This window comes from Passer montanus, unplaced genomic scaffold (assembly GCF_014805655.1).
Source record: "Passer montanus isolate IOZ18808 unplaced genomic scaffold, ASM1480565v1 scaffold93, whole genome shotgun sequence".
NCBI lineage: Eukaryota > Metazoa > Chordata > Aves > Passeriformes > Passeridae > Passer > Passer montanus.
In genome coordinates, this window is record NW_024374701.1 from 1,739,152 (window position 1) to 1,805,203 (window position 66,052).

The following is a 66,052-nucleotide window of genomic DNA, read 5'->3' on the forward strand; positions in this document are numbered from 1 at the left end:
TTTCACTCCATGCTGGTCTCTCCCAGCTCAACAACACCCTTGGCCAAGTTAACCTTTGGAAAGGTTCTTTTATTGATCCACTCTTCCACAGACATTTACATTTCTTGGAGGGAGGGAGAGGCAGGGAAGAAAATTAAATTACTTTGCTCAGTGATCTTAATTATCTGAAATAATTATCTTCAGTCAATTCTCAAAAAAGAACTCTGGAGAACAGTGTATTTTAGTCTGGAGAGAGCAAAAGGAGCTGAGTCCAAAGGAACACATTTTGTAACTTATTTAGAAATACTCAATTAACCATCTGAGTGAGGAATCCAATCAGAGCTCCCCCATTACACTTAATTATTAAAAGCCATTTGTGGGGAGGCACAAAAGGAGGGGTCTAAGGCAGCTCCCCGTGCCTCAAAGGGTAATTTGAGCAAAGAGCTGAGGGAATCCTGTGCAGGGACTGCACACAGGGGTGACGTGCCTGTTTTGGGGCTGTGTGAGGCATTTCCAAACTTCTGTGGGATTGATGGAGGGGTCAGGCTGAGGCATTCCTGCAGGGGCCCTCCTGTGGAATGAAATTAATGGCCCTGACCAGGTCGGGGTGGGAGGGCAAACACCCCAAGCTGGGATGTTCCCAGCCCAGGAGCTCCTGTCCTGAACTCCCTGCTGCAGAGTTCAGCCCACCTTGCAGCCCCCGAGGTGGCATGGGCTTAGGGTGGTGTTTGAGGGTTCAATCAAAGCAAACAAATCGCTAAAAATAAATCGGTGTCCCATCTGTTGCCAGGCAGGGAATTCAGCCCCAGCAGTCGGGGAGGGGGATGAAAGGCTGCAATAAACACCTTGAAATGGATATCTGAGACGTTCTGTGGCCTTGGGAAAACGGTCTGGTTTTCTCTTCCTTCTCTTTGAATTGGTTTTTCCTGGGGGGAAGAGCGAGGGTGGGCTTGTGCAGCACGAGCAGAGGAGCACACAAACACCGAGATGTTCATGTCCCAGTGAACTCGTGCTGGTTTACAGCTTTCATGGGCAGGAGGTGCTGAGGGGGCTGCGGGTGAGCACGGAGCCAGCCCAGGCCCTGCGGGGTCCCCAGGGAACCCTCCCTTGTCCCCCCACTGCAAAAGCTGTCCTGTGGCCAGTCCTCTGCTCAGGAGGGAACATTGTGCAGCCACAAGGCGTCAAGGGAATGGCTCTGGAAGTTCAGAATTCCGTGGCTCCTGCTGCCTTCTTTGCCTGTAGAAGTTGAAGTATTGACTTCTCCCCAAGAGCACGGGGCCCTGGGCAGGGCAGGCACCTCCCTGGGGGCTTCTGGAGGAGGCTGAGGTTCCATTCCCACTGTGCTCCTGACCCAACTGAAGCTTCCAGGGAATCCCAAAGGCTGGGGACGGTGCTGGGAGCTGCCCTTGGTGCAGTCAGAGCAGCCCAGAGGGAAGGACACGAACCAGAGCCCAGCACAGCCCCACACCAGCGAGGGTGGGCACCCCTGGGTGCTCCTCCCAGCAGACGAGCAGGGGATGAAGATGAGGAGGGGATGAAGGCCCCAGGGCAGCAGAGCCTGCAGCAGCCTGGGCTCCCTGAGCCTCCCCAGATGCACTGAAGGAAGTTTTGCTCTTCAGGGATGCATAATTAACCCCTTGAGCAAACATCCATTCAGACCTGCACAATTAGCACTGGATTTTTCAAAAGGGTAATGAAAGGCCCTTTTAGGTTCCTAATTGGCTTCCTCTTAGTCAGCTCTGGGTATGAACTGGCAGCACAGGAAGGGCTCTGTGTGGGCTGGGAATGTGAGGCTGGAATTCCACACAGGGTGGCCAAGGGTGCCCAATCAAACCTCTGCTTGTGGGGGCTCTCAGAGCTCAGGTTGGAGAAATGCAGCCCCAAAGCCCCAAAACCCCAAAACCCCAAAGCCCCAAGGCCCCAAAGCCCAAGGCCTGGCTGCTGGGGTCAGTTTGGGGATGGTGGTTTGGGTGTCCCAGAAAAGCAGGTTTGTATGGAAATGATGGAGACGCAAGAGATGGATGGAATTGTTTGGGGACAGATAATGAAGCCGTGCAGTAAATGAACAGGGTAATTAACAGTAGTGTTAATCAGCAGCTAAGGACATGATTCTTTGCCATTTTTAAATGAGTGGTTACCATGCAGTCACCGGGACCAGAATTCCCAGGTTAAGGAGAACGTGCAAAACCTGAGACTGAGTTCCTTGGGTAACTCATTCACCAATTTACCCACGGAAGTTTAAAAATAAAGCCTGGAGAAAAGAGCAGCTCCTTCCAAAGGAGGCAAGGTGGACTCAGAGTTTCCAGCCCCTCCCCAGCTCTGGATGAAGGAGCCTCCCTGCCTTACAGAACCCAGTTTAGGGCACCAGAGAAAAGCGAACAATGCTCCCAGGAACGCGTTCTTGAAATGTGCTTTATTTCGAGGAGCTCTGCCGCAGTACCTCCCCCTGGGCAGCCGCTCAGAGCCCCGACGGCAGCACTGGGGTGGTCACAGCTTTCCTTTCTCCAGGGCTCTCCCTGCCGGGTTCTGGCGCTGCCGGGGCTCATCGCCTGTGCTGCAGTGCTCTCTGCTGGCTCCAGCCCGGGATGCTCCCGGGGCTGTCCCACCTGGCCTCAGTCACACAACGCTTTGGGTTGGGAAAAACCTTCAGGAGCATCGAGCCCAGCGTCCCCCAGCCCTGCCACAGGGACCCGTGTCCCCAGGGGCCACCCGGGCAGCCCGGGTGAGGCACAGCCAGGGCTGAGAGGAGCTGAGCCGGGCTCCAGGACAGCCCAGGGATGCCAGCCCTGGCCCCGTGTCTGCCTGCTGAGTGTGTGTGTGCATTCGGGGTGTCCTGGCTCAAAACCCTCCCCGTGACCCCCGGGCACACAGCTCCTGCCCAAAGGGCCCTGTTCCCCTCTCACTGAGGGTCTGGGGGGAAGGGATATTAAAGAACATCCATTTCCACCTTCCCCTGTGCCAGGTGCTCCCAGCCCTGCCCAGCCTGGCCTGGGCACTGCCAGGGATGCAGGGGCAGCCCCAGCTGCTCTGGGCACCTGTGCCAGAGCTGCCCACCCTCTCAGGGAGGGATTCACTCCCAGCATCCACTCCAAATCTTCCCTCTTCCAGTTTAAAACCGCTCCTCCTTGTCCTCTCAGCAGCTGCCTCTGTAAAATCCCCTCTCCATCTTTTCCATGCTGCTCAGGAGATATCTTTATTTTCCTCCCAGGCGTGTTCCAGGTGCTTCTGCCCAGGGATGGGCACAGCAGCCCCTTCCCCCCGTGCAGAGGGGCTGTGCTGAGCATTTGCTGTTTCCCTGGCACCCCCTCAGTCTGATTCACAGCACAGCCAGCAGTGCAGCTTTCCCTGCTGATCTGGGTAACAGCAGCTATTTTAGCTCCAGCTCAGCACGGGTCCCTGCGCTGCTGCTGGCCCAGATTTCCACCAGGAAGGTCAGAGCCCCCATCTCCACCGGCTCCTGCCCGGCTGAGCCCTCGGGAGCTGTTCCCCTCGCTCCAGGTTGGTGCTGTTTGTCTCTGGCTGCTTCTGAAGGCTGAGCTCTGAGCTCTGGGGTGTGGGAGCGCTGCAGATGAGGAGCTCTGCTCCCTTTCCTTGTTCCTGGGAATGTTTCTTCCTCAGGGCCCTGTGGGGCTGTGGGTTCGTGCCCGGTGGGGTCTGCAGGGGCCAGGCAGGGCTGGGCTGGCACAGCCACCTCCCCCAAACAGCTCTGGGGTTGGCACGGCCGAGTTTCTCTTTGTGCTCCTCACCTCGCCTCGAGCTGCTCCAAACCACCCCGGGATGGCTGGGAACCCCCTAATAAACACACCAAAAACCCCTCAAAAAACCCCTAATAAACACCCCTAAAACCCCAATAAATCCCACAAAACCATCCCTAATAAACACTCCCAAAAAACCCAAATAACCCCCTCAAAAAACCCCTAATAAACACCCCCAAAAAACCCTAATAAACACCCCAAAAAAACCCCGAATAAACCCCTCTAATAAACCCCCCAAACTCCCCTAATAAACCTCCCAATAAGCCAAATAAATGCCCCTAATAAACCCCAATAACCTCCCCTAATTTACCCCTCTAATAAATCTAATAAACCCCCCTAATAAACCCCAATAACCTCCCCTAATAAATCTAATAAACCCCCCTAATAAATCCCAATAATCTCCCCTAATCTACCCCTCTGGAAACCCAATAAACCCAATAAACCCCCCAAAAGCCTCCCACCCCACTGTGGCTCTGGTGTCGCCCCAGCAGCACCTGTGGACTCCTCGCTCCACAGGTGAGGCCTTACAAGGCTTTCAAGGGAAAATCCGTGCAAATTCCACCCAAACCCTGCACTAAAGGAATCCAGAGGCACTTCCAGGAATCCTGCCCGAAATCCCAGAGATGGAGCCCGACCAGCAAAGACAGGAGCAACACCCAAGAGCCTTCGCCTTGGAACCAAGCTCCTGAGGGAAAATACCCTGAGAAAAAGAAGGTGGTGTTCAGGTATTGCCTCAGAGCTGATTTATTCCTGACATAAAACTAAACCCCACAATGATGTGGACTTTTCCCATGCGTTATTCTAGATGGCAGTGTAAATCAACTGAGAATGCAGTCAGTAAAGTTGTTATTGCCAGCTCTAAAAATCCCACACCGTAGAAAAGATTCAAAGAATTATTCATATTTCCTCTCTTCCTGTGTGAAGGCACTCACAGGGAGGGTTTGAAAGTCAAAACAGAGCCATTGTGGGGGGTACAACAGTCCCAAATTCAGCCATGGGGGCCAACCTCTGCCCAGTGATTGCTCTCCAGGTTTGTGGCACTCAGAGACAGTGAGGAGCATCCTCTGCTGGGACAGCCTGTCCCTCCCAGGGCAGTGCCCCAGAGATGCCAGCTCTGCCAGCCCATGCCAAGGCCGTGGGGCGGTGTCCAAGCCCTGAGGAGCTGTTGGGATGGGGAGGGAGGCTCGGTGTGCACGGCTGCTGCACGCCCAGCTCCAGCCCTCAGCCCGCTGCCGCCGGGGCTCCCAGCCCTGCTGCATCGTCCCCGTGCCCCTGGTGACTCCCTGGTTACCAGCTGGGCTCCATCTCCTCCTCCTCCTCCTCCTCCTCCTCCTCCCGAGCTCTAATCCCCGCAGACTCGGCGCCGAGCGCGAGCAGCCAACAGGAGTTGCTTTGTCTGTGCTGACTTGGGTAAGCAAAATTTTCTTTCCTTGCGAGCCATTTGCTGTTCCTGCTCTTGCAGCGAGGCAGGTGGGAGCCCTGCTCACCTGCTTGGCTTTAAATGGGTTTGATCTCGTGGCAGGGAAACACCAGAGGACTTCTCCTCCGTGGTATCCCCCAGCACTCGTGTTGCATTCCGCGGTTTCATGGAAAGCTGTCTCTGACATTTTCCATCCAAAGTGCTGTGGGGAGTCTGGGCTATTTACAATGAAAATGGAGATTTTGCAAGTGTCCCCCAAGCTGCCTTGGAACGGATGGCGTGGTGGGGGGATACAGGAGCTTTGGTGTGGGTTTGTTTTTAATGGCGAGCTCGTGGCTTCAATTTCTTGGTCTTTTGTCCCCGAACACGGAGGCTGCCCTGGCACTTCATTCATTCATTCACCCATTCATTCATTCACATGCAGATTTGCTTGCTTTGCTGTATTTTTTTTTTTTAATCAAAGCCCTTTGAATTTTTATCCCCCTTTTTTCCTATAAACTTCTAATTGCAAAGGCAAAGCCCTGCAAGCTGCATGTCTGCTCCCCCTGCACATGGAAGTTTGTCACGAGACCATTAATCATGACTTACAATCGTTCTGCTAATGCAGAGCATCCATTCAGAACCAGGGGCTGGCTGCAGAAGGATTCCTTGCTGTGGGATGTGGAAGCAGAGCAGATTTCCTCGGCAAAGATTTAAGCAAGGTCATAATAACAAGCCTTGCACCCTGAGCAGCGCCGTGCAGGATCAGCCAGGGCAGAGCTCGGCTGGCTCAGGCTGCAGGAGAGCCCAGAGGTCAGACACTGCTACCACACTTGTTTATTATCTCCTGTCCAGGACAGAAACTCAGGTGAAGCCCTGCGTGTGGCTGTGCTTGTTAGGATGGGGCAGCTCCACAGATCAGAGCTGTGCCATGCACTTCACTCCCAGCTCCACAGGGTCTCACCTGCATTACTTAATGAGCTTTTCACTCCCAGCTCCACAGGGTCTCACCTGCATTACTTAATGAGCTTTTCAGTCTCATTATGCAACCCTGGCACACAGGTGTGCTGGCACTGCCCGGAGGTGAACGGGCACAAGGGCACCACAGCCCCTCGCTGGGATCAGGGGTTAAAATCCTGTGAATTGTTTAAATAGTTATTGAAAATAATGTGAATTGCAGGTGCCCATGGGTGCCCTCCGTGTGCATGCCAGGCTGGGGTCAGGGTGGAGCTGACAGGGGAGGAGGGCACGGCAGGGGTGGGAGTGCAGGTGGGCACAGAGCAGGGCAGGAAATCCCAGCACGAGGGGTTTGCCCAGCCTCTGCCATGGTCCCACTGCTGGAGGAGGTTTCTCCAGCTGAGGGAGTCCATCCATGAACCCAGGGCTGGCACTGGGAAGGACACAGGGTGCCCAGAGCAGCCAGGGCTGCCCCTGGATCCCTGGCAGTGCCCAAGGCCAGGCTGGAGCACCTGGGACAGTGGGAGGGGTCCCTGCCCATGGCTGGGGTGGCACTGGAGGGGCTTTGAGGTCCCTTCAACCCAAACCAGTCTGGGCTTTGGGGATTCTTGCACAGAACAAATAACAAAAGACAAACAACAGCTACATCAAGCATTGCACTGTGAGCAGCTGCGAGTGCAACAGGTGATTCAGGCAGAGAGACACCAAGGGGAGCCCCCAGAGACTCAGGGGACCCCCATTCTCCCCACCCCACAGCTGCTGGGCTGGGGGGCTGTGTGCTGCACCCACCCCTGGGCAAAGCCTTCCCCTGGCACCCAAAGAGGGAAATCCAGGGGAAGGATGTGGTCCAGCAGGAGCACAGGGGGAATGTCCATCACCTGAGCACTGCTGGGATCACAGGGTGGTTTGGGGACCTCAAAGATCATCCCCTTCCCCCCTGCCATGGGCAGCTTCCCACCTCAGGAGCTCAGACATTCCATCTTTGCTCCAGAACAGCTCCATCTACTCCCCCTCCTCCGGAGAGGCAGGAATGGCTCGTGCTGATGGCACAGGGAAACTGAGGAAGCAGGAAAGCAGCCCCAGGGGCAGGGAGTGGGGGCTGCTCCTCAGCCTGCCCCAGCAGCACTGCCACACACCAGGGGACAGCAGGAGCAGCTCTGAGAGGAGCACATGGTCCACAGAGAGTGAGGAAAACTCCCTTTAGAACGGGGAACTTGTTGAATTCACAAGGAATTAAACATCAAAACACTCCGGGGATGGAGCTGAAATGAGCCAGGCTTGGGCAAATGAACCCCCGGGCTTGGAGGGGACAAATTCTCAGCAGTGAGTGTCCCTCCCCCCTGTCCCCCAGTGCTGGGCAGCCACCTCTGCCCGGGCAGGAGGCTCTCTCTGTTCCCTCTGTCCCACGAGCTGCTCCTGCTGCAGCACAGGAGCCCAAAATGCCACCTGTCCCCAGGGCCAGGCTGACCTACTTGGGGCTTTTATTCTCTTTTCCCACCTCGTGTCCTCTGGTTGGCAGCAGCCAGGGACAGGAATGGAGAGTTCCTCTCAGTTTTCCCTGTCACTCAGCACCACCCTGCCAGGTCTGGTATTTATTTAAAGTGGCTAAAACTCACCTGCCATCACCAGCTGAACTTCTCTGCCAACAAATTCTTTTTCTGTGCTATTCCAGATCTGTAGATTTGGGTTTTCTTTGCAGATGACTGCAAAGAAAACATTATTTAGGAACTTAAAATAAGTGGCAGAAAGTTTTCTACTGATTGATCAGCATTTTTGTGAAGGACTTTTGACCTTCCCTGGTTTCAAACAGCAAGATAAGGCTGGGCTCTAGAAGGAGCTGCATTTCTGTGAGTTCCACAGGCATCAGAACCAAGAGGTAAATAAAGGTCAAGTTCGTGAGTTTGGTGATTTTACGGATTGAAGGCTTCAACTGTTTACAACTGAGTCAATTTTGGTTTCAATAATGTTAAATTAACCTTTAAAAATTGTGTCAAGGAGCTGAAAACCCTGCAAACGTGCTAATTAAGGAGATAAAGTAGGTTCAGGAGGAATCCAATATCTAAGCAGTCTCTCATGAAAAAAGACCTTTCAGCTTTTTCTCTGCTTTCATACTTCTGCCTTTTCCAAAGGGATAAAAAACATCCAGGAGAGCTTTTGCTTTGTCTTCTGAAGGCTCAGCTGTGCCCCACAGCCCTTGCTCCCCTCCTGCCCTGGCAGGGGATGCTCCCCACTCCAGGGATGTCCCTGCTGCCCAGGGTCACTTTTATATCTGTTTGTCCCTTGTCTCAGGTTCCTGTCTCAGGTTCCAGTGTCACTCCCATCCCCAGACCCGATCTCATGACGAGTTCTGAGGGGTTTGGGGAGCATTTCACAGCCCCCAGGCCTTGGGCAGCTGTGGCTCCAGCTGTGAGCGGGGAGTCCTGGGCTGCCTGCGAGCACAGGCAGTGACAGTGATGGTGACAGTGACACAATGACAGTGACACAGAGCTGTGGCTCCAGCTGTGAGCAGCGAGTCCTGGGCTGCCTGCGAGCACAGACAGTGACAGTGATGGTGACAGTGACAGTGACAGTGACACAGTGACAGTGACAATGACCTCTCCTCCTCCTCCTCCTGGCAGCGTTCCTGAGTGACAGTGATGGTGACAGTGACCTCTCCTCCTCCTCCTCCTCCTGGCAGCGTTCCTGCTTCCACTCTGGAGGAGATGGGGCGCAAGGAGGAGGACGGCAGCGGCTCCTGGAAGAAGCAGACCAGCAACATCCGCAAAACCTTCATCTTCATGGAGGCCCTGGGCTCGTGAGTACCAGCGCTGGCCTGGGGAGGAGCAATGTCCCAATGTCCCCAGCCCCTCCTGGCCCTGGCCAATGTCCTGGGGATCTCCTGGACCTGCCCAATGTCCCCAAGCCCTCCTAGCCCTGGCCAATATCCCCAGACCTTCCTGGCCCTGGTCAGTGTCCCTGACCCGCTGCTCTGGGACAGGTCAGGAGCAGCTGTGGGGTGCCCAGGGGCAGGTGAGGGGTGTCTGGAGCAGGTGAGGGGTGCCCAGGACACTGCTGCTCCCACTCCTGGCTCTCCCTTCCCAAACAGCACCAGCCCCCCAGCCAGCCCCAGGTGCCCCCTGCCCTCCCTGCAGCCCCTCTGACCCCCAGGCAGCCTCTCTGGCAGGGGAGGGTTTGGGGTTTTTGCCCCACTCCTGCTGCTGCAAGGTCAGGGGCTGGCGCAGCACAGAATGACAATAACAAGTTGTATATTTAGCTCAGGAACCCTGACTCAGTCGGGGAATGAAACAAAAACAAGGATGTTGGAGTTGTACAATCCTTCCCTGTGCGTTAACAGCTTCATTTGCCTATTCATGGGGATGAGACAACAAAACATTTCCAAGGTTGTGGGGGAGGAATTGAATTACCTCCACCAGCAAGTTCTGTCATGGACAAATTTTCTGTGACTTCTGAGCCCACAAGAAAGCTCCCAAAGAAGCAGCTTCTCCAAATTCTGTGCCTTGTCAGCCTCAGAGATTAATTGAATTATCCAGCAGCTTTCACTAAAGGAACGAGGTTAAAAGAAGCTTTGTTCTCTCCTAGCCCACTTGTTGATTCATCATTTTTAATAAGGGGCATAATTATTATAAACTGTTTGGGACAGAGATGTAGAACAGATGCCCCAGCAGCTGATTTGTAGGTTGTTCATTTCCTACTATTGCTTTAATAAGAAAATTTAGCATTAGAAATTGGGATTTTTCCCACATGCGTCGCTTCAGCTCTCTGAAGAATTGAAATGAAGATCTGGGACTTAAAACCACCTCCAAGTTGTTATCACTTTCCCCCAGGCTCCTCAGCACTGCCCTTCCTTGCCCTGCCCTCAGCTCCCTGCAGGGCTTTGCAGACTCACAGCAAGCCCCATTTAACGCCCCCAATTAAGGAGCTGCATCATTAAGGTTTGATGAGGATTAGTGAGGACTGGCCTGGCCCAGGGTCACTGTCACTGCCCCAGCCTCGTGCTCAGCTCCCGGGACAAAGCTGTAACAGGATTGGGGCTTTAGGGAGGTTATAAATACCTGCTGCTGCTGCTGGGGGTGAGCAGACACTCAGTGTGACACTCAGTGTGACACTCACTGTGACACTCAGTGTGACACTCAGTGTGACACTCACTGTCACTTTGTCCCCGAGGGGACACAGGGCCACAGCCTCTGCAGGCAGGAGAACAAGCACAGGCTGAATTTAAAGATTAACTGGGGTTCTGTTGCTCGTTTGCATTTTGGATTTGCAGAATGCTGGGTGACACAACCCAAAGTGCAGCTCCCTCCTGGACTGTGCAGAATGAACATTTTCTCCACAGAGAAATTGTGGGTTTTATTCACATTGCATAACCTTGCCTCGAACACCCTGACTTTGGGGCTGCTCCAGTACGGTTCCAGCTTTAGAATCAGCACCCACATGAAGTTCCCACCACACAGTTTTCCGTGCTGTCTCCCCTCCCTGCCTGCCCCTCCCGTTCCCAGAGGCAGCAGCCCCTGAAATGCAGCTTCTCCCCCTCTCTGCAGAGGTGCCTTCTCTGAAGTTTTCCTGGTGAAGCAGAAAAGCACTGGCAAGCTCTTTGCTCTGAAATGCATCAAGAAGTCTCCTCTCAACAGGGACAGCAGCCTGGAGAATGAAATAGCAGTGCTGAAAAAGTGAGTGTGAGAGTGCAAGGAGCATTCCTGATGTGCTGGGGACTTCAAACAAAGGGTCTGGCCCCCACTGATGGTGCCTGGTGCTCCAAAAGGATCAGTGATCCTCGGCCATGCAGGGGGAGGGACAGCAGCCCCAGAACCCCCAGTGAACTCTCCCTGGTGATTAAAGCAAGGTGTCTGCTGGGTTTCCCCCCCTTTGTCCTTGCCAGGATTTGTTTCTGACCCACATTTCCCTTTGCAGAATAAAGCACGAAAACATCGTGACTTTGGAAGATATTTATGAGAGCACAACCCACTTCTACCTGGTCATGCAGCTGTGAGTGCCAGCAGAGCCATTCCTTTGGGGCCAGGGCAGGAGCAGGGGCACGTGAGGGATGTCAGCACCGACCTGGGCACTCCTTGTGGCCCCTTGGCCCATCCCCGTTTAACAGCAACCCTCTGAACCACGATTTGGATCTATTTATGCAAATTAATTCCTCACAGTTGAGCAGGGCAGAGAGAGAAGTATTTCTAATTAAAGCTGTGCCACGCAGGGTTTCTAGAAATGGAATGGGCACCGTGTCAGCAGCAGGGAACAGCTCTGAGCACCCGGCTGCTGCTGCTTGACTGAAGGTTTAGTAAAGAACAAAAGCCTCCAGCCACTTGTGTGGGTCCCTGCAGCCCAGCCCTAGCAGGGCTTGCCTCACAAGCTCACCCAAAGTGCCCAGCTTTGGCAGCAATCCCCACTGGCAGCCTGGCATTGCACCCAGGAGCATCCATCACCCTCCAAAAACTGCTGAGAAAGGAGCAGCAGCTCAGCTGAGCTAACACAGAAGCTTTGTCCACGTTTATCCCAGCGCTCTTCTCTCCCCAGGGTGTCTGGGGGAGAGCTGTTTGACAGGATCCTGGAGCGGGGTGTGTACACGGAGAAGGACGCCAGCCTGGTGATCCACCAGGTGCTGACAGCCGTCAAATACCTGCACGAGAACGGCATCGTGCACCGGGACCTGAAGGTGAGCCCTGCCGTGCCCCTCACCTGCTCTGCCCACCTCTCTCCCCCTGCTCCCCTTCGCCATGAACTCACCGTGAATTCAACAGGAACTCACCATAAATTCACTGTGAATTCACTGTGAACTCACCATAAACTCACCGTGAACTCACCATGAACTCAACATGAATTCACCTTGAATTCACCATGAACTCACCGTGAATTCACTGTGAACTCACCATGAACTCACCGTGAATTCACCATGAACTCACCATGAATTCACCACGAACTCACCATAAATTCACTGTGAATTCACCATAAATTCACCATGAATTCACCATGAACTCACCATGCCCACAGCCTGAGAACCTGCTGTACCTCACCCCCGAGGAGAACTCCAAAATCATGATCACGGATTTCGGCCTGTCGAAAATGGAGCAGAACGGGATCATGTCCACGGCCTGTGGGACTCCAGGATATGTGGGTGAGCCGGGGTGGGAGTGGGCTTGTGCTGGTGGATTTCCTGCAGAAAGGGTTGTGCACAGGATGTGCCTGGAAGAGAGAAGGAAATACAGCAATATGTTGGTAACATCATGGGACTCACAGATGCACTGCACAGACCCTATAAATGAGTGTAGGGACTGAAAAATATCAATGTTTTAAAAATAAAAAAAAAAGGGTCATTTAAAGGGCAATATGTTTATTGAAAAAATTATAAAAATTATTTTGATGCAATGAGATTTTGTTTAATTCCCACCAGACTGTGCTGGCTGGATGCAGCTCTGTGGTTAAACCTCAGCACACAGACAGAGATTGTCTGTGGTTCTTTCTGTATAACGGCATAAAAAAGATCCAAAACCACAGCCCAATTCAGCTGGGCAATGGGGCTGTTCCTGGCTCAAACTGCTGCTTCCCCCAGTGCTGGATAATTCACTGTTGCTCAGAGCTGCCCTTTGGTTTGCTGTCCTGCAGCCCCCGAAGTGCTGGCCCAGAAGCCCTACAGCAAAGCCGTGGACTGCTGGTCCATCGGGGTCATCACCTACATCCTGTGAGTACCGGCAGGCAGCAGCATCCCGCTCCTCTCCCGAGTGCCCCGGGCTCTGCCCAAACACAGGAATTAAAGGGATGTGGGGAATCGAGCACAGGAGAGGAGATGAGAGGAATCCCATGTGCTCTGTCTCTGCCTCAGCCTGTGCTTTGTTTTTCTCCAGTTCCCTACAAATACCCTTCCATCTTCCCAGGGACTTTTTGTTTCGTTTCCTCCCACACTTCTCAGCTCGGTACCAGCTGTGGCTTTGTCCTCTCGCTGCTGCAGTGGAGTTTTTAACTCTTTTGTGCAGCTTTGCTGATCCCCTGAGCAGAGAGGGACAGCGGAGGGGGCAGAGCAGCTCCTTGTCACCGCGGCCACTCCTGGCTCGCGTGGCTGCGGAGGAGCCTGTGCCACTCTGTGTGGCACTGAAGGGCCCCTGTCCCTGCTCTGTTCCAGGCTCTGTGGGTACCCTCCTTTCTATGAGGAAACCGAATCCAAACTCTTTGAGAAGATTAAGGAAGGCTACTTCGAGTTCGAGTCTCCGTTTTGGGACGACATCTCCGAGTCAGGTAATGAAGAGATGGCACTGGGTCAGCTTTGAGGCTCCTTCTGACCCAAACCCTTCTGTGGTTCTGTAAGAAGGGAAACTCTGCAGTTTTTCCCCATTTTTTTCCTCTGTCCCATCAGCCACCACTTCGCCAGCCCAAGCTGCTTGTGGAGCTCACTGCAGGCAGCATCCTCACGGCTTATTTCAACATCAATCTTTTATACAAACAAACAAACCTAGCAGGGGGTGAGCTGGGGTTTAATAACAAGCATCACAATCCTTCCTGCAAGAAAAACAAAGGGGAAAAAAACCAGGGAGAGATGTAAGAGCTCTTCAGGGCAACTTCTAAATCTGCTCACAGTTTTCACTTCATGGTTTCTAGAGTTATTTTTTAGGTGAATAATTCAACTCCAGCTCACATAATTTAAGAGTGAAGTTTGGTACATGCAGAGTTGATATTTTTTCATCTGGAGCCTGTAACTTTAAGAATCTTCCTTTACTGGAGCAATCACAGAATGATTAAGGTTGGAAAAGAGCTCCAAGATCAAGTCCAGCCTTTGACTGAATCCCACCAAGCCACGTCACCAAGTGCCATCTCTCATTTTTTGAGCACTTCCAGGGACGGTGACTCCACCACCCTGGCCAGCCCCTTCCAATGTCTGACCACTCTTTGAGTGAAGGACTTCTTCCCAAAATCCAGCCTGAACCTCCCCTGGTGCAGGGACTCAAACCCCTTCTTGGGGCTGACCTCTGTGCTGTTCACCCAGCAGCATTCCCCATGTTAGGATCACCTCTGGAAGAAGGAGACAATGACCCCTGTCTGCTTTTCCCCCTTTCCCAAACAGCCAAGGACTTCATCCGGCATCTCCTGGAGAAGAACCCGAGCGCGAGGTTCACCTGCGAGGAGGCCCTGCGGCACCCCTGGTGAGGCTCGCGCTGCCCCGGGCTCCTGCAGCCCCGGTGGCGCTCTGTGCGCTCGCTGTGCTCCGTGGGAGGGGGAGCAGGAGTGTCCCCCACGCCGTCATTAACGTCATTAACATCATCTACATCATTAACGTCACCGCCGCCCCCGCGCTCCGGGCTGGCTCCTTCTTGTGAGCAAAGAAAGCAAACCATGAATAATTAAAGATGCAATTTGTGCATATTTGCCTCCACAAACAGAGGCAGAGGAGAAATCCCACCCTGAGCTTTCCCAGGCTTTGAAGTGTGTGTTTGTGTTACATTTTGTTGCTGTTTTTCCTTTGGGTTTAATTATTGCTGATTGAACGTACAAAGCAGCTCAGTGCTTCCAGAATGTGGAATGCCTTACAAATGCCATCTGCCTACCAGCCCATTTCCTTCTCTTCCATCTGCAGGATTAATGGAAATACAGCCCTTCACCGTGACATCTACCCATCTGTCAGTGCTCAGATCCAGAAAAACTTTGCGAAGAGCAAATGGAGGGTAAGTGGCTGCTGCCGGGAGCCCACAGCCATTCCACCAACAAACACCAGTTGCTGTCAGCCAGCACCGAGCAGGGTGGGTGAGCAGCCAGAACTGGGATCCTCCAGAGCTGCAACTGCCTGCAGTCGATGCTTACAGGCTGTCTGCAGCAATGTTCCCAAAGTGAGATTCACCACAATCAGGGAGCTGCAGGGCTCTCCCAGCAGAGCAGAGAGCAGGGGATCATTCCCAGCTGTTCCTTGGGAAAAGCTTTTCCTTCCTTTTCCTTCCCTGCTTTCCTTGGCTGGAAGCAGCTGTGAGCTCCAAACATCAGCAGCTTGTACCCGAAGGAAAAGATGTTTATGGCAGGAATGTGCCCATCCCAAACAGCCAGTGCTGACAGCACTGGTGCCACCTGGGGCAGGGGGGGACAGCGTGTCCTGCCATCACCAGCTGCTCACTGGGGCTTTTGTCTCCCTCCCCAGCAAGCCTTCAACGCCGCGGCCGTCGTGCACCACATGAAGAAGCTGCACATGAGCGGCCACGGGGCAGCTGAGGGCTCTGTCCCTGCCACAGAGACCTCAGAGCCCCCCAGGCCCAGCAGCCCCGCTGGGACCCCCCCGCCAGCAGTGCCAAGCCATGACAAGGACACAGCTCAGGGCCCCTCTCAGGGGCACCCAAACCCCCCCAGACCCCCTCAGCCCCAGCAGGACACCGAGATGGGGGAGGAAAAGCTGCCAAGCCCCCTGGAAGAGGGACCCCTGCCCGGGGACAGCAGCCTGGCCCTGCCGGACACCCCCAGCCCCCCAGAGGAGGGACCCCTGCCCGGGGACAGCAGCCTGGCCCTGCCGGACACCCCCAGCCCCCCGGGCAGGAGCTCCTGTGGCTGCAGCCCCTCCTGCGTGGGCCATGAGAAGATGAAGGCGTCCTCCTGCTCCGAGACAGTGCTGCTCAAAAAGTCTTCAAAATCCCAGTAGGTATCCAGGTCCTTCCCGTTAAATTCCAGGAAATGGAAAGGGAACAGGAGCCGTGGCCAGGTGGAGGGAGGAGGGGAGGGATGAGCCGGCTTTGTTGGGCTGGAAGCTGTGCCCAGCCCGGGCTCTGCTGGGTGTCCCAGGTGAGCAGGGTGCCCAGGCTGGGTGGCACAGCTCCCATGAACTGGAGCTCACTGGTTTTCCTCAAGAGTTACCAGTGGCTCGAGCTGCTGGTGCTGAGAGAGCAGACCCTGCCCTGGCTGCAGGGACTGCACCCAGCCCTGCTCTGACAGCTGGTGTTCTGTACGCTGACACCACAATTCCCCTACAGAATGATCCTAAATAATTGCAATTTCTCTTCTTTCTGCTCCCTTTCACCTGTTCCCAACCAGTCATTTCAAGTCAGAGGTTCTTGTTCCAATGAAAACCAGTAAACACTCGTCTCACTGTGGCACTGGGCAAACTGGAGTTTGTTTGGTCATGTGATGGAGGCAGCCACATGGTCAGAGGTGAGTGCCCTCCAGTCCAATCTTCAGCTGCTCTTAATTAATCCAATTAGGGCAGGCAAAAGGGAAAGGCACAAATAGCACAGTGTCTGTATATGAAATAAACAAACCCAGGCTTTTTGCGAGAGAAAAAGCTTTTCACCAGCAGCTCTGGAGCCATGAGAGCTCTCAGCTTCCACCAGGGCCAGGCCCCTGACTCAGAACACAACTTTTACATCGCAGCGAGGTTGCCCAGGGTGAGAGAGGGAGCCAAGCTTGGGTTTGTCATACCAAACTCTACACTGATTTCCAGCTATTCATGGGAAAACAGCGAGCAAACCTTCCCTCAGCTGGGATTAGGCTGTTCAGCCGTGCCTCAGCTGTGGCCATGAGCACAGGGCTGACAAGGGCTGCAGCTCCAGGGCCCAGCACAGGCAGCTCCTCTCTTTGCCAGGTTTGGCCCAGGCAGGCTCGAATGTCTTTGTGAGCAGAGCCCAGAGATGCTCGTTTTGTAAAGCACAGTAAAATGATGCAGCTGGATCCTGTCTGGCCACAGCTTGGCTCAGTGCTGTCATCACTTGTGTGCGAGCATGAGAAGCTTTGCTGTCAGATGCTGCTCTGAGGAATGTCCCAAAGCTGTGTCCTGCTGGCACAGCTCTCCTCAAAAGCCACATCAAGCGAGCTCCCTGCTCTCATGCCCTGTGCCAGTCTCTGCTGATGGGGTTGTTTGATCAGGACTGCGGGGCACAGCGGATTAACAGCAGAGACCAATGGAGGCAGAGCCACTGCAGAGTCCAGAGAGGCCACTCCAGCAATCAGTGCTGTGGCAGCCCTTTGTCAGAGCCACAGAGGGACCCCAGCTCTCAGCCCTTTGTCAGAGCCACAGAGGGACCCCAGCTCTCAGCCCTTTGTCAGAGCCACAGAGGGACCCCAGCTGTCCCTGCCTGCTGGGGCTCATTAGCAGCACGGTCTGCAGGGAGCAGGGCAGGGGAGCACAGCCCAGTCTCACCTGGGATTCTCTCTCTTGCAGAACCAGAAGGGCTCTTTTACTCTTTTCTGCACTTCAGAGCCAGACTCGAGCAGAAGGGAGGCTCTGCCCTGCCAGCAGCTCTGCAGAGCAGTGACCAGCGGGGCCCAGGGGCACAGCAGTGCCAGGATCCATCCCTGCAGTCGGCTCGGGGTGCTTCTGGATGGTTCCAGCTGGGAGGAGGCGAGGGAAGGTCTGAGGCTCCTGCTCCCACACCCAGTGTACATTCCCATAGGGCATCCTCAGTGCTGCGAGCTTCTGTTTCCTGCTCCCTGCTCAGGTGTCACTGCACAAACACCCTGAACAGCACCAACCCCACAAACCAAAGCCATGCAGAGCTTTCCCCCCGTGGCAGCTCCCTTGTTTTTACAGCCCTCTCCTCGGGCTTGGTTAGTGCAGGCTTTGGCACGCTGGAGTTCAGCTGCCCAGCCCTCAGTGCAGCAGGAGAGAGAGAACCTGCTAGAAACCTCCCTGTGTGTGACAACACCACAGCAAGGTCTGAGCTCCCCTTCCAAGGCTGTAATTGCACAATGAACACTTGCTTAATAAAGCTGAGATTTGTTTTGTACAGGGCCTCTTGGTTATTCATCGAAATCTGACATGGAAATGGTCTGTTAAGTCTCTCCTAAAGCTTTCCCTGTGCATCCCAGACCTGCTCCCACTGGTGTTTTTCTGGCAAAATGTTCTGTGGAAAATAAGCAGATTGTGGCAGGAAATCAAACAAGACATCTGACTTCACCTTTGACTATGAGCCTGTGTTTCTCTAATTTGCATAAATATAGGTATGTTGTACAGAGGGAGATAAAATTCTCCATTTCTCTGATCTGCTTATTTGAAGGAAGGTCTCAGAGGGAAGTACTGAAGCCATGGCATGTTTGAAGAATTAACTGCAGCACAGATAAAAAGCTTTAGAAGACCCCACAGGAGGGCTTTAATTTGAACAGTGAAATTCAGCTTAAAGAGCTTGAATTGGCTAAAAGAAGAAAAAAGTAATTTCCCGGTTTATAAAGCCCTCTGGAAATAACAACCTGGGGATGTGTTTATTTGCCAGGGATGTCTCTCCCCCTTTTTCCTCCAACCACTGGGCAGCTTTGGCCAGTCCAACCCCCTCCATGGGGCTGCTCCTGCGGTTCAGTGCAGCTATTTTCCAGAGGTATGGAAAATTAACTTGCTAAAAATAGGGATACTGGGCACAGGAGAGCTCCAGCTGGGAAGTGGGATGAATGCAGCAGTGGGTGTGTGCAGGGGAGGCAGCAGTGCCCGGGGCTGCTCAGGAGCAGCTCTCGTAGTAGGCGACTTTCCTCTTGATGTTGTCCCGGATCTTTCCCACCTTCTCCTCCAGCCCCGACAGCTGTGACATCCTGGACACCAGAGCCTTGTTGCCTTCCTGAATTTCCGACTCTAGAGCTGAGGAGAGAGGGCAGGGAAGGGGAGGGTTACATGGTGGGGTTGGGCTGAGCCTCCACCTCACTCCTGCACAGCTCTGACAGGGCAAGAAAACCAACACCCTGCACTCCCTCTGCTCCCCACCCTCTGAACAACCCCCAAACACCACTCCCGTGAGCTCTGAATGCCAAAAAATGGAAATGAGTGTGTGGAGGAAAACAGGAGCACAGTGGCACTGCAGGCAGGGCTTCCCTTCATGGTGGCACATTTGAAAACTCTCAATTTCCTGCCACAGCACCACCAGCTCCAGCCCAGACCCCACCCTCTCACTGCCCAAAGTGCAGCCCAAGCTCTTCCCCAGGGCACGATGACACTGAGAGGTTGTGAGAGCCTTACTTTCCATCCTGAGCATGATGCCCACGGTCTCCTGGAAGAGCGCCTGTGCCTCCTGGCTGATGCTCTGCACCCTCCTGCCCTGCTCGCCCAGGGCCGGGCCCTGCCCCACCCTGCTCTGCAGCTCCGAGTACAGCTCCTTCACCTGGGCGAGAGCCTGGGGAAAGGCAAGAAAACTCTGCAGCTAACACCCAGCAGAGGGGCGTTTCCAGTGCTGGATGCTGTTTGGGTATTAAATGGATACTGCACCAGAGCTTTGGTACCAAATGTGTGCCGGCTTGTGGTGCAGCCACAGACCGACAGACAGCTCCACGAGCTGCCCTGCCTCAGGCAGGACAGACAGAAATGAGCTCCCAGCAAAGGGCCTTAGGGTTGGGAATGGCTCTGGAGAGGTTCAGCAGTGGGAGGATGCTGTGGTGTGACAGCTCAGCAGCCATGACTGCACAGGAAGGTGTCCTGGCCTTGCCCAGGGCACAGCGGGGCCCTGCTGTGCTGGCAGCGGGCACACCCTGAGCTGGTACCTGCTGGGCAGTGCTGTGATCTGGTACCTGCTGGTACCTGCTGGGCCCTGCTGTGAGCTGCTGTGAGCTGGTACCTGTTGGGCATTGCTATGAGCTGGTACCTGCTGGGCATTGCTGTGAGCTGGGTCCTTTTGGGCCCTGCTGTGAGCCAGTACCTGCTGGGCCCTGCTGTGATCTGGGACGTGCTGGGCCCTGCTGTGGTCTGGTACCTGCTGGGCCCCGCTGGCCTGCTGTGCCGCTGTCCCCGCCGTGTCCCGCGTGTCCCCGGCCCGCAGGCGGTTCTGCTCTGTGCTGTGCTGCAGCTGCGAGAGCCGCCCGGCCAGCCCGGCCAGCCCGGCCCCCATGGCCACCAGGTTCTTCTCAGCTGGCCCGAGGACAGCCTCGATCTGCGGGCAGAAGAGCCCCATCAGGAGGGGAGTCACATCCACAGCCCTCCCAGTGCCAGCTGAAGGAGCGGGGACAGGCACTCGGGGTCGTTTCTGACGGGTGTCCCTCACCTCGTCCACGCGCTCCTGGATGAAGCGCAGCGAGGAGCCCGAGCCCCTGAGGGCCCCCTGGGCCTCCAGCAGCACCGTGTTGGCTCGCTGCAGGCTCCCCAGCACCTCCTCCACGCTGCCCTCCACGGCGTTTGCCCGGTTCCTGGGGAAAGGTGGGAAGCAGCCAGGGACGAGTGTGATGAGGGCAAAGACTGGGTGTCGAGGTCACAGAGGTAAAATCAGGGAGCTTGGGAAGTAGGAGAGGATTGCTGCTGGGAAGGTCGGGATGTCCCACCCCCAAAACCCACACATCTGGACTCCAGCAGGTTTCCTTGTGAGAGGAACATCAGTTCTGCTTCACAGCCTCAAGCAGAGGAGACAACTAAGAAGGGGGGATAAACACCTTCCTTCAAACTAGTCAGAAACGTTAATTTTATGGGGCATGACAAGGTGTCAAAGGGAAAGCAGCTCCAATGAACAGTTTTCTGCTCACAGTGGGACTGCTCGGGCCGGGTGACAGAGCCCTGGAGAAAGCCAGGCTCCCCTGTCTCATCACTTCCAGCAGGTTAAGCAGGTGTCAGACACTGCCAAGGAGTTTACAGTTTTATCCTGCTGACCTTCTCGCTGGGGTATTGCTGCAAGTCAACTTGTGACAAAGCAGATGCTCCAAATTGGCAAGGACACCCTGTAATTACTTTTTAAGGGGCTGTGGAATAATCGTCCCAACTTTCACCCAGAAAACAAATAGCCCATTAACTGTCCCCATGCTCTCTTGTGCAATTAGGATGTAGGTCACCAATATCAGCTAATACCAGGGCAACGCAGTCATCTCCCAGCACAGGCACTCAAGATAAGAGAAAAGCCTCCTCTGCTTTCCATAAAGCCCTTCTTGTCCTGAAATCTATAACAGGATCTATTCTGGGGAGATTTATTCGCACTGGGGCCCCTGGGAGGTGTCTGGAGATTGCACACTCATTCTTTTAGGCACTGGATGGACACAGAAGATCCCGGCCTAAAACTTCAGATTGTGCAAGTCAGGACAGCTCGGGCAGAGCAAGATTTGAGCCCAGCTGAAAAGCACCAGTTCCAGCCCAGCCGAGGGACCTTCAGCTGGCGATGGCCTTGAACCCCCACCCACCTGGCCTGCTCTGCCTCCTGCTGCAGCCTCTTGGCCCTGGCGACGTCCTCGGCCGTCTGGGCAAGGATGTCCTCGGGGCACTGCAGCTCCGTCGCCAGCTTTTGGATCTCGGTCATTCTCCTCCGGACTGCAGCAGCGTCCGTGGGGAGCCGCAGGGAGAGAACTGACTCACTGATCTCCTGGATGGAGGCAGGATCCGTGTCCTTGTCTGCAGAGGCAGCAGACAGACGGCGTCAGGGAAGGTGGGAGTGCAAACGCAAGGGAGGAGGAGGGCAGCCACCCATGCACGTCTCACACACATCTCCTCATCCCAGACAGCTGCCAGGATCCCTTCTGAAATCATCTCCTTGAATTCCACGCACTGCTCATTCACACCAGCAAAACCCTCAGGAAACAGCTGAAATGATACCTTGAATTTGGCAATGCTAACACCATGGCTGAGCCCAGAGCAGTCAGGCAGCCCTCACTCAGCAGATGAGGGTGTGTTTCAAGACAAGCCTTTTTTCATTTCACAAATAAAAATAAATCAGAAGCAGGCAGAGCCCAAGGGACATTAGCCCTGTGATTAGCTCAGAAATATCTTCACTCATCATTAACACCAGGCAGCACCAAATGACCTGATTTTCTTATTCAGCTAATGCTCAGGAGGCTCATTATGTTATTACAATCTGTCCGTGAACAATAAGTCATCCCATCAGCTTGTAGGACAACAAGGAATCCTCATCTGATTAACAGCCTGCTCCAGAGAAGGGTCATCTGTCTGTCTGTCTGCATCAGTGAGCGTGGCCAGAAAACCTCTGTGCTTCAGGTCACTGCTGGCTGCAAACCCCCATCCCTGGAGCGCCCAGGGACCACCCGGACGTGGCACTCCCTGCTCCGGGCTGGGGATGGGGCGCAGCCTTGGAGGCCTGTTCCAAGCCCAGTGATGCCTGCGCACTGCACGGAGCAGCTGTGCCATGCAGGAGGCAGGCTGCAGCCCTGCCCAGCCCTGCCCTGGCCTGGTACCTGCCAGGAAGGCGCGCAGGCGCTGCAGGAGCTGCCGCGCGCGCCGCACGTCGCCCTGGAGCTGCGTCCTGCTCTGGCCCAGCTGCTCCGCCAGCCGCCGCATGCTGCTCTGGATCCGGCTCGCCGACAGCTCCGTCGTCTCAATCTGCACACAGAAATCACCTGCTGGGGCTCTGCTCCCTCCAGAGCCGTGATATTTTATGAAAAATCCTTTACCAGGGTTTTTCCCTCCTGAGGAGCTGAGGAGCCTCAGGAAAGAAATGCAAACAACAACTGTGTGCTGCTGTGAATGCAACAGGTGAAGCGGGGATTGGGGCAGGTTGTTGTTTCTAATTAATGGCCAATCACAGATGCAGCTTCATCGGACTCTGAGACTCTCAAAGATTTTGTTGGGCATTATATTCTTTTTCTTTCAAGCCTTCTGATCAATCTTTTCTATCTATTCTTTTAGTACAGATTTAATGTAGTATTTTAATATAATATATATCATAATATAATAAACCAGCCTTCTGAAAACATGGAGCCAAGCCTCGTGTCTCCACACATGGGGTGTTCACAACAGCCCTGCCTCAGCTCTGGCCTGGGCCAGGCACGATGCTATTCCCTGTTCTCACTGTGCCAGAGCTTCAAAGGGCTGTAGATGTCAAAGACTGAGGGTTGGGTCTGCAAAGCAAGCTCTCAAAGAGAGGCAGCACCATTCAGCTTTTAAAAACACCTTTGAAATGCATTTTGAATCACTTTGAAACCTCACTTTCTCTTTGCAAGGCACAGAAAGGAGCTGCAAGAGCCCTAACCCTAAATGAACTCTCTCCAGTTGCATCGAATGCATCAAACCTGCAGAATCCGAGAGTTTTCCATTTTCCCAGCCCTTCTGCCACACTGATCCCAACCCAGGAGGGGAGAGGCTTCCTTGTGCTGTGTCCAGTGCCTTCAGCTGAGGAGGCAGGACCCATCCACAGCAGGGAGCTCCCACTCCAAAATCCCTGGATTTCTGAAGCTGCCCAAGGGGTTGAGCCTCAAGCAGAGTTTGAGGTGGGTATTCCTCACTCTCTGCCGTGGCAAGCAGAGGTCTGAGCAGGGGTGGGCAGTGCCCACACTCACCAGCTGTGCCGTGTCCCTCAGCCGGGCGCTCAGGCTGCTGAACTCCTTGGCCGCTCGCCCGGCCGCGGCCAGGGCCCCGCTGGCCAGCGGGAAGAGGCCGTGGCAGGGCCGGCCAGCCCCACAGGCAGAGCTGTTGTCCCTCGGGCACAGCAGCCCCTGGCAGCGGGCAGGGGTGCACGGCTCCACTCGGGCCCCTCCGCACACCTGGGCAGGGAGAGGAGAGCTGGGGTTGGGCAGCGCCCGGCTGGACACACCTCGGTGCCCGCAGGGAGGCAAACACAGCCCCGCAGGGATGGCACACCCTGCCAAGGCAGCTGGGACCTGCTGTGCCCATGCTGCAGGAGCTGTGTGGGCACAGGAGGGAGCCCAGTGGGCTGGCACTGACACAGGAGGCACAGCCCAAACCACTGGAGATGTGCCAGTCAGAGGAGGGCAGGCAGAGCTGGATGCCCCCACCGATCAGCATGGCATCACCAGCCCGAGCTGCAGCAGAAACAAAGCAGGAGCCAGGCCCAGTGGCTCACGGTGAGTAACAGCACATCTGCGTGGAGCAAACCTCTGCAGAGCCACCCCTGTGCCCCGTTGGCTCTGGGGGAGAGCTGCACGAGCAGCCCCGGGAGCAGCAGCAGCTCTAACGCTGGCACCTGGCAGAGCTGCCCCCGGGCTCACAGCGCAGCAGTGCCCAGCCTGGCCAGGCTGGTGGCTCAGAACGTGCCGGTGCCCCCGGCAGCAGAGAGGGGAGGCTGGTGGTCTCCACAGCAACCGACACCGAAATGGGTCTCCATGGCAATAACAAAGCAGGGAAGGAGAAATAAGAGAAAGCTCATCCAGAAATTAAGGGGGTCTTGGAGACACAAGAAGTGACAGGAGAGAGTCCCTGGAGGGAAGGGGACAGGCTGGGAGGGGGTGGAGGTCAGTGCCTTGGGGTCTGTGACCCCGGGCAGGGGGTGCTCAGCCAGCTCTGCAGCCGAGTCTGTGTGGCCAGGCTCTGTCCTGCCGTGCCTGAGGAGAGGTGCAGGGCTGCAGGATGGGACCCCTGAGCTCTGCAGGGTGGGACCCCTGAGCTCTGCAGGGCCCCCTGAAGAACCAGACACGCCCTGTGGGCAAGTCAAAAACCCGCTTTGCATCTTCACCTGGTTGATGACAGGGGCGAGGTCGGGGGCCGAGGCCAGCTCGCCCTTCAGGGCCAGCAGCTTGGCTGTGTCCCCCGCCAGGGTCCCCTGCAGCCCCTGGGCGCTGCGCCGGCTCTCCCTGGCCTGGGCCAGCAGCCCCGGGGCTCCCGCGGCCAGGCTGCTGGCCCTGCCCGAGCTGCGGTAGGCAGACTGGATGGTCTGGAAGGCTCCTGCGGGAATCAAGGCGATAAAAGGCACAAATGAGTCAGAAATGCAGCACAGCCCCTCGGGGAGGCACTGCCTCTGCCCTGCGCTGGATTCCCGCACAGGGGAGGGGGCAGGATTAGCACCAAGGCATCACCAAAAACTCCTCTTAGCTCCAAACACCTTTCAGCCATTCCCTCAGGGGTCTCCTGAAGGACTGAGCTCAGGGCTGGAGTCTAAACTGAACTCAGGGCTGAAACTCAACTGAGGCCAGCCAAGGCACACTCGCTGATCCTGGCCTTTGGCAGGGCAGGGCAGATTTCACAGCCTCTTCCCAGCTCCCGAGCAGCCCCATCGCTCCCCCCCAGCACAGGCTGGAAGGAGGGTGGCCAGGACAAGGAGCTCTGAGCAGACAGAGAGGTGCAGAGAGAACTGTCCTGGTGCCACTGGGCTGTGTGCTGTGGCAGGGAGGGGACAGCAGCGAGGCACTGGGAGAGAAGGAGCTGGGGCAGGACTCATGGCAGCAAGCACCAGCATCGTCACAGGGCTTAATTAACTCTTCTCCTCCCCATGCCTGACAGTGCCCTGGCTCTCTTCCCCTCCCTCCATCCCTCCCATCTGTGCTCAGCCCTTCTCTGCTGCCTCGTGGATTCAGTGGCACTCTCCCAGCAGGGCTGTCCCCTTCCCACCCCTCCCTGGCAGCAGAGATTTTCCTGGTGCAGAACGGGAACGCAGAATGAGCTGCCAGCCCCAAAACACCAGAGCAATCCCCAGCAGCGTGAAGGCCCCGGTCATGGCCAGGCTGCGTGGGAAGCACCCTCACTGAGAGGAGATGTGTTTGCTGCTCTGAGGCTGCCAGCAGGTCAAAATCCCCTTCTCACCCACCAGGCAGCATAAAACCCCAGGCAGCCACGCTGAGGTAAATTAATGACTGCAAATTAAGAGATGTCGCAGCTGCAGAGCTGTACCTGACAGGTCCGTGCTGCGGCTGCTTTCAAACTGGGTCTTCTTGCTCTGGTACTGGGAGCTGGTGACAAACAAGCTGCTGTTGAGGGCTTCCAGCTCCCTCGACAGAGAGGCAGTGTCAGCCAGGAAATGAAGGTCGGGATTTATGCCTCGGAGCTGCTCCCTGGCAGAGAACAAGAACAAAATGGGAATTAGAGAGCAGGGCTGAGAGGGCCACCTGTGCTGGGGCACTGCCAGCACCTGGCCAAGGGGCACTTGTGAGCCCAGAGACAGCTGAGCACACACCAGGGGCTCGCAGGTTGCAGAGAGGAGCTCCACAGCAGGGTTGTCCCCACACAGGGACCAGGAATGCTGGATGTGCCCTGGGAGTGCCACCACTCAGCCCTGAGTGCCACCACTCAGCCCTGAGTGCCACCACGCAGCCCTGAGAGTGCCACCATGCAGCCCTGAGAGTGCCACCACACAGCCCTGAGAGTGCCACCACTCAGCCCTGAGTGCCACCATGCAGCCCTGAGAGTGCCACCACACAGCCCTGAGTGCCACCACGCAGCCCTGAGTGCCACCATCCAGCCCTGAGTGCCACCATGCAGCCCTGAGAGTGCCACCACACAGCCCTGACTGCCACCACGCAGGCTGCCCATGCTCCTCCTGCCTTGGGGACATTGTGCATGGGACAGGCACGTGTGGAAGCGGGACGGGCACACCTGGAAGCGGGACGGGCACACCTGGAAGAGCTGCTCTGCTGCTGCCCTGCTCCCCTCATGAGCAGAGCCAGGCACGGCAGGGACAGAAGCAAAGCAGAACCCACACAAGCAGCTCACAGAGACACCCCCGCAGCTCCCCGTGCACCAGGGCTGTGCCCCACGGGCAGCACCCATCCCTCACCTGATGGCAGCGAGCGCGCTGCCCGCCTGGGCCAGGCCCTGCTGGGTGCCAGCGGGGTGGCCGAGGATGCCCAGCGCCTGCTGCAGGTTGCCCCGTGCCCGCGAGAGCCGGGGGTCGAGCTGGGAGCCCCCGGTGCCCGCGGGCAGCCGCGCTGTGGCGTTGGCCAGGCCGGCCTGGCGCCGGCGCAGGGCCTGGATGTCCCCGTCGTAGGCGTGGAAGCAGGGGTGGCACGGCTGGCAGCCGGGCTGCGAGGCGCAGTGGCCGCGCTGGCAGCGCTCGCAGCGCGGCCCGGCGGCCCCGGCGCGGCACAGGCAGCGGCCCGTGGCCTGCTCACAGCCCGCCTCCTCCGTGCCCTGGAAGTCGCAGTCACACTCTGGGACAGGCAGACAGAGAGAGAAGGTGCTGGTGAATAACTTTATATCTGTATACAATCAGCCCCTTAATTAGGGTTAATGAGCCCCAGCCCAAGCTGACATCCCTCCCATGGGACAAAGGTGGCACAGCAGAGGATGGGAAGAGCCCCCCGGAGCTGGCACAGCCCTGACCCTACAGGGGGGCCCAGGACTCGCTGGGAGGGCACGGGTGGGTAAATCTGTGATCTCAGCGGGCAGCGAGCCAAAGCAGTACCTGTGCACCCTCCCTGTGCGTCCCTGTAGTGCCGGGGTGGGCACTGCTGCTGCCCCGCGGCCGAGCACGTCTGTCCTGTGAAGCCATCCCTGCACGGGCACTGTCCTGTGAACTGAGAGGGCAGCACGTCAGCGACGCCTGGCACAGCTCTCCCCCAGCTGCTCATGACCACCAAAACCACCCATGGATCTTTTCCTCCTGTCAGTCTGTGCCCAGGCCGTGCCCGAGGTGCCCGTGCCAGGCTGCAGCTCAGACACAGGATGCAAAGAGGCTCCAAACAGCCCCAGCACCACCAGGAGGGTGCTCAGCCTTGTTTCAAAAACAAAGCAACTGCCCACGAGCAGCTGCTTTGCCATCTCAGGTCTCCTCCCCACGCTGAGCTCATTTGGAGCCTATCTTAGGCTCTTAGAATTTGTCATGGTTTGGGGTTTTTTGCATTTAACTTTAATTTTCCCAGTTGCCTCTTAAGCCTGAAGTGGCACACATGCTTTTCATTGACAAATGAGCATAATTAACTTCCCTCGCCTGGATGAAGATGTCTTATTAGGACTTCCTTGATAAATATCAGGCTTGTTAAAGCGACTTAATCTTGCCTCAATAATTACCACTTTCTTTCATTTCCCCGAATAGTCTGTCGTGGTGTTTTCTAAGAATTAGGAGGAGGAAAATATGAGTGGGATGCGCTGGGGAACACACAGGACTTTTTGTGAAGGCTCCTATGGATGGGACGGGACAAAGGAGCCACCCAGCAGGTGGGTTTGGTGCTCTGACAGCTCCCCAGAGAGGGGACACAGAGCCATGGCAGTGACACCCTGGTCCCTGCAGCTCAACCCCTGAGAGCCCCTCCCAGAGGACTGGGAAGGAAAGAACAGAGCAAGCACAGGGGAAAGGAAAAGGAGAGGAAAGGAGGGAAGAGGAGAGGAGGGGAAAGGAAAGGAAAGGAAAGGAAAGGAAAGGAAAGGAAAGGAAAGGAAAGGAAAGGAAAGGAAAGGAAAGGAAAGGAAAGGAAAGGAAAGGAAAGGAAAGGAAAGGAAAGGAGCCCCTGAGGCTCCAGCAGGCCGGGGGTACCTGGTTGCACTGGGGGCTGCGGGAGCCGCGGGGGTGGCAGGCACAGGGCTGGCAGCCCTGCCCGCTGCCCAGGCCCCAGTGCCCGGCCGCGCACTGCCCGCAGTCGCTGCCCACCACGTTGGGCAGGCAGAAGCAGCTCCCGGTGTCGCCGTCACAGGGTGCTGTGTCCTGGCGTGTCCCCAGGGCATTGCAGGTGCACCCTGCAACAGGGAGGGGTGTGAGGAGCCCGCAGCCACCCAAGGGGGGGTTCTCCTCCCTCCGTCCCCACCCTAACTCAGGAGATCTGCACCCAGCTCTGGCAGCATCCTCCAAACGCTGCAGCCTGAGAGGACTCAGCATCCCCAGCCCGGGGGACACAGCAGTGCCCCCACCCACCCTCCTCTGCATGGCATCACCCCTGAGCCCTGGGGGCACAGCTGCACCCCCCAAACCCCACCTGCCCTCTGCTTCTTGCTAAACTTACACCTGAAACCGCCCCCAGACTGAGCAGGGAGCTTTTATAAACCTTTACAAAACAGGGCCCTGGCTTGAAAACCCCAAACCACAGCTGGGCAGGACACAGCTCCTGTTTGGAGGGGGCACCCCGGGGCAGGGGGTGTCCCAGGGGTACTCACTGCGGCACCCAGCGGGGCTGGCACCGGCCAGCTGGGCAAAGCCCGGCTTGCAGAGGTGGCAGCGGTCGCCCTGCACGTTGTCCTTGCAGACACAGCGCCCCGTGCCCGGGTCACAGACAGAGCCGGGCACCGTGCCATCCGGGTCACACTCACAGGCTGCAAAGGGGCAGGAAAGGTCCCAGCTGAGGGGGCAGGCCCTGGGGGAGGGTCTGGGGGGCTCTGGGGGGGCACTCACGCAGACAGGCCTCGGGGTGGCTCAGCTGGCGCCGCGGGCTGCGGAAGTAGCCGCTTTTGCAGCGCTCGCAGTTGTTGCCCTCGGTGTTGTGCTGGCAGCTGTCACACACCCCCCCGCTGGCCCCGCCGCTGGCCTGGTACAGCGCGGGGTCAAAGTGGCACGAGGACGAGTGACCGTTGCAGTCGCATCCTAAAAAATCCCAGCACACGGCTCCGTTGGAGCCGGCACCGCGCAAACCCCGCGGGCGGCAGCAGCGGTGGCACTAGAGGGTGCCCAAGGCTCCCGTGTGGCACGGTGACACCCGTGGCAGGGATTTGGGGCGGGGGGAGCTCTGGCCGTACGCTGGCACGCATGGGGGTCGCTGTCCTCGGCGGGCGCCCAGGGCCGGGCGTTGAACAGGGCAGCGCAGCGCTCGCAGTGCGGCCCGGCCGTGTTGTGCTGGCACACGCAGTGCCCAGGGACCTGCTGCACAGACAACGTGTCACCCTCCCTGCGGCAGCGGCTCAGCACGGAGCCTCACCCGTTCACGGCCACCAAAGGGCCTCCCCCAGCCCGTGTCCGGTCACTGTGGCTAAGATGCCCCAAGGAGCACCCCGGGCAGGCAGTGGAGCCACCCCAGCGGTGCCCAGGCCCATGGCAGAGACATCCCAGCAGTGCCCAGGCCCCTGGCAGCCCCTGGCAGAGCCATCCCCACGGTGCCCAGGCCCATGGCAGAGCCATCCCCACGGTTCCCAGGCCCATGGCAGAGCCATCCCCGCGGTGCCCAGGCTCCTGGCAGAGCCATCCAGCGGTGCCCATGCCCCTGGCAGCCCGAGCTCACCGTGCTGTGCTGGTCCCCCTCAGGGCCGCAGCGCTCGGCGTGGCCGTGGCAGAAGCAGCTCCCCAGCACCTGCAGCTCCGTCACGGCGTAGAAGGTGCTGGGCGAGTGGTAGCCCTGGCGTGGGATGTGGGGCAGCTCCGTGAAGTTGATGCGCAGGTTGGTGAAGGGTGCCAGCCCTGCTGGGGACAGGGGACGGGTGGCAGGGGCGGCAGGTGCCCACAGAAGCTCCTTGCAATGGGTGGGGAGGGCTTGGAGCACGGGGAGGAGGAGGTGGCACAGAGAGCAGCAGGTGAGACCAAATGCTGCTCTGTGACACCCAGAGGTGCAGCTCAGGCTCCCCCCGGGGTTACCCCAGCTCAGCACCTCCCTCACGGCAGGAGAAGCACGAGGAGCCTCATTCCCCTCTCCCTGCTCGGCTCTGGAGCAGACCCATCACTTACGCTCAATGGCCTGGCTGTAAGAGGAGCTGATTGTAGACCCCAGGTCTTGGACACTGAATTTCACCTTAGAGGGAAAGAAAACAGGTTAAAAATCAGGGAACTCGAGCTGCCCTCTGCTCCTGCTCTGGGCACTGTGTGCTGGACTTGCCTCTGCACGTCACTAAACACAGGGACAGCCTTCAGAGCTGCAGAGGACACAGCGCCCGCCTGTCACAGAGCAGCAGAGGTGTGCCTGCAGAGCAGGAATCTTCCCAGGGGCTGCCCTCAGCTCTGCTGGGTGCCACGGGCTCCACCCCTCACCAGGTGTGCCAGGCTTCCTGCATCCATCCCTCACCAGGTGTGCCAGGCTCCCATTTCCCATCCCTCACCAGGTGTGCCAGGCTGTCATCCCTCTCCAGGTGTGCCAGGCTTCCTGCATCCATCCCTCACCAGGTGTGCCAGGCTCCCATCCCCTATCCCTCACCAGGTGTGCCAGGCTTCCATTCCCCATCCCTCACCAGGTGTGCCAGGCTCCCATTCCCCACCCCTCTCCAGGTGTGCCAGCCTCCCAGGCCACCCCGTGTTCCCACCCACCACAATGTGTGTCCCTGCCACAAACCCCCGGTACCCACCGTGCCCCCATGCAGGGGGTGCCCCCGCAGCTCCTGGCACCGGGGGTCCTGCCAGCCCTCGGGGGGGCCGCGGGGCACGCGGGGGAAGGCGGTGGCGCAGTCGGAGGCCAGGTACTGCAGCACCTGCCACGTCCTGCCGGCGTCCAGCGAGCGCTCGATCAGCATGGCTGCGGGCGGCGACTGCGGGCAGGGACAGGCACCGGGGCTGGCACCGGGCTGGCACCACGGGGTGGCAGCTGCCGAGCCAGCAGCTGCCCCAGACACCCACCCTGAAGTGCAGCACGATGCTGTCCAGCTGGAACATCTGCTCCAGGTCCAGCTGCAGGGACACGCGCTCCACACCTGCGGGCACAGAGGGCACGGTCACGGGGACACTCTGGGGACAGTGACAGCCATTTCCTCCTGTCCTCCCAGCCAGGAGCTCAGCAGCGTTCCCTGCTCCCTGGGGCGGGTTGTGGGCAGCAGCTGGTGGCTCTCACCGTTCTGGGACTGCCACCAGCGCGCGCGGCCGGCCGAGGACAGCACGTTCTCCACGCGGTGCCCGCTGTGGCTGTGCGGCAGCCTCGAGTCACACCTGCAGCACTTCATGCTCCACTGCAAGGAAAGGACAGCGGGAGTGACCACCCCTGCAGCCCCTGGAAAGGCCTCGGGGTGAGGAGAAGGGCAGGGTGGGTTCACTGAGGCCATTTAGAGAGAGCTGAAGGACCACGATCAGCGAGTCTGACAGCACACAGGCCTCAAGAGCTCCCCTCCACACCTTGTTGAAAGCCACAGCTTTCAAGGTTTTATGGACTAAGAACTGTATTGAAAGCCACAGCCCAAGGTTTTATGGACTAAAAACTAAACCCCAAACGCTTTTGACTAACACAGATTTTTGGCGAGCCATCAAAATTGCGGTTTTTTTAAGCAACCCCCCTGGTTTCCACAGCACCAAGGCTGGATAGAAAGCCCTTTGCAGCCTTCCAGGACTGGTTTGCCCTTTCCACAGAGCCCAGGGGCTGTCTGGTGAACAGAAGGGCCTTTCTCTCCTATCCCAGGGCCCGGCGATGCTCAGCCCCCAGGGCTCTCCCCGGGGAGCCAAGCAGAGCTCGCGGTGGGTGAGAAGCCAGGGGGTGGGAAGTCGAGTGGCTCAAAGTTCAGCCCTCCACTTGAGCAAGTAACCCAAGGAGTAAACAGAGATTCAGCACGGGGAACGCGGGGACTGCGGAAAATCATCCCCCGGGAGCAAACAAATACCCAGATTGTCACTAAGCAGGCAACGCTCCTGCAGCCACCAGCTGCCACCACCACGGGGTCCTGCACCAGCTCAGGAACGGGCAGAGAGCCCCAGGACAGAGATTGAGCAAGAGCCAGGAGCGGGGAGGGGATGGACAGCAGCCAAGGCTCGGGGGGACAGCAGGATGGGCCAGGACCACCAGGAAAGTGGGATGGAGACAGCCAGGGGAGACCAAGGTGGGCAGGGCAGGGCCGGGGGTGGGGAATCAGGAGATGGGGAATTAATTAGGAGATGGGGAATCAGGAGATGGGGAATGAATCAGGAGGTGGGGAATGAATCAGGAGATGGGGAATGAATCAGGAGACGGGGAATTAGATGGTGCCAGAGCCCACAGCAGCATCCCAGGGGACACAGGGAGACCCCAGCTGAAGCACTTGGAGTTGGGCCAGGGACTGCAGAGACCACTGGGAGGGGGAAAATGCTGCCCAGACCATGAAATGAAGGGTCCAGCACCTCCAGCCTGGAGGAAAATGGGTTATCCAGAGAAACTGAGGCTGGCCCAGCCCTGGCAGTGCCCAAGGCCAACATGGATGGGGCTTGGAGCAGCCTGGGGCAGTGGAAGGTGTCCCATGACAGGGCACTGGAGCTGCATCATCTCCTCCAGCCCAAAAAACCCTCTGGGAGCCTGAGGTGTCAGTGGCCTGAGCAGCAGAGCAGCCTCCCAAATGGAGCAGTGGGACACGTCTGTCACACTGCCACCTCCCAGGGGGACACGTCTGTCACACTGCCACCTCCCAGGGGGATCAGGGAGGATGGAGCAGAGCGTGCCAGAGATGGCAGGGGCCAGCCCTGATAGCTCAGAAATGTCAGCCTGGCTGCAGAGGGGGGCTGGGGCTGGCAGGGGTACAGCTGGCACGGGGAAGGCAATGAGATACCCTCTGCAAGGCTGGCAGGGGCTGCAGTGGCTTTAGGTGACTCCAGGGCATGCAGGGACCCCAGGGGGGAAGCAGCTTTCAGGGCCACAGCAGGGTGACAAGTGACAAGTGACAAGCAGCACTGCACAGGCACCCCTGTGCTAAAACCTTCCACGGGATGCTTAAAACAGGGGAGCCAAATCCAACCCAAACCCTACAGGGCCCCTCGTGGGGCTGGGGAGGGACAGGGCTGGGAAGGGACAGGCAGCAGGGTGGCAGCCACTGGGCCACAGTGACACCACAGTTAATGGTTTCCCCTTTAAAAGTTAATTTGTGGTTTCCAAAAGTGAATCTGTGGTTTCGTTCCTCACACAGCCCAGAGCTGAGGCTGCTCTGTCCAGGCTGGAACCTTCCCCAGCTGGGCACACTGAGATCCTCACTTGTAACCCATCTGTTTCCACATTTTCCACAATCTTTATGTTCTGTGTCTATAAATACCCCAGCACAGGAGCTGGCAAACTGCAGTATTTATAACAATATCACAAAGTAAGCAAACACAGCACTGAAAATCTATAATCATGCCATTTCCCTGGCTCTGCCAGTGAGAATCACAAATAATTTAATCAGGATTAGACAGAACTCATTTCAGATAATGGCCACGAGCAGCAAATTGTCAGGGAGCTGCAGGAATTATCCACAGAAATAATCTAGTGAACAATTGCCAGCGGTGATTAAACTTCCCACCAGTCCTGACTGTGCTTAGCAAAGGAGAAAGGAAGGTTTTCTGCGAGGGGAAAGGTTAATCTCGGCTAAATTATTCATTAGGAGTGACTGGTGCATACTTGTGAGACCATTCACACAGGCAGGGGCAGCCCCCAGCAGCCCCACTCCAGCCTGGTGCTAAATCAAAATGAAGCTTCAGGGCTGTGAGACAAACCCTTCCCAGGCAGCCCAGGGCTCTGCTGGCGGCAAAAATCTCCTTTTTTTTTTTTTCTCTTCAGTTTTTTAATCAAGACTAAAATTAACACTGGAAACCAAATCCATTCCACATCCTGGGAGTGAGTTGTGAAACCCCTGCGTTGCACAACAGCAGGGTTTGCTCTTACAGCTGTGACTATGTGTCTCAAAGTTCCTTGGGACAGAGGCAATTACCGAAAATGACAGCCCGGAGCGAGGAGAGCTCCACCAGCACGTACCTCTCCCAGCTCTTTGCCTTTTCTTTTCCTGACCAGGCTCAGAGGAGCCCTGGGAGCTGGCCAGGAGCACCCAGGGCTGCAGCTCTACGTGCCCCATGCCAGGGAAGCTCTGGGTCTGCTCTGGGGCTCCATAATTCACATTTTGGGTGAACAGGAGCACCCAGGGCTGCAGCTCTACGTGCCCCATGGCAGGGAAGCTCTGGGTCTGCTCTGGGGCTCCATAATTCACATTTTGGGTGAACAGGAGCACCCAGGGCTGCAGTGCTATGTGCCCCATGGCAGGGAAGCTCTGGGTCTGCTCTGGGGTTCCATAATTCACATTTTGGGTGGCCAGGAGCACCCAGGGCTGCAGCTCTACATGCCCCAAGGCAGGGAAGCTCTGGATCTGCTCTGGGGTTCCATAATTCACATTTTGGGTGGCCAGGAGCACCCAGGGCTGCAGCTCTACGTGCCCCATGGCAGGGAAGCTCTGGGATCTGCTCTGGGACTACATAATTCACATTTTGGGTGAACAGGAGCACCCAGGGCTGCAGTGCTATGTGCCCCATGGCAGGGAAGCTCTGGGTCTGCTCTGGGCACTGCTGGCTCCAGCACTGCCTCCCCTCCCTGCCAGGCTCTGCTGGGAAGGGTGACAGGGCTGTTTCAGGGAGGTAAAAGGGGTTGTGGGTCTGCAAGGAAATCACTTCTCGCCCTCTGTGCCTCCAAGCTGCTCCAGACACCCAAAATATGGGTTATGGAGGCTCTGGGATTAATGGGAATTCATTCCAGGCTCTTGAAAGAGAATTCACAGCACAGAGGGAAAACTCCTGTGCTCAGAATAAATAGAGTCATGTCTCAGAAATAAATGGAAGGGGGAAAAGTGCACAGAGAGCAACTGGAAAGTGGCTGAGCGTGACAGCGTGCAGGTCTGTGCTGCTCTCCCCCCGCCCTGCCCTCGTGGCCCAGCTCCTGAGCAGCCTCCCTGCTCGTGCAGGGCCAGCAAACCCCCCTCAGCTTAACCTGGTGGCCCCTGGCCAAAGCTATTCCAGGAGCTCCTGCTGCCATTTGAACATGAGCAGAGAGCCCTTGAAATAAAAACCTCCTGGCACAGGGGCAGGGCCCAGAATAAAGCGCACTTCTTCACCAGCAGAGAGGGGACAGGGCCGTGCAGCCGTGGGGCAGAGACCTCTCCTGGCTGCGGGGCCTGGGGGTCCCAGCCCTGAGCAGGGACAGGGCACGGTGCCAGCCAGCTGCTGGCACAGCCCCCCAGGCAGCTCCTGCACTGCCAGTACTCCTCAGGGACAGTGATCACCATCCAGTTCCACCTGGGAACACTGGAAACACTGGGAGTTTATACACACACAGAGATCTGGGGTTATTAAAGAATAGGGGACAGCAAGGTTCCCTGGGGGGCAGAGCCCCTGCCAGGCCAGGTGGTGCCAGTCCCTCTTCCAGCCCCTTTGAGCAGCACAGCTCTCTGCTCCAGCCCTGGCACCTGCAGGTTCCTGGGGCAGGGAGGAAATCCATTCCCCTGCCATGGCAAAAGGCAGCAGAAAGCTCCCGTGGCTCTGCCACCGTGGTTGAACTCTCCAGTGAGCAGCTGGTGTTCCCTAAACTGGACTGGGACAACATCTGGGGGCACAGACCCAGCACAGAGTCAGGGAGGTCAAAGGGATCAGAGTGCAGCTCCCAGCCCCACACAGGACACCCCAAAGCCCCAGCCTGGGATTCTCTGCCATGACATCAGTGTCACTGTGGCTGGTGGGAAATGACACTGAAAACGAGCTCTGGGTTATGCTCGAACCACAGAGAGGGCTCTGCCCCCAGCTTGCTTTTACCCCAAATTCACCTTGGTTTTACCCCAGATTTACCTTGCTTTTACCCCAGATCCACCTTGCTTTTACCCCAGATTCTCCTTGGTTTTGCCCCAGATTCAGGGGGGCAGCAGGGATGGGGTAAAGGCCGGAGTGGGACAAACTTCCCAGGGATGAGTTTTAAGGAAAGGAAGTTCCTTTCCCTCTCTTCAAAGCCAGCTCGTGGGTGCTGTTTTCCTCGCCCCATCTGTTCTCACATCAGCAAAACTTCATCTGAAGTCTGCCAGGATGGTTTGACAGGCTGCAAACCCCAAAGTGCCCCAGCTGATCCCACACCCCATGCAGGGTGCCAGGCGGTGGGGAGATGTGCCCAGCGTGTGCCAGCCTGCAGCCCTGAGGCCAGGAAAAGGAGAAGCAGGGAGGGGAGGAGGGAAAGAGGCTTTTCCCTGGGCAGGCAGGGGCACATCCTGCAGCAGGGAGCAGGGCGTGCCCGGATGCCAGGTGAGACAAACACAGAGCAGCCCGTGCTTGCTGCTCACCCCAACCCCGCCGGAGCACAGGCAGGCAGGGCAAAGCCCTGGCTGGACAAAGGGAAACCCAAACCAGAGCCACGCTTCGGTGCCATCCAGCCACGGTTATGTCATGGTTCTGGGGGTGCCCTGCTGCTGCCCAGGGGTTCTGGGGGTGCCCTGCTCCTGCCCAGTGTCTCTGGGGGTGCCCTGCTCCTGCCCAGTGCTGCTGTGGCTGTGAGGGGGCTGGCAGGCACAGCTTTGCCTGCTCCAGTGCTGGGGTGGGCTCCCAGCTCCTGAGGGCCTCAGGCAGGTGGCCCAGCAGATGCAGGCACCAGCCCAGCCCAGACCTGTCTGGCACTGCCCTCCTGGCAGGCATTGGCCGCTATTTTTGGAAGCAGCCAAAGAGGAGCTGGTGCTGAGGCTCCAGAGATGCTGCAGAGCCGCCCTGCCAGGCAGCTGCCACCATCCATCAGCAGCAGGGCCCTGTGCTGTGCCAGGAGCCCAGCGGGCTCACATCTCCCTGCCTGGCTGCCCCAGGTTCCTCTGGAACCTCTCCTGTCAATCCTCTCATCCTGGATGGCTCCGTGTCACCCGAGCTGGGCACTGCCCAGCCTCCACATGCACCAAGTGCCCACAAAGCTCAGGTGAGGCAGGCAGAAAATCCCACACAAAGAACATTTTAAACATCCAAAGTCTGCCAGGACCGGAGGGTGAGGACTCAGAGTCTCCAGGAGCAGCACAGGACCCAGCTCTGCTCCTGCCCTGCCTCCTGCCCTGTTCCCTGGCACGGGATCTCACAGGGATGCTCAGGGCTCTGTGGAAGCCACTCTGAGCCTCCCCTGGCTGCAGGTACAGTGGGGCTGCTCCCCAGCGCTGTGCATACCTTTATATTTAAAATATTTCAGATACATTTGATATATCCATTCCAGAGTTCAATAAAGCTCTGAGGTTGAAGCTCACCTCAGCCCATCACACCTGCCACTCCCCAAGCCCAGCCTCGCTCGTTTTCCCCTCTCATTTCCAGTTTCCTGGTGGCTCCAGGAGCAGAGTCCTTCCCACTGTCCTGCCCTGAGCCCGAGTCCTGCCCTGAGCCTGAGTCCTCTCCTTGTCCTGCCCTGAGCCTGAGTCCTGCCCTGAGCCCGAGTCCTCCCCACTGCCCTGCCCTGAGCCCGAGTCCTCCCCTCGTCCTGCCCTGAGCCTGAGTCCTGCCCTGAGCCCGAGTCCTCTCCTTGTCCTGTCCTGAGCCCGAGTCCTCCCCCTGCCCTGCCCTGGCCGGGCTGAGCGCCCCGCTCCTCTCCCACCACCCAGGGATGGAGCAAGGGCCAGGGCAAAGAATAAAGGTTAGAGGGGTCCGGAGCCGGGCAGACAATGGAGCAGAGGCTGCGGTCCATCAGTGGCCACCAGGGTTGCAAAAGAGCCCCCAGGGAGCAGCGCTGGCAGCCCCGGGCACCGCAGCCACCCCTGGTCCCGTGCCCTCTGCTGAGCTTGCAAAAGCACCCCCGGATTTGTACCTATTTGGCAACGGAACAAGAGCGAGGCTTGTAACCAAAAAAAGGCTCCTAGGAGTCTATAAATTAAACGTGCTTGCTTTTTATAGGGTGGGAATAGGGAAATCGAGTTCAGTTTGGCTTAAATTAGGGAAGTAGAGGAAGGGAGGGAAGAATTAGGAAATGCTGAAGCCGTGGGGATTTGTCCCGAGTTAAGAGCTGGAATAATCAAACCTCCATCAGCAATTACAGCTGCAGAACAGAAATCTGGGGATTTGCTCTCAGCAGCTCTGGATGTCTCATTCCAATAAAGGAAAGGAGCAGAGTGTAAGGAAGAGAAGAGCCCATTCCCAGAGCCAGAACTGGAGAATCCAGCTCAACACAATGCCAGCTTTAACCCTGGTACTTGTAAGGCAAGGGACGAGGGACATGAGAACCAAATGGATTTGGGATTTGTAGCCTGGAAGAGACAACTGCAGCCCTGTCCCTGCCTTCCTCCAGCAGCCCTCCCTCCAGCCCTGCAGGCAGCAGGTCCCTCCTGCACAGCCTGCAGAGGGGTCCAGCCCCTCTTCAGAGATCCAAATGATGCAGAGGGTCACAGCAATGCCCTCTCAAAGAGCTCCCAGGGTCAGGCAAGGGGGCACCCAGCCCATTCCAGCTGCTCTTAGCATGAGCAGACCCATCAAGGTTTGTCCTCCCTCACTGCCCAAGCACAAGGCCCCCACGGCCCCTTCTCAAATATAAATCACTGCCAAAATCACTGTTACATGAACTTTTCAGAGGCACATCTCTGAGCATTTTTCCTCATCTGTAAGCAGAAATTTGGAAGGAAAAAGGAATTAAGCAACAGGAAGCAGTAAGGGTTTATTTGTGAGCACAAATCCTGATCCCTGGGAGCAGCAGAAGAGCTCCAGAAAAAGGGAGTGGAGGAAATGCCTGGCTGTGACTGTCAGCCTGGAAAAGGACCTGAGGGAGCAGAGTGCTGCAGCCAGCCCAGCATCCAGGAGCATTCACTGCTCACACCCTGAGCTCAGGGACGAGGGGAAATCTCTGCAGCCCAGCCAGGACAGCACTGGCTCCACAACAAACCCACTCACAGCCACATCTTGGCCTCCAGTTTGCAGGAGAATTAAAACCACAAGGCTGACTCACAGGAGCTGGGCTCCACTGCAGAAAACACTGCCCCACTGGAGAGCTGCCACTCCTTTCCTCTGCAGCATCCCTTCCAAAACCCTGTCTGCCTGTCCTGCACTGAACCCTCGGCGCTCCTCCCAGGGCACTTTGGGGTTAACAGCGGCCACAGAAAGGCTGCAGGGAGTGCTCAGGGCAGGGACACAGAAAGGCTGCAGGGAGTGCTCAGGGCAGGGACACAGAGGCTTTCCCACCCCTGGGGAGCTCTGGGTGTGGGCTGGGGGCTGTACCTGTCCATGGGGTGTGCTGTACCTGTCCATAGGGTGTGCAGTACCTGTCCGTGGGGTGTGCTGTACCTGTCCGTGGGGCTGTACCTGTCCATGGGGTGTGCTGTACCTGTCCGTGGGGCTGTACCTGTCCATGGGGTGTGCTGTACCTGTCCGTGGGGTGTGCTGTACCTGTCCGTGGGGTGTGCAGTAGGTCTCAGGCTTGCTCAGGCCGCAGGTGGAGGAGGCTCTCAGGTGAGGGGCCCGTCCCAGCAGCAGGTCCCCGGGGGCAGGGTAGCAGGCTCCCTGGGAACAGGCTCTCTGCGCTGCCAGGAGCCCCGGGGCGGCTGCAACAGGGGAACAGGGCTGAGGGCAGGGGTAAAAACACCAACCTGCCCCACTGCACCAAACCAGGCGTGCCCAGGGCTGGGGGCACAGACACAAACCTGCCCCACAGCACCAAACCAGCTGTGCCCAGGGTCAGGGCAGTGGTAAAAACACCAACCTACCCCACTGCACCAAACCAGCCGTGCCCAGGGCAGGGGTAAAAACACCAACCTGCCCCACTGAACCAAACCAGCCGTGCCCAGGGCTGGGGACACAGACACCAACCTGCCCCACTGCACCAAACCAGCCGTGCCCAGGGACACCCTCCCAGTGCACGTGCCAGCCAAGAGAAGGGTGTTTCACCCTGAGGTGAAACCTTTATTTTTTTTAATAATAGCGCTTTGTACTAAGAGTTACTTCTGAAACACTTCCTTGCCCTGGCCCCAGGTTTGGGGCTGCAGGGATGCTCTGTGCCTTGCCCATCGAACTGAGCAGCCCTGGAGGTGTTCCCCAGTCCCAGAGCCATCCCTGGAGGTGTCCCCCAGTCCCAGAGCCAGCCCTGGAGGTGTCCCCCAGTCCCAGAGCCAGCCCTGGAGGTGTCCCCCAGTCCCAGAGCCAGCCCTGCAGCTCAGGACAGAGGGCAGCCTCCTGCCCCCCCAGCCCTGTGATCCAGCAGCTCTTTGGCCAGCTGTGCCCTGCTCTTTGGGAGCCCAGGGCGAGCCTTACCCAGCAGCACGAGCGCTGCCCACAGCTGGCAGCAGGGCTCCATTCGGACACAGCTGGGGGAGTTTGCAGCGAGGCTGAAAAGAGCAGAAAATGTCAGTTCAAAAGCTCAGCCCAGGTCCTCCTTCCCTCTCACCTCACAGGGAGATACTTTTAATTAACCCACACAGAAGAGCGTGGGGGAAAAACCAAGAATAATGAAGAGGAAAATCAGGTGCTGGAGCTGAATTTGCCTCCAATGCAGCGAGCCCCCGCTGGTGCCGGCAGGACAGGGGCTGGAGTGGGCACACACGACCCCACAGCCCCCAGGCACCCCCCGGGCACCCTGGGTGCCCCAGCCCCACCCTCGCCTGCGCTTCCAGAGCCAGTCCCGGATCCCAGCTCGCTCGGTGGCCCCAGCTCACATTCCGGGAAAAGGAGAAATCCATAAAAACCTCCCGTGAGCGTCTCCGGCAGGGAAAGGAGCCCCGGGGGAGGAAATGCTGCCAGCACACACCCCAGCAAACAGCAGCCTCACCTGCCGTGTCTCCTGTGTCCCCTGTGTCCCCTGGCGTGTCCCCGTGTCCCCGCAGCCGCCGCAGCTCTGACGCCGGCCGAGCCTCGCCGGCTTTAAACGCCGCTGCCTCACCTGCCGAGAAGGTGCCTGTGGGTGCAGCGATGACAAAGGAGTGATTCAGGATCCCAGACATCCACACCCTGTGAGCGCACGGCTCCCGGCAGCTCCCGGGCGGGCACGGCGGGCAGGGAGCAGGGGAAACCCGCCTGGGCTCGGTGTAACCCGGCTGGGCTCGGTCTGACCCGCCTGGGCTCGGTGTAACCTGGCTGGGCTCGGTTTAACTTGGCTGGGCTCGGTGTAACCCGGCTGGGCTTGGTGTAACCTGGCTGGGCTTGGTTTAACCCATCTGGGCTCGGTATAACTCGGCTGGGCTTGGTTTAACCCATCTGGACTCAGTGTAACCTGGCTGGGCTCGGTGTAACCTGGCTGGGCCCGGTGTAACCCGGCTGGGCTCGGTTTAACCCATCTGGGCTCGGTCTAACCTGGCTGGGCTCGGTTTAACCCATCTGGGCTCAGTGTAACCCACCTGGGCTCCTGGAGCTGCTGCACAGAGCTCGCCCACCCTCGTGGCAGGGTTGGCACGCTGTGCCCACACCAGCTGGCACAGCAGTGCCGCTTCCAGCACCTCAGCTCCAGCCTTTGAATACCAATGGAAACAGCAGCATTTGTTATTTATTGATTTATTGATTGATTTGTTATTATTGTACAGTGGCAGCAGAGTCGGAAACCCCTAAACCCTGCTGAGAGCAGCCACCACCCCCCAGCGCTGCCCACGCGCTGAATTTCTGCTAAAACTGAAATTTCATCCTCAGCAGAACTTTACCGAGCCCTTTCCATGTGCTTCAGTGGGATAACCCCAAGGTCAGCTCCTGTCCCACAGGGCTGAGGGCTCAGCAGGACCCCCCAGGCGACCCCAGGTGTCTTGCTCTTGTGTCACCCACGTGTGTCCCCACCCTGGGGGACACGGGCACAAGCTGAGGGCCAGCAGCTCCGAGCAGGGCGCCACACAGGGCTGGGGAAAAAATAAAAAATAAAAATATCGTCCCTGGGGCTACAGAGTGTGAAAGCCGGGCTGAGGTGCGGCACACCTGGGCACACCTGGGCACACCTGGGCGTGCTCGGCTCCTGCTCAGCAATGCGGTAACGCCGCATTCCTCCTCCCCAGCCCCGCCCGGCGGCAAGGGGAGCCAGAGGAGCCCTGGAATGTCTGAAAGGAAAGGGAAGCGAGAAGAAACCCTGGATGGGATGGGACCTGCCCCGAGCTGCTCGGAGAGCCCCACGCCGAGCCCCTCTGTGGCCCCCCGGGTGTGAGAAGGGCTCCCACCGACCCCGCAGAGCCACCCAAGGTAAAACATCGCCTGCAGGGCCAGGCTGCACAGGTTCAAACAAGAACAACACCGAGGGAAAGGCTCGGCACAGAAAATCAACTGCAAAGTGAGGAAATGGGAAAGGGAAAATCAGCTGTGAACGGGGGTGCTCAGGGAGAGGGGGTCCCTCAAAGCCCTGGTGGCACCAGGGGCTGGAACAGCCCCAGCGCTGTCCTGGGCAGCAGGGGGGGAAGGTGCTACAGATGGAGATCAGAACTGCTGCTGGAAATGCACCACAGCAAAGAAATGCAAGGGCTGGAGCAATCTGGGGTGGGTGGGACAGACAGCGGATGCTCACAGGGCTCCAGTTCCTCTCCAGCCTGTGCTGACCTGTGCCAGGTGTGCCCACAGCCCTCCGAGGGCTGGGCGAGACATTCCCTGGAAAACAAACACCACTCAGTCCTGCAGGAAACCGTGCTCTGAGTCACGGGACATCCCCTGCCCTGCAGGGGCATTGCCGAGGAAAGCCTCTTCTCCAGGGGCCGATCGGCACCAGCTGCTGCTGCCCGTGCCCAGGGGCACCACAGGGGCAGGAGAGCCTGAGCCCTGTGCCCGGCAGGATCTCTGTGCCCAGCAGGATCCCTGTGCCAGACTGGATCCCTGTGCAGGGCAGGATCCGTGTGCCAGGCAGGATCCGTGTGCCCAGCAGGATCTCTGTGCAGGGCAGGATCTCTGTGCCCAGCAGGATCTCTGTGCAGGGCAGGATCCCTGTGCCAGACTGGATCCCTGTGCAGGGCAGGATCCGTGTGCCAGGCAGGATCCGTGTGCCAGCCCTGCAGGGCAGGAAGGCTCAGGCCCAGGTGAAGCTGGGGACACTGCACAGGGAAAAGGGTGCTGCTTCAGGGTGGGTTTGTAGTTCAAGCACACAGAAATGGAACAATACTTAATGCTGCTGTCACATTTTCCATGGAAGGATTAGGAAATGTCTGAAGCACAATTCCTGAAAGCACATTTGCTGCACGAGCAGCTGCTTTACAATGGGACAAAACCAGGCACGGGGATAATTTGCCTATGCAGAGCAGGATCTTGGCACGGGCCAGGGCAGAGTCTGGACTCCCAGCCCCCTCCAGCCCCCGAGTTCCCAGGGCTGGGATGAATCCTCCCATCTGGGCAGGCCCAGCCTGAGTCCTGTCAGGCACCTGCAACCTTCGGGGGAAAAACCTGCAAGAGTCACGGGACATGGGCTGGAAGCACTGGAGCTGCTTGGGAAGAGGAAAACTTGGGAAGTTTTGTCAGGGGTAAGAAATTATGTCTCATGTTGTAACTTTCTGATAACCCTCTGAGCTGGAAGATTAATCATATCAGTAATAAAGGAGGTTTTCCTCCACCTAATCTTTTCATTTCCCATTTTAATTCAATCCTGACCAGCAAACCACCTCTTTATTCCAGCAGAGATGATTTAAATCACTGGCTTGGCTAATTACCATGATCTCCTTTAAAAGCACTTCAGGAATTCCTGATGAAATTCCAGTTCATGTTCTGAAAACCTGCTCTGAAAGCAAATAAAACTTTGAACCAAAGTGCCACTGACCTACTTTAGGTTTAAATTCCAGTAACTCTGGGAGCTGGCTCCAAAGGGCAGCAGCGCTGTGAGCCCAGCTCCCTGTGCAGCCCCGCAGCCGTGCCAGCTGTGGGCACAGCTGGGGCAGGACTGTGCTGGCAGGGAGGGCACAGCTGTGGGCACAGCTGGGGCAGGACTGTGCTGCCAGGGAGGGCACAGCTGTGGGCACAGCTGGGGCAGGACTGTGCTGGCAGGGAGGGCACAGCTGTGGGCACAGCTGGGGCTCAGGAGCTGCCCCTCACCCAGCCCAGCCCTGGGGCACAGCAGCCGTCCCAAATCCTTCCACACAACAAAGCAAAGGCTCAGGATTTGCCCTTAAATTGGGTTTTCCTTTTCCCCCAGCTCCTTTCCCCACCCCATGGAGTTCCCTGTGGCCTGGCCCTCGATGGGTTGGCACAGAATGCCCCAATATCCCAATATCCCCAGAATCCCAGTATCCCAGTGTTCCCAGTACCCCGAGTGTCCCAACGTCCCCAGTGTCCCCGTGGAGCAGGAGGGCTGGGCTGCACGGCCCCCCAGGCACGAGGCCCACGGCGCAGGGCTGGCAGGGCACAGCTGGCACTGTGCCCGCTTCCCACCGGGACCTTGATAAAATGATCCTTGCAGGGGAGCAGCGTTATTTCTGTCACGTCCCCGCTCTCTAAACAGGAAAATATTCCATCAGGATAGTGTCCAGCTCTCCTCCGGAGGGTTTTGGTTCTTCCAGTGGTGGAATGGGGGGGTCTCTGCACCCTGGTGCCAGCCAGCAAACCCCCGAAAGCCTCTCCCTGCAACATCCAGGGCAGAAGTTTAAACCTTAAGCCCCCTTTAAGTTTAAACTGACGTTTAGGGACATTTAGGAGCCCCTGTAAGGCACAGATTGCCCCTGTGTGACACCAAGGACATGTTGTTTGCTGCTCCTGCCTGCCAGCTTTGGGCTGCCCAGGTAGAAGAGAGGCTGGTGCCACCTTTGCTGCCCTCCCTGGCACAGCCCACGGAGCAGACAAAGTCCAGCAGTGCCCGACCCTTGCCCACTCACGGACACGTGGGAGGTGAGGCAACAGCTCTGTGCAGTTCTTGTGCTGCTGCTGAGCCCACCCTGGGGTGCCACACTCAGGGAGCTGGCACCGAGGGACAGGGCACTGCTGGCACCAGGGCACAGGGACAGGACCAGCAGCAGAGTCCCCGTGGCTGTGCCCCGTGACCTGCCCAGGGCACTGATCACTCCTCAGACCCCACGGCAGGGCAGGGGTCTGAGGCAGCCGTGCCAGAGCTGTGCCAGAGCCGTGCCAGAGCCATGTCAGAGCTGTGCCAGAGCTGTGCCAGAGCCGTGCCAGAGCTGTGCCAGAGCTGTGCCAGAGCTGTGCCAGAGCTGTGCCCGAGCTCTCTGCAGCCTGAGTCCATCCCAGCCTGGGGAGGCTGCTCTGGGCCCAGCAGGCACAGCCGGGCTGGTGGAGCCAAACCTGCTTTATTTTATTCATTTGCAGTAGGACAGGTCCTTAACAAGCCTTGCTGGGCTTTGGGGTTTGCTGGGCTTTAGGGTTTGCTGGGCTTTGGGGTTTGCTGGGCTTTAGGGTTCCCTTCCCTTTTTCTCGCCTTGCTCCCTTGGGTGTTTCAGGGTGACCCCCCCGCAGCAGCGTGTGCCCGAGCAGATCAGGCACCCTGGAAGCCTCCTGGGCGTGCTGTGGGGCTGTTCTGGCAGGAGGGGCAGCTCCCGTCCCCTGCCAGCCCCTTGCAGGGCAGCTCTCCTCCCGCAGCACGCACCCGCGGCATGCCCGGCGCCTGCCGTGCCCCTGCCCATGCCAGCGCGGAGTGCCAGCCCGGCCCCGGGCGCTGAAACCGGAGCCGGGCTCCTGGAAACCTCCGCGGGGATGGGAAAAGGGCCAGGAACGGGGATGGGAACGGGGATGGAGCGGGGATGGGAGCGGGATGGGAGCGGGATGGGAGCAGGATGGAGAGGGGATGGGAGAGGGGATGGAGTGCGGATGGGAGCGGGACTCTCTCCTGCTCCGAGTGCATCTCCAAGGGCACCTCTGGTACTGAGGGCACCCCGCTTTACCAAGGTCACCCCTGGCACCAATGTCACCCCTGGCGCCGAGGGCACCGTGCCCACCCAGCCGTGCCAGGAGGATGCCCAGTTTTTGCAGAGGCACCCGGTGCAGCCCAGCATCCCCCGTGCCCCTGCAGGGCAGTTCCAGGCGGGTCTCCCGGAGCATCCTCCCCGAGCTGCCGCACCCCGGGCTCCCCTCCCGGCTCAGCTCAGCTCAGGCCGCTGACCTTGCAGGGGAGCTCCAGGCACAGCTCTTCCCCCGTGACGTTCAGCTCGTGCGGCTCCCCAGGCACAAAGCCCGGCTCAGGCAAAGTTGCGATTAAACCTGACAACGTCCTCGTGCAGACTCTCCTCAATAAGATTTAGAACGGCTAAAATTAGTCTAATTTAGTGTTAACCATTAATCGTTTCATCCACTTAATTCAATTTAAATGTCCACACAACGAGCTTGCATAGGCTTTGTTACTGAAATCTAAACCAAAATTGAATTAAATGTTGTTAAATTATTAAATTAGATCAACACAATCTGAGTGCTGCCATGAGAAGTGTTTGCCAGAGATGATTATCAGCTGATTGGTTAATGCTCAAAATTATCCTGAGCTCCATGTCAGCCCAAAAGCTCCAGCTCTCAGCATTTGGGAAAGCACGGACCTCTCCATCAGTATTTCATGAACAAAAAAACCCTTCCCAACCCTCAGGAAAAGACCTGCAAACACAAGGCTCAGCAGGCAACAAAAACCCTGCCTGGAAAAAAAACCCCAAACCAACCAAAAATCCGTTTTGTAGGTGAAATGTCACAGTGGCAGTGCCCTTTGTGCCAGGGGCCGGAGCAGCTCGGCCGGGGCTGAGCAGGGCCAGCCCCGCCTGTGCTGGAGCTGAGGGGCAGCACGGTGACCCCCGAGGGCAGCCGTGCCCTTGAACTTCCCTGTCTGGTCGCTGTCTCCTCCAGCTATCTTTTCTCCAAAAGCCTTTTTTTTTTTTTTTGAGTGTTGCAGCAGCGAAAAAGCACAGCCCGAACTCAGGGATCGGCCGCAGCCTCGGCTGCCAAGCTGGCAGGGAAGATAAGGACCCTTTATTTAAAGCAGAAAACCCCAGACGCCGAGGAGGGATAGACAAGTCTTTAGCAACTTTTACAGCCAGTCTTGCAATACAATTTCCTAAGCAGACTCAAAATTGCAAAAATAAAACCCAAAACCCCAAGTTTCAGCAGGAGCGTTTCCCTGGAGCAGCCCGGGACGTGCGGGATGTGAGGAGCCAGGGCTGAGTCACTGCCCCGCGCCGGCACGGCTCGGCCTCGGGAAAACCCCTCACATCCAAGGGCCTCGGAAAAACCCCTCACATCCAAGGGCCTCAGAAAAACCCCTCACATCCAAGGGCCGGGGCCCTTTTTGGGGCTGCTCAGCAGTGCCTAGCTCCTGGGCAGGGAACCGGGCAGCGTGGGGCACCCGAGCTGAGGAGGAGGAGGGGAGGAAGGACATGAACTTTACTCCTTCCACATCCACCAACCCCTCCCTAAAACTGCTGCTGCAGCATCAGCTGATATTTCAATTGCAGAGCAATCCCCGTCCTCTCAGCCCCCTGGACCAGCCTGTCCCAGAGCCCCTCATCTGCTGTTGATCCCAACCACTCCTCGAGGCTTCAGCAGCTCTCTGGGCTCGGCTGGGATGGAGCCCAGAGGGCTCCTGCAGCCCGAGCAGATGGTGGTGGTGATGATGATGATGATGCAATCGTTGTTGCACCATCAGCAGTGCCGGGGGTTACTGGTGCAACACTGCAGGGCTGCAGGTGGCACGGAGTGACACAAGGGGGGACACAGGGGGACACAAAGGGGGCACAAAGGGACACAGAAAGGGGGACACAAAGGGGGCACAAAGGGGGCACAAAGGGGGCACAAAGGGACACAGAAAGGGGGGCACAAAGGGGGGGACACAGATTCAGCACGAGGTGCAGGAAGAGCGAAGAGTGGATCAGAAGTTGATGTCCCTTCTCCATCCTTGGACCTTCCCGAAGTTCTCTCACTCCCAGGAAGTCGGGGGCTGTCACACCTGCAGAATCACCTGCGCATGGCTGGTGAGGCACCTGGAGAAACCTTCCGCGAGCATGTCACACCTCAGCCCGGTGACACTGTCACACCTCTGCCCGGTGACACCGGCCCGCTGTGTCCCCAGGGCGTTTTCTCACCCCCTCCCGGCAGAGTGGCAGCAAGGCAGGGACATTTTTCAGAACTGGCCACTGGCAACAAGGCAGGGACATTTTGCCGAATTGCCATTCACAGCCCCGAGCCCTGACCCAAACGCTGCCCTGTTTTGGGAGCTGTGGGCACAGACCCTGTCCCTGCCTCCCAGGCAATATATTTCCCTGAATATATGAAATATTTATTGCAGAAGCAGGTACAGAGCTGCACAGCAAGCCAGGCATCAGATCTCTGGTTGGGGGATTAGACTGAGACAATCTTGGGGGTTTTTTTGGAGGAAGGAAAAACATAACTTTTTAAGAGAAAAAGAAGAAATTGAAGGAGGGATGGGAAAACACAAGGAGAAATGGAAGGAGAAAGAAATGGAATGAGGAGATAAAAAGAAACAAAAAAAAATGTACAAAGTGGGAGAGGAAAGGGTTTAAAAAAAAAAAAAAAGAGTGGGGTTTTTTTTTCTGTCTGGCCGGATTAGGGGCAGGAGCTGCCAGGCGCGGGGGGGCCGGGCTGGCCCCGGCTCCGGGCCCCGCTCCCGGCCCGGCCCCCGCCCCGCCCGCCCCGGCAGCGATAAAAGGCGGCGGCGGCGGCCCCGGGCAGCAGCTGCAGCGGAGCGGCTGCGACAGCGACAGCAGCACAGCCCGCAGCACCACCGCACTGCTCCCTGCACTGCTCCTGCACCGCTCCTGCACCGCTCAGCCCTGCAGCAACACCGCAGCGCTCCCTGCACAGCACAGCACAGCACAGCCCGCAGCAACACCGCCGGTAAGGGCTGAGAGGGGACGGGACGGGATGGGATGGGATGGGATGGGACGCTGCTCAAAACGCGTGGGACCAGCAGCGAGTGCCCCCACCACAGCCTGGGGAGGGTGGCTCTGTCCTGGGGAGGGTGGCTCCATCCTGAGGCACCACAGGGACAGGGTGGGTGCATTTTCCTGAAGCAAACCTTCAGCAAAAACCCCCATTTAGAGCACAGCTGCGGGGAGCTCGGGGAGCCGGGAGAGCTCTGCCACCACAGCCGCTGGATTTAACTCACATCCCCCTCTCTCTTCTCCTCCAGAACCCACATCCAAACCCGCTGCTGCAGAACTGAAATGGAAACCATGCACGAGCTGATCCCCTTCGCCAAGGAAATGCTCAGCCAGAAGCCCAACAGGAAGATGGTCAAGCTGTACATGCTGGGCAGTGTGCTGGCCTTCTTCGGGGTGGTCATCGGCCTGGTGGAGACTGTGTGCAGCCCCTTCAGCTCCCAGGGCAGCCCGGAGGAGGAGGAGGGCAGGAGCAAGGCCGCGGCGCCCCGGGAGCAGCGGCTGCCGCAGAGAAGGGAGGATTTGGTGCTGGCCAAGGGCAAGGCTGCGCCGGCGCCGCAGAGGGCCCTGGTGACCCGGCAGCACGCGTCCTAGGCTGGCCACAGCACCCAGAGACTCCGCCTGCCCAGGGGGTTCCAGCACGAAGAGAAGGCTCGGCTGAAGGAGGCTGCCCGTGTGAGCCTCGCCACAAGTGAAGGGTTATATTTGCTGCCGTGCAGCAGTGGGGAAAAATACCTTTTGTTGGTATAAACCCGCGCGCGACGCACAGCGCGGGTTCTTATTTTTCTTACGGACGCATTTTACACCGTTTTGCAAGATCAATAAATGTTTTATATGGTACCGCTGCTCTCTCTTGCTGCGTTTATTTTCAAAGCCTTCTCGTGCTGGTTTGCAGAGGTTTTGCTCACACCTCTGGCTCCTTCTGGGGGGCAGGGGGGGACGCAGGGGCAGGGGAGGAGATGAACCCAGCGAGGCTGCTCTGGGGGCTGTTCTGTCTGTCTGTCTGTCCTTCTGCTCCTTCCCAAGGTGGCATTTGTGTCACACGGGTGCCACATGGCCCGAGCTGGAGGTGGGGCTGTGCTTCGGGGGTTATCTGGGTTCAATGGCACAGATTTGTCTCTGCCACGGCCACGTGGGCACAGAACTGCTTTAAAATAAATCAAACCCCGTTCTTGCCCTGGCAGTCCTCCAACAGCTGCTGCACAGCTAAAAATCTTCAAACCAAAACCAAAACCCTTCCACCTTTCCTGGGATCTTTCACAAGGCCACCACAGACACCTGAGCGAATTTTGGATTCCAGAGTGCCAGGGGAATTTCGGATTCCAGAGTCCCAGGGTGTCACAGATGGAAAAAGCCGGAGATGGCACAGTCAGCCCAGGGTGTGCAAACTGTTCCAGGCTCCAGGCTCCACTCAGAGCGCTGCCAGGAGCATTAGAGGACTTTCACCTATTTAAAAAATGTTCTGGGGCTTAGCAAGAATCTCTTGCATTCGGGACTGTGTCATGTCAGTCAAAGTCTGCAGCCAGCCACAGCCGAGTGATCCCGGCTGCACTGCAGAGGGGAGGGCAGGCAAACAGGCCCTGCCAGCCCTGGCCAGGGCAGAAAATCCTCTTTATCTGCTCAAAGACGCCCTCAGGGCAGGAGCAGCAGGGTACACACCACACAGAACCTGGGAGATGACCAGCAGTGTGCCACTCTCCAGCTAAAGGCAAAATAATTGAGCCAAACACGGCTCATGGAAAATGAAAAAGCCCTGCCAGACCTCAGTGCCCAGTGCACAGCTCCTCCCTGAGCTGCACAACGCAAGACCAGGACCTGAAAATGTCAGAACACGGCTGAAGTTCACTATTTCATTTTCACAATACGCAACCCACAACTCATTTTGCTGACGATTATTTCTGTTACCAAAACAAACCCAGCAGCACCAAGTGGAGAAAGAATCCTACCCAGCATCTGCACAGAAAATCTGCTCAAGCTTTCACATTTAAAGGACTTTTCCTCAATTAAAATGATAGGTTAATTTAAAACAGTATTTGAGAATTACTCCATTTAGTCTGTACCTGAATGAATTGATTCTGTAACTGAATGCCCTTTGGCCTCTGGCAGGGCTGACCAATCCCACCCTTTGCTGACACCGGTGGAAGTTTCTTGGGGAAACTCGAATTCAGGCCTGAAGGGGTCACCAGCTGAGGAGCTCCATTGCCCTGCCCACCCCAGCTCTTTAAGGGTTTTCACATTTCGGGGCAGGAAGGCCGGGCTGGAGCTGGCTGTGGGACCCCTGGGGCAGGACAGGGCAGGAGCGGGGTGCCCGTGCTGGTGTCGGGGGGATGGAGGCGCTCCCAGGGCTGCCGTGTCCTGCCAGCTCACGCGGGTCACACCGAGGGGACAGTGCCAGCCCGTCCTGGGCAGGGTTAATCCCCCTGAGCCCCCCGACCAGCGCTGCCCTGCCAGTCCCAGGTGTGCCACCCTGCCTGCCCCGCGGTCGGGCACTGGGAAAGGGAGAGAGGGACCCCCTGAGCCCCCGGGAGATCCAGGTGAGCCCCTCCAGGCTGCCCCAAACCCCCGGCTGTGCTGCCCAGCTGCCCACTCCTCCTCCTCCCAGTGAGGAGCTTAAAGCAAAGAGGGTTGGGAGCAGTCAAAATAACCTCGGCTAAGGCAGCTCAGGGGATTAGGGAGCTAAAGCACAGCCCTGCTCGGCAGGGCCCGCGGAGGACGGGCTGTGCCCTGCTCCTGCCCCGTTCCTGGCCCTCTCCTGCCCCTGCCTTGCCCCGCTTCTTCCCTGCTCCTGTTCCTTCTCCTTCTCCTTCTCCTTCTCCTTCTCCTTCTCCTTCTCCTTCTCCTTCTCCTTCCCCTGGTCCCATTCCTGACCCTGCCCTTCCCTGTCCCCTGCCCCGTTCTTGCCCCTGCCCCTCTCCTGTCCCTCTCCTGCCCCTGTCCCTGTCCCTCCTCTGAGACTTGTCTGAGTGTGGTTTATTCCAGCCTGTAAAGGTGACACTTCCCTGGTACATTAAATTCTCAGGAAAAAACGCAGCTGGCACAAACTCAGGTGGGCCTTTGTGTGCAGCCACCTTTCAAAGATCTGGTTTCAGCCTGGAGCTGTCACCCAGCCCCTCGTGGCAGGGGCTCAGCCCTCCCCTGACAGCTCAGCCACTCCAAAGGCTGCAGAGAGCCCTCTCTGCTATTCCAGCGTGCACACTGCATACTCCAGGGGCTGCCAGGCTAAATTTAGGGGTGCAGATAAGAATATCAGCCTCAGCCCAGCTCCAAGGGCACTGGGAACATGGACAGCGGCCAAGGCTGCCAGCAGCCGCTGTCCCAGCAATGGAACTTCAAGGCAGAAATTCCCAATTTGGTCACACAGGGAAAAAAACACAAATTTAGGGCTTGGAAAGGACTCAAACATCATGGGATTGTCTCTAAAGCAGCAGAACTGTGATGTCAAACCAAAGCAAAGCCATCCTCCAATCCTCTCAGCTGCCCTGGGACTGGGAGGGCATTTCCAGTGTGGCCTGACAGCGATGGGACCTGCAGGATGTGCAAGGGGAAAAGCAGAACCGAGGGCAGCCAGCCCTGATATCGTGGTGGCCCCGTGTGTAAAGGAAGGAATTAGAGCTGTGTTCATGGCAAAGGGCACTGCGACAGCAGGGAAGGAAAAATAATATTGGAATGTCTATGAGATAAAGGAAAGCAAGAGGGGAAAGAAAAAAAAAAAAGGAAAAGGAAAATCCTCTGCATTTGATCAATATTCGATAATGATTTGAAAAAAGCTGAATGTCATTCATAAAAGGGGAAAAAAAATAAAATTAAAAAAAAGAAGTGGAATCCAAATTCCTGCCAAGTGTTTTTGAGCCTTGGAGCTGCCTGCACGAACCTGCCCCAGCCCCAGCCGTGCCCTGGCACCTGAGGGGCTCCCCAGGCTCCCCTCTCCCCTCTCGGGGTCTGCCAGGACACGTTCCCTGCCCAGGGTGGGCACAGGGAAGGAGCACCCCCGGGAGCACAGCCCAGGGCACTGGGACAGGGACAGGGAACGCACCCGGGGCCACCCAGAGGGGTGATCCAGGACAGCAGGGCTCGGGCACAGGGGGCACAGCTCTGGGCACAGCTCTGGCACAGAGAGCACGGCTCTGGGCACAACTCTAGCACAGCTCTGGGCTCTGCCCACCAAGCTTTGCAGCAGCCAGGTCACAGAACCCTTCCCCGCAGCCTTTCCTGCTCCCACCTCCAAGAAAAAGTCCCAAAGAAGTTCTTGAGCAGCTGGGGGGTCACAGCCCTGCCCTGGGGAGCCCAGGATGAGCTGGGGGTCACAGCCCTGCCCTGGGGAGCCCAGCACCAGCTGGGGGTCACAGCCCTGCCCTGGGGGTGCAGAATAAAGGACAGTGTTGAACCACCTGCACTGGGCTCCCTCTGATGTTCTCCAAGTGAAACTTGATGCTGCTCAGCAAAGACACACCTCTTCCAGGGTGTTGTGCAAAATTCTGCATTTTAATGTAGGACAGGAAATATGAAAAGAGCCGGGCAGAACCCAAACAGCCCCGCTGGCCAGGCCAGGCAGCAGGGAGCAAAGCAAGGGCTTTGCTTGGCTTATCCATCCACCCAGCCGTGATTTTCCGGGCCTTTGGAAGCTGCAGCTCCTCGGCTGGCAGGTTTTTAAAGGGTCACACTGCTGCTTCCCTCAGGAGCAGCTCTGCAGAGGGTTTTTTGTTCCTTCCTTCTCTCCCGTGCTGTATTTCCTGACTCCACAGTGGGATGGGTCGGTTGCAAAAGATTCTCATTCCCTTTCTGGGATTGGTTTTGGCCTTCTGGTTCTATTCTGCGAGGGACACTTTCAATCCGGGTAAGTGTCCAAAGTGAATCTAACTTCAGGAAAAAACGACAGAAAGCCACATTTGGGTGTTCTGCATGGAAACCGCTCAGAGCTCGGAGCGAGGCACGGCCGAGCCTTTGTGTGGTGGAGGATTCTGGAAAGTGGCTTTAACACAGATTTAAAACCAAACTGGGCAAGGGCCATGCAGAAAAACCTCCTGAGGGAGCCGGTGAGGCAGGGGGCGAGAGGGAGAGGGCACTGAGTGCTCCAATTTCCCTGTGCAGGAAAAGAGTTTATAAACAGGGCTTGTGAGCGTTAGAGCTTGGAGCACGCACTCAGTGGATTGCTTTTACTACAGAACAGCTGGGGCGTTGATAAACTGTGCCCTGGCTGGTGGGAAAAGCTGCTGGGAGAGTCCAGAGGTGTTCCTGTGTTGCTGCATTCCCCGGGGAGCTGCAGCAGCCCCACAGCTTCTCCCGTGCCATGGGAGAGCCCCGCTGGCGCCGGGGGCGTTGCACTCTCAGGCTCCTTTGCCTTCCAATTCGCTGCTGATCCGAAGGGCACGCAGGGGTTTATTGTTTGTTAGCTTAAAGGTGTTTCTAAGAGCGTGGGGATAACTGGGAGGGCTGTGCCTCTGCCACAGAGATGCTCCGGGGCAAGCGGGTGATCGTGACGGGAGCCAGCAGCGGCATCGGCGAGCAGATGGCATATCACCTGGCACGGATGGGCTCCCACGTGCTGCTCACGGCACGGACACGGGCCCGGCTGCAGAACGTAAATGGGCACTGCTCTGGGCATGGCAGGGGAGGGGACCTCCCACAGGAGCATCCACGGCACACAGGGACACACAGGGACATCCACGGCACACAGGGACACACAGGAACATCCATGGCACACAGGGACACACAGGGACATCCACGGCACACAGGGACACACAGGGACATCCACGGCACACAGGGACACACAGGAACATCCACGGCACACAGGGACACACAGGAACATCCATGGCACACAGGGACACACGGCACACAGGGACACACAGGAACATCCATGGCACACAGGAACACACAGGAACATCCACGGCACACAGGGACACACAGGGACATCCACGGCACACAGGGACACACAGGAACATCCATGGCACACAGGGACACACAGGAACATCCACGGCACACACCATCGCACAGGGGGACACACGGCACACAGGGACACACAGGGACATCCACGGCACACAGGGACACACAGGAACATCCATGGCACACAGGGACACACAGGAACATCCATGGCACACAGGAGCATCCACGGCACACAGGGACACACAGGAGCATCCATGGCACACAGGAACATCCACGGCACACAGGGACATCCACGGCACAGCCCTGCCCGGGCATGGTGACTCGCACAGGTCCTGGCTGAGCACGGTGACAGGCACAGGGACCACCTGGGCATGGTGACAGACCCCTGTGCTCTGGGAGATCCTGCACACCTGGCAGCCCCTCCTGCACACACACACACACACACAGACACACACACACACACACACGTGTCCCCTAGTGCACACACATCTCCCTGCACTGCACCCCGCAGTGTCAGGGCTGCACACACAGGGACAGGGACAGGGACAGGGACAGTCACAGTCACAGTGACAGTCGCAGTGACATCCCCACACCCCTCATCCCACACTCCTGCAGTTCCAGCTCAGCCTGCACGCAGGAGCAGCCAGACTGCCTCGGGGAACGCGCCCACCCAAGCAATCATTTTCCAGCTCCCTTTGAAGCTCACAAGGCTCCAAACACACACCCCAAAAATCCAAACCACTGGTTCTGGGTGGGGACACATCACAGGGAGCTCAGACACCCACACCTGAGAGCCAGAGGGCTCCGGGGCAGGGAAGGGGTTCCCAAAGTAGGGATGGGGCTCCCAGGGCAGGGAGGGGGCTCGGGGCAGGGAGGGGGTTCCCGGGCAGGGAGGGGGTTCCCAGGCAGGGATGGGGTTCCCAGGCAGGGATGGGGCTCAGGGCAGGGAGGGGGTTCCCAGTCAGGGATGGGGCTCCCAGGGCAGGGAGGGGGTTCCTGGGCAGGGATGGGGTTCCCGGGCAGGGGGTTCCCAGTCAGAGATGGGGCTCCCAGGCAGGGATGGGGGTCCCCGGGCAGGGATGGGGTTCCCAGGCAGGGATGCGGTTCCCAGGCAGGGATGGGGTTCCCAGGCAGGGATGGGGCTCAGGGCAGGGAGGGGGTTCCCAGTCAGGGATGGGGCTCCCAGGCAGGGAGGGGGTTCCCAGGCAGGGATGCGGTTCCCAGGCAGGGATGGGGTTCCCAGGCAGGGAGGGGGTTCCCAGGCAGGGAGGGGGTTCCCGGGCAGGGATGGGGTCCCCGGGCAGGGGGTTCCCAGGCAGGGGGTTCCCAGTCAGGGATGGGGCTCCCAGGCAGGGATGGGGGTCCCCGGGCAGGGATGGGGTTCGGGGCAGGGATGGGGTCCCCGGGCAGGGGGTTCCCGGGCAGGGCGGCGCTGCTGAGCCCCCTGTGCCGTGCTGCAGGTGGTGCAGCGCTGCCTGGAGCTGGGAGCAGCCTCGGCGCGCTTCGTCAGCGGCACCATGGAGGACACGGCCTTCGCCCAGCACGTGGTGAGGGAGGCTCAGAGCTCGCTGGGTACGTCTGAACTGCTCTGCACACTGCCAGCATCCCGGCCTGGCCGTGCAAAAAAAAATCAGGAGAGATGGGAAAATTCTCCCTGAATTCTGCCCTTTGCAGCCCCGCTCCTCTGCCTGCACTGCTGCCTCTCAAACTGAACTGCGCTCTCGATTTCAGCCCTGTGGCCTCCTGGCATCCTCTGGCAGTGTCACAGCCCTGGATTTCATCAGCCCAGTGCCGGGGTCCGGGGCATCCAGCAGCCCTGGCCACTGTGGCCACGGGTCACGGCTCAGAAATGTAGCACTCCCTCTCCCTCCCGGCCCACAGACAGCTCAGGGTGATCTCCCTTGGGCCATGGCATTTGTGTTTTGAACCAAAAAAATATATCACAACAAAATATTTACTGGCAGCCACCATCCAGGCTGTATTCCTGCTCCGGAGATAACAGGCCACAGCTCTGACCCAAAAACCTGATTTCCTTGGATTACACTTAGTGTGCTCCCAGAAAATGTTGTTTTGCTGTCTGCAGCCCTCTCCCCCCCAGCACTAATGCCCATTTTTCCATTTTTCTGCTGCAGGAGGCCTGGACATGCTGATCCTTAACCACGTCGGCGCGTCCTACTTTGGCTTTTTTGATGGGGACGTGGAGCACGTACGAAAGCTCCTGGAAATCAACTTCCTCAGCTACGTGGCCATGACCACGTCAGCCCTGCCCATGCTGAAGGAGAGCCAGGGCAGCATCGTGGTGGTTTCATCCATGGCAGGTGAGCGGGCAGTGTCAGCAGGCTGGTGGCACGGGGCTGGCTCAGGAGGCACCTGGGCTGCCAGGAGCAGCACAGAGACAGCAGGCACCCTCCAGAGCCTGAACTGCTCCACACTGAAAGCCCACCAAAACCAGCCCCAACACCCAAATCCAGACGGGTTTGGGATTCTCTTGAAGGAATTTGTTCTCTGCTCAATCCAATCACCCCATTCCAGTTTTTGACCAAAATGGGGTGATTGGATCGAGCAGAAAACAAATTCCTTCAAAACAAATTCCTGCAGTTAAACCCACAGCTGCTGTGCTGTCAGTGTTCTGCTGAGCAGCTCAGGCCAGGGCCAAGAGTTTCAACTTTGCTCCATCTCTGCCCTCTGAGGGTTTTGTGGTGCCTGGGGGCTGCCCATGCCCTTAGCAGATGTGAGCCACGGCTTGGGCCTTAAGAGCTGGAAGCCAGCAAGAATATTTGTAAGGCTGTGCGACCAAAATGGGGTGATTGGATTGAGCAGAAAACAAATTCCTTCAAGAGAATCTGCAGTTAAACCCACAGCTGCCGTGCTGTCAGTGTTCTGCTGAGCAGCTCAGGCCAGGGCCAAGAGTTTCAACTTTGCTCCATCTCTGCCCTCTGAGGGTTTTGTGGTGCCCTGAGCAGATGTGAGCCACGCTTGGGCCTTAAGAGCTGGAAGCCAGCAAGAATATTTGTAAGGCTGTGCTCAGGTGCCAGGCTGACACTTCACTGGTAAAATGCTGTCTCTGAGGAAGGGCAGAAGAGCAGCTCTGGGGGCTGCCCATGCCCTTAGCAGATGTGAGCCACGGCTTGGGCCTTAAGAGCTGGAAGCCAGCAAGAATATTTGTAAGGCTGTGCTCAGGTGCCAGGCTGACACTTCACTGGTAAAATGCTGTCTCTGAGGAAGGGCAGAAGAGCAGCTCAGGCACAGCAGCCTCATGTGCTAACACAGGACTTTGCTCTGTGTCCAGGTAAAGTCGGGTTCCCCTTTACCGTCCCCTACTCTGCGACTAAGTTTGCCCTGGATGGATTTTTCAGCTCCCTGAGGCAGGAGTTCGCCATTCAGAGCATTAATGTTTCCATCACGCTCTGCATCCTCGGCTTCATCGACACAGGTGAGAGCAGAGCTGTCCAGCCCTGCTCAGCGCTGAGCATCCCCAGCCCAGCTCCTTCTGCTGCCCCCCTCAGCCTTTCACCCCTGCTGCAGCCTCTGGGGGATCCCACCCGTCTGCCCCAAAAAACAGCCTCAAAGGCCATTTATTTCCCTGTGCCACGTAAAACTGGGCACTGCTTACAGGCTGGCACAGCCCAACACCCCTTTGGGTGCCCACTCTCCCCCATCCCCAGAGATCCCCACACTACCCCATCCCCCGGGGGTCCCTGCTCTCCCCGCATCCCCAGAGACCTCCGCGTTCCCCCATCCCCGGGTCCCCGCTGACCCGGCGCGCAGACCGCGCGGTGCGCGCTGCCGCGGAGGTGCTGCAGGAGCGGCCGGCGCCGCGGGACGAGTGCGCGCTGGAGATCCTCAAGGGCGCAGCGCTGCGCCGCAGGGAGCTCTACTACCGCTACAGCTCCACGCGGCTGCCGCTGCTGCTGCGGGACTGCGCCGCGGAGCTGCTCGATTACCTGGTGCGGAGCCGCTACCGCCTGCCCGCGCCCCCCGCCGCCCCCCGCCCAACGCACTGAGCCCCGGCCCCGGGAGGGTCCTGGCACCGGGAGGGTCCCCGGCACCGGGAGGGTCCCGGCCCCGGGAGGGTCCCCGGCACCGGGAGGGTCCCTGGCACCGGGAGGGGCTCCTGGCACCGGGAGGGTCCCTGGCACCGGGAGGGTCCCGGCCCCGGGAGGGTCCCCGGCCAGCCCCGTTCCTGGCCGCCACCGCTCCGTGCCCAGCTGGCCCCCGCCCGGCCGCGGAACGCTAATTATTGAGCTAATTATTAAATAAAGTGTATTCACCCGACAGCTCTGCGTGTGCTGGCGGGGCTTTATCGCCTTTCTCAGCTGTTCGTGGGCACAGCTCCACTGGGCACTCTGGGCACCCCTGCCACCCTCACAGGGAACAATTCCTCCCTAATTTCCCCTTACCCCCAGATCACCCTCACAAACCAGCACACACAGAGTGGGCTCTGCCCTTTAAACTTTCAGAAAATCACCCTCAAAGCCATTTGCCACCTGCGCAGCAGACACAGCAGCATCACAGCTGAAGATCTTTCCTATTCATGCACTTGGCTGTTTTACTGCCTTTTGCAGCCCATGTATTCCTCAACAGGGATATTTTTTAGGGGTAAGAGCCACCCAGCAAACTGCCAGTGTTACCCCCATGGTGATGGCCCAGAGGATAAACCAGAACCATCAGCAGTGGCTGGAAAACGGAACCTTTGCCAGCCCTGCTCTCTCCAGATCTGGCTATGAGCTGCACAACAGAGTGCTGCTCAGTAAACCCTTGTGCAGCAGCAAGGAAGGGAAGGGTTGCTCTGGTTTAGGCGTGGGTGGGGAGAGAGGAATGTCCACTGGTCCAGGATGTCTGCTCTGAGGGGACACTGCTGTCCCAGGGCAGCCTCCAGACCCTGCACCACTGCTCTGCCCAGCGCCTTCCCTGCAGCTCTCTCAAATGCACTCCTGACTCTCCTGGCAGGCCAAGGGTGCAAAGGGACAGCCTAAAGTCCAAAGCCACACGCTTCATTAGGTTAATGTTTGCTAAATCACCGGCAGGGCAAAGAAAAGGTCCAACAGCAAACTTGTGTGAGATAAGAGCCAGCTCAAAACTTGCCAGCCCTGTTTGCGAGCTCCAGCCACCTCCACCTCCCCGCGGGGCTCCTCTGGTTCCTGCCTGCACCTCTGCAAGGGGATGGGGTTGCTCCTGAAGATTCTCATCCCTTTGCTGGGAGCAGCACTGGCCTTTTATTTTTATTCAGCACCCGAGGACTTCAGCGAAGGTAAGCCGGGAGCAGCAGGCGCCACAGGCACCGCCAGAGGGGCGCGTGTGCCGTGCAGGGAACCGGCCGGGCCTGGCAGAGCCAGGGAGGGCTCAGGGCCGGCAGGGGAGGTCACACCGCCCCAGGCAAGGGTCAGAGCCCGGGGAGCTCACCGAGCTGCACTGGCTCTGCTGGGCACAGCCTGACCTCTGGGAATGACTTATTCGGGAAACGAGCAGTTTTAAACATTCCATCCTTTACCGGCCAGCTCTCCCCGCTCCCTGGGCAGGCTGCGTGCAGAGCTGAAGCCTCCCCGCCACACTGGGACTGGGGATCAGACTGCAGCGGGGTCTGACGAGGCTGGCAGGGCACGGAGGAGCCGCGGTGCCCGCGGGCAGAGGCACAGCAGGGCTGTGCCAGCCCTGAGCCCTGCGCCCTCCTCTGCAGAGATGCTCCGGGGCAAGCGGGTGATCGTGACGGGAGCCAGCAGCGGCATCGGCGAGCAGATGGCATATCACCTGGCCCGCATGGAGGCCCACCTGCTGCTCACGGCACGGACCGAGGCCAGGCTGCAGAAAGTAAAGGGCGAGCAGGGCGTGCTGGGCTGGGCGCGAGGTTCCCCCCAGCCCGGGCACGCCGGGCACCCTGCAGACCCTCCCCAGCGCTTCCCCAGCGCCAGCCCGGCCCAGGAAGGAGCAGCCTGGGCTGGGGCTCCGTGCAGGGGGTCCATCCCAGCCCGTTGTGCCCGCAGGTCGTGGAGCGGTGCCTGGAGCTCGGCGCTGCCTCCGCCCGCTACGTCAGCGGCTCCATGGACAGCCCCAGCCTGCCCCAGGAGCTGCTCAGGGAGGCTGAGAACACCTGGGGTAGGTGCTCTGAGCTGCCCATGGGGTCCAGGCTTTGTGGGGGCTCCCGGGATGAGTGGAGAGATGTGAATCTTGACTCCATGTTTCAGCAGGCTGGTTTATTATATTATTATATATATTATATTAAAAATATAAATTATATATATTATATTATATAAAAATTATATTAAATTAAAACTATACTAAAGGAATAGAGAGAAAAGGATTCATCAGAAGGCTGGAAAGAACAGGAATGGGATGATAACAAAGGCTTGTGACTCTCAGAGTCCGATGCAGCTGCATCTGTGATTGGCCATTAATTAGAAACAACAACCTGCCCCAATCCCAGCTGCACCTGTTGCATTCACAGCAGCACACAGTTATTGTTTGCATTTCTTTCCTGAGGCTCCTCAGCTCCTCAGGAGGGAAAAATCCCAGCACAGGACTTTTCATAAGATATCACGGCTCAGCCCTGCTCACCCCGCAGCCTGCAGGAGGTGCTGGCTGGGAGGTGCCAGCGGCTGGTGGCACCCCTGCTCTGCCCCCAGGTGGCCTGGACATGCTCATCCTGAACCACATCGGCCAGAGCGGCTTCACCTTCTTCAATAAAAATTATATTAAATTAAAACTATACTAAAGGAATAGAGAGAAAAGGATTCATCAGAAGGCTGGAAAGAACAGGAATGGGATGATAACAAAGGCTTGTGACTCTCAGAGTGTGATGCAGCTGCATCTGTGATTGGCCATTAATTAGAAACAACAACCTGCCCCAATCCCAGCTGCACCTGTTGCATTCACAGCAGCACACAGTTATTGTTTGCATTTCTTTCCTGAGGCTCCTCAGCTCCTCAGGAGGGAAAAATCCCAGCACAGGACTTTTCATAAGATATCACGGCTCAGCCCTGCTCACCCCGCAGCCTGCAGGAGGTGCTGGCTGGGAGGTGCCAGCGGCTGGTGGCACCCCTGCTCTGCCCCCAGGTGGCCTGGACATGCTCATCCTGAACCACATCGGCCAGAGCGGCTTCACCTTCTTCAGCGGGGACGTGGGCCACGTCCGCAGGCTCATGGAGACCAACTTCATCAGCTACGTGGCCTTGGCCACGGCTGCCCTGCCCATGCTGAAGGAGAGCCAGGGCAGCATCGTGGTGGTCTCATCCATAGCAGGTGAGCCCCGGGGCCCTCAGCCTGCCACGGATCCCTGTCAGGACTCTGCTGCAAAAGGCAGAGCAAGGACCACAAGCAGAGCTGGTGATTGGGGTCAGAAGGTGATTGAGGATCTTTGGTGAACAACTCAAATCCTCTGGGAAATTCATCTTTTGTGCTGTCAGTGCCTTGGCACCCTCTGATCACCTCCACATGCTGCAGTGCAGGTGATTTCACAGGCATGGCACACATTTAAAACACACTTGCAACACATGGGCATCTCTGCGGGGATACAAGAGCAGTATCAGCTGCTCTGGGAGGCCCCTTGTGCCATATTTACATTTTAAACATTCCTGAGTGTGTTTTATCCCTCAGGCATTCATGACAGCTTATCCCAACACCCTCAATCCCAGCACAGTAGCTACTGGCAGGGCAGGAGGAGGGGAGAGCCGTGCAGCCTGGTGCCTGCCCAGCCCCTGAACCCCAGCACGGTGTCCCTGCTCCAGGTAAAATTGCCGGCCCTTTCACTGCTCCCTACTCTGCCACCAAGTTCGCCTTAGATGGATTTTTCAGCTCCTTGAGGCAGGAACTCATCATAGACAAGGTGAACGTCTCCATCACGCTCTGCATCCTGGGCTACATCAACACAGGTAAGCTCAGCCCTGCCAGGACCCTGCAGCTCAGCCCTGCCAGGACCCCCGGCTCAGCCCTGCCTGGCACAGCCCAGCTGAGCCCACCCCAGCCCCTGGTGCCAGCCTGCTGTGCCGCTGCTGCTGGAGCATCCTCCTGCAGCCTCTGCAGCTGGGAAACGCCACCCCAGCCCTTCCAAAAGCGTGGCCTGAGGCCTTGGACTCTGCCAGGCTCGCAGTGAGCTCAGGGGAGGTCCTGGGGCCTCTCAAGGGAAAGGAAAGGAAAAAGGAAAGGAAAAAGGGGGAAGGGAAGGGAAGGGAAGGGAAGGGAAGGGAAGGGAAGGGAGAGAATTGTTATTGTCACTGTTCTGAGCCTTGTTAAACAGGTCTGATGCCCAGAGCTGGTGGGTTTGGGGGTGCCCCAGACACCCCAGTGGGCTGATGGTGCCTGTCCCTGACTGGTCCCTGTCCCCGCTGCAGAGAGCGCCGTGCGGGCCGTGTCACACGTCATCCCCGACACGCCGGCCCCCAAGGAGGAGTGTGCCCTGGAGATCATCCGTGCCGGGGCGCTGCGCCGCCGGGAGCTGCACTACCCGGGCCGCGCCGTGGGCAGCATGCTGCTGGCCCGCAGCCTCGCCCCCGAGCTCCTCGAGGCGCTCGTCCGCAGCAGCTACCGCCTGGAAAACGTCCGCAGGACGTAGTCCTGGGCTGCGCTGGCACCTGGGCCCAGCAGCACGGCTCTGCCTCGGAGCCCAGCTCCTCTCCTCACCCTGGGGCATCCCTGTGCTGGCGCCCCGGCAGCCTGGGGCGGGACACTCCAGGAGTCTGCAGCAGCACAAAAATGTCCTTTTTAGTCCGGGCTCTTGTAAAGGGCTTTTTCCAAGGAAGCACTTTAGAGAAGTCCTGCAGCAGTATCTGGTGCCCGTGCCCTGCCCATCGGCGGGGTTCCTGCTCAACCTGCAGAAACTGTTCCCTCTGGAGAGCCACCGAGGCAGCTGAGCTGGGCCCAGGACCAGGACCAGGCTTTGGGCCACGCAGCACAAACCACCCAAAGCCACCAGAGGGTCTCCGAATCTGGAGGTTTTCTGTCACACGTCCCTTCCGTGCCGGTCTTTGTAAAAATAAATCCAGTGTTACTTTGAGATCTCTGCTTTTCCGGGTGTTCCTTCTCCACGTGCACAGCCCTTATCAGGGCAGGGCGCCCTTATCAGTGCCCAGCTGCCTAAACCGACCTCCTCCCGATTTGCATTAACGGAGCTTTCACTTCTCTAAAGACCTTAATGAATTTCTGCCATTCCTGACCTCTCCTCAGCGGCCAGAACACACTTTTTTCCCCTCTTTCCAATCTGCAAGAAGCCTTAAAATAATAGCATTACTGTACTTCCCCAAAGCCGCTCGGGGAAACTCCGTCCCCGAGTGCCACAGGCAGCTCCACCTCAACCTCCGTGCCACAGAGGGGGAGATGGCCCAGAAGAAAACTGGTGGCTGTGCTGGGAGCTGGGCAGGAGCCGCGGGGCTCCCGAGATAAACCCGACCCCGCTGCGAGCGGGGCTGCGGGCGCACGCAGGAACCGGGGCGCAGCTGCAGCGCTTCCTGTTGCAGAGACAGCAGGAGAGCGCAGGATGGGCTGCTTGGCACCAGGAGGGCAGCTGGGGCGTGCTCCTGCCCGCTAGCACCCGGCTCGGCACGGCACCCAGGGCAGGACAGGAGCCTGGCGCAGGTAAGAGCTGCAGACCTGCCGCTGCAGGCTGCTGGGCTGGAGGGCAGCAGCGGCCAGAGGCAGCTCCAGGCACCTTCTCCCCCTCTTTTCACCCCACTTTCAGCCTGCACAGCTTGCACTGGGAAACTGCAACGTGAACCAGCAAGAAGCAAGGTTTTTTCGTGGTTTCCCTTGAAGCGAGAGGTGTAACAGCTCGGAAAGCAGAGATAGAGGACATGTTTAATTCCAGAGGGTAATTTGGGGTAGCAGAAGGAGGAAATGGAGCATTAGCTTGTCAAGAAAGCCTCCGGGGTTTGCTCAGCCCCCGGTGAGTAATGGACTGTGTTTCTTTAAGCTTTATCCTGCTTTTCAGTGCATTTTTGGTGAACTGAGGTTTTACAGCCGTGGGACAGGCTGGGCAAGGCAGAGGCAGCGCAGGTGGGAGAGGACTGAGCTTTTCCTGGTGGGAAGAGATGGATGAGTGGAGGCTGAGCAGGACACACAACTGGGCCTTTTCTAAAATGGAACAAAATGAGTGGGAAAATGCTCATTTTTGAATGAGCAGCACACACAACTCGGCCTTTTCTAAAATGGAGCAAAATGAGTTTTAAAACACTCAGCTTTTGGAGCAGTGTCCTGCCTGGGGCCTGTGGGCACCTTCCCCTCCCAGGGACCACGCCAGAAATACTGCTTGCTTCAAAGGAGGCCCCTACAGTAAAAGGTAGCACCAGGATTGAGCTTTGAGTACCACAAGGAGAGTAAAAAGAATTACAGAGCAGATTTTAGTACAAACTGAACAGCACGGAAGCACTCTGGATGTAACTGGCCCTCCAGAAGCACTGCCCGACACCCCACATGCACAAACCCTAGCAAGGGCAGGTTTTCACTCATCCCCCGTGTTTTGGCCTGGCTTCACAGGGCAGGGGCCCCGAGGGACGAGGCCAGCATGCCCAGGAGGGCACGGCCGCGCCCGGGCGAGAGCTACGAGGAGCGGAGCGAGCGGCGGCAGGAGGCGCGGCCGCGGGGCAGGGATGGCACCTGCAGCCACCCTGCCCGCCGGCCCGCCCCGCGGCCTGCCACCAGCCCCCGGCAGGCAGAGTTCCTCAGGAGGAGGAACCTGGCGCCAGAGGCCGGGGAGACCCTGCAGGGACACGAGCCCGAGGCACCGACCCCTCTGGAACCTTCCCCGCGGGTGGAGCGCGGAGCCAGCAGCCTGCTCCAGGTAACGCCTGGTGGGCACAGCCCGGAGCTCACCCTGCTCCAGGTAACGCCTGGTGGGCACAGCCAGGAGCTCACCCTGCTCCAGGTAACGCCTGGTGGGCACAGCCAGGAGCTCACCCTGCTCCAGGTAACGCCTGGTGGGCACAGCAAGGAGACAACACTGCTCCAGGTAACGCCTGGTGGGCACAGCCCTGAGCTCACCCTGCTCCAGGTAACGCCTGGTGGGCACAGCCAGGAGCTGATCCTGCTCCAGGTAACGCCTGGTGGGCACAGCCAGGAGCTCACCCTGCTCCAGGTAACGCCTGGTGGGCACAGCCAGGAGCTCAGTCAGGAGCTGATCCTGCTCCAGGTAACGCCTGGTGGGCACAGCCTGGAGCTCACCCTGCTCCAGGTAACGCCTGGTGGGCACAGCCAGGAGCTGATCCTGCTCCAGGTAACGCCTGGTGGGCACAGCCAGGAGCTGATCCTGCTCCAGGTAACGCCTGGTGGGCACAGCCCGGAGCTCACCCTGCTCCAGGTAAC

At 58.0% G+C, this 66,052-nt stretch overlaps 6 protein-coding genes across 17 annotated transcripts in view; 5 read left to right on the plus strand and 1 right to left on the minus strand.

Moving 5' to 3' along the window:
• The first annotated feature begins 4,449 nt into the window (after nucleotides 1–4,449).
• CAMK1G (calcium/calmodulin dependent protein kinase IG) lies at nucleotides 4,450–17,777 on the plus strand. Of its 3 annotated transcripts, none has more exons than XM_039695930.1 (13): nucleotides 4,450–4,459; nucleotides 8,768–8,884; nucleotides 10,629–10,757; nucleotides 10,999–11,073; nucleotides 11,611–11,749; nucleotides 12,085–12,208; nucleotides 12,697–12,772; nucleotides 13,211–13,323; nucleotides 14,147–14,225; nucleotides 14,657–14,744; nucleotides 15,209–15,696; nucleotides 16,090–16,206; nucleotides 17,213–17,777. In XM_039695930.1, the coding sequence occupies exons 2-12, from the start codon at nucleotides 8,793–8,795 to the stop codon at nucleotides 16,181–16,183; spliced, it is 1,497 nt and encodes a 498-aa protein (XP_039551864.1). In that variant the 5' UTR covers nucleotides 4,450–4,459; nucleotides 8,768–8,792; the 3' UTR covers nucleotides 16,184–16,206; nucleotides 17,213–17,777. The 3 variants fall into 3 exon arrangements, with proteins under 3 accessions (XP_039551864.1, XP_039551862.1, XP_039551865.1); XM_039695928.1 differs by lacking the exon at nucleotides 4,450–4,459 and adding an exon at nucleotides 4,699–5,144; XM_039695931.1 differs by lacking the exons at nucleotides 4,450–4,459; nucleotides 10,999–11,073 and adding an exon at nucleotides 4,699–5,144.
• Nucleotides 17,778–18,116: 339 nt separating this feature from the next.
• LAMB3 (laminin subunit beta 3) lies at nucleotides 18,117–40,450 on the minus strand. 4 transcript variants are annotated; one of them, XM_039695927.1, is made up of 22 exons: nucleotides 40,380–40,450; nucleotides 39,519–39,673; nucleotides 31,291–31,405; nucleotides 31,080–31,153; nucleotides 30,812–30,991; nucleotides 30,201–30,264; nucleotides 29,761–29,936; nucleotides 29,282–29,402; nucleotides 28,941–29,129; nucleotides 28,706–28,861; nucleotides 28,092–28,291; nucleotides 27,024–27,135; nucleotides 26,397–26,769; nucleotides 25,514–25,674; nucleotides 24,363–24,571; nucleotides 23,230–23,433; nucleotides 22,129–22,273; nucleotides 21,124–21,331; nucleotides 20,007–20,148; nucleotides 19,719–19,895; nucleotides 18,992–19,145; nucleotides 18,117–18,616 (listed from the first exon to the last, which is right to left on the minus strand). In XM_039695927.1, exons 1-22 carry the CDS (start codon nucleotides 40,420–40,422, stop codon nucleotides 18,480–18,482), a joined length of 3,495 nt encoding a protein of 1,164 aa, XP_039551861.1. In that variant the 5' UTR covers nucleotides 40,423–40,450; the 3' UTR covers nucleotides 18,117–18,479. The 4 variants fall into 4 exon arrangements, with proteins under 4 accessions (XP_039551861.1, XP_039551859.1, XP_039551860.1 ...); XM_039695925.1 differs by having other exon boundaries at nucleotides 29,282–29,405; XM_039695926.1 differs by having other exon boundaries at nucleotides 29,761–29,939.
• Nucleotides 40,451–48,668: 8,218 nt separating this feature from the next.
• G0S2 (G0/G1 switch 2) lies at nucleotides 48,669–49,726 on the plus strand. The gene is made up of 2 exons (XM_039695798.1): nucleotides 48,669–48,842; nucleotides 49,138–49,726. Exon 2 carries the CDS (start codon nucleotides 49,172–49,174, stop codon nucleotides 49,478–49,480), a length of 309 nt encoding a protein of 102 aa, XP_039551732.1. The 5' UTR covers nucleotides 48,669–48,842; nucleotides 49,138–49,171; the 3' UTR covers nucleotides 49,481–49,726.
• A 3,646-nt stretch (nucleotides 49,727–53,372) lies between these two features.
• On the plus strand, nucleotides 53,373–59,049 carry LOC120495938 (corticosteroid 11-beta-dehydrogenase isozyme 1-like). Its single transcript, XM_039695922.1, has 6 exons — nucleotides 53,373–53,720; nucleotides 54,334–54,464; nucleotides 56,227–56,338; nucleotides 56,899–57,084; nucleotides 58,056–58,199; nucleotides 58,535–59,049. Exons 1-6 carry the CDS (start codon nucleotides 53,633–53,635, stop codon nucleotides 58,768–58,770), a joined length of 897 nt encoding a protein of 298 aa, XP_039551856.1. The 5' UTR covers nucleotides 53,373–53,632; the 3' UTR covers nucleotides 58,771–59,049.
• Nucleotides 59,050–59,814: 765 nt separating this feature from the next.
• Nucleotides 59,815–63,752, plus strand: LOC120495939 (corticosteroid 11-beta-dehydrogenase isozyme 1-like). The gene is made up of 6 exons (XM_039695923.1): nucleotides 59,815–60,017; nucleotides 60,444–60,574; nucleotides 60,748–60,859; nucleotides 61,817–62,002; nucleotides 62,488–62,631; nucleotides 63,091–63,752. Exons 1-6 carry the CDS (start codon nucleotides 59,930–59,932, stop codon nucleotides 63,309–63,311), a joined length of 882 nt encoding a protein of 293 aa, XP_039551857.1. The 5' UTR covers nucleotides 59,815–59,929; the 3' UTR covers nucleotides 63,312–63,752.
• A 134-nt stretch (nucleotides 63,753–63,886) lies between these two features.
• TRAF3IP3 (TRAF3 interacting protein 3) overlaps nucleotides 63,887–66,052 on the plus strand; it is a 12,223-nt gene continuing 10,057 nt past the window's right edge. For 4 of the 7 annotated variants that reach the window (XM_039695867.1, XM_039695871.1, XM_039695872.1 and 1 more), the window contains exons 1-2: nucleotides 63,887–64,330; nucleotides 65,228–65,531. In XM_039695867.1, the coding sequence (XP_039551801.1) occupies nucleotides 65,256–65,531 (276 nt within the window). In that variant the 5' untranslated portion in view covers nucleotides 63,887–64,330; nucleotides 65,228–65,255. Of the gene's footprint in view, nucleotides 64,331–64,433; nucleotides 64,638–65,227; nucleotides 65,532–66,052 lie in introns of all 7 variants that reach the window. The other 3 variants (XM_039695870.1, XM_039695869.1, XM_039695868.1) reach the window with 2 other exon arrangements.

Bases quoted from the DNA above. Each gene is read 5' to 3' on its own strand.
- LOC120495939 (XM_039695923.1), top strand. From the start codon at position 59,930: ATGGGGTTGCTCCTGAAGATTCTCATCCCTTTGCTGGGAGCAGCACTG. The intron at 60,575-60,747 runs GTAAAGGGCGAG...TTGTGCCCGCAG, and splicing joins CCGAGGCCAGGCTGCAGAAA to GTCGTGGAGCGGTGCCTGGA. The intron at 62,632-63,090 runs GTAAGCTCAGCC...TCCCCGCTGCAG, and splicing joins CCTGGGCTACATCAACACAG to AGAGCGCCGTGCGGGCCGTG.
- G0S2 (XM_039695798.1), top strand. From the start codon at position 49,172: ATGGAAACCATGCACGAGCTGATCCCCTTCGCCAAGGAAATGCTCAGC.
- CAMK1G (XM_039695930.1), top strand. From the start codon at position 8,793: ATGGGGCGCAAGGAGGAGGACGGCAGCGGCTCCTGGAAGAAGCAGACC. The intron at 8,885-10,628 runs GTGAGTACCAGC...CCCTCTCTGCAG, and splicing joins TTCATGGAGGCCCTGGGCTC to AGGTGCCTTCTCTGAAGTTT. The intron at 11,074-11,610 runs GTGAGTGCCAGC...TTCTCTCCCCAG, and splicing joins TTCTACCTGGTCATGCAGCT to GGTGTCTGGGGGAGAGCTGT.
- LAMB3 (XM_039695924.1), bottom strand. From the start codon at position 40,422: ATGGAGCCCTGCTGCCAGCTGTGGGCAGCGCTCGTGCTGCTGG. The intron at 29,130-29,281 runs GTACGGCCAGAG...GGGATTTTTTAG, and splicing joins CGACCCCCATGCGTGCCAGC to GATGCGACTGCAACGGTCAC. The intron at 19,146-19,718 runs GTACCAGACCAC...GCCTTTCCCCAG, and splicing joins AGGCCAGCGGGGCCCAGCAG to GCTCTCGCCCAGGTGAAGGA.
- LOC120495938 (XM_039695922.1), top strand. From the start codon at position 53,633: ATGGGTCGGTTGCAAAAGATTCTCATTCCCTTTCTGGGATTGGTTTTG. The intron at 56,339-56,898 runs GTACGTCTGAAC...TTTCTGCTGCAG, and splicing joins GGAGGCTCAGAGCTCGCTGG to GAGGCCTGGACATGCTGATC. The intron at 57,085-58,055 runs GTGAGCGGGCAG...CTCTGTGTCCAG, and splicing joins GGTGGTTTCATCCATGGCAG to GTAAAGTCGGGTTCCCCTTT.